General features: G+C 37.4%; 2 protein-coding genes across 3 annotated transcripts; one reads left to right on the top strand and one right to left on the bottom strand.

Moving 5' to 3' along the window:
- Positions 1-9,056: 9,056 nt before the first annotated feature.
- Positions 9,057-52,305, top strand: MS3_00008316 (uncharacterized protein; the record flags this gene model as incomplete). The annotated part of the gene is made up of 13 exons (XM_035732800.2): positions 9,057-9,132; positions 22,737-22,866; positions 25,437-25,579; positions 26,363-26,463; positions 29,673-29,763; positions 32,309-32,366; positions 33,428-33,636; positions 35,140-35,514; positions 39,656-39,817; positions 44,825-44,989; positions 46,971-47,262; positions 48,339-48,530; positions 51,256-52,305. 13 exons carry the CDS (start codon positions 9,057-9,059, stop codon positions 51,308-51,310), a joined length of 2,049 nt encoding a protein of 682 aa, XP_035585799.1. The 3' UTR covers positions 51,311-52,305.
- On the bottom strand, positions 44,052-57,896 carry SELRC1_1 (Cytochrome c oxidase assembly factor 7; the record flags this gene model as incomplete). 2 transcript variants are annotated; one of them, XM_035732799.2, is made up of 5 exons in its annotated part: positions 57,660-57,896; positions 57,217-57,330; positions 56,953-57,176; positions 54,628-55,048; positions 44,052-44,305 (listed from the first exon to the last, which is right to left on the bottom strand). In XM_035732799.2, the coding sequence occupies exons 2-5, from the start codon at positions 57,326-57,328 to the stop codon at positions 44,052-44,054; spliced, it is 1,011 nt and encodes a 336-aa protein (XP_035585798.2). In that variant the 5' UTR covers positions 57,329-57,330; positions 57,660-57,896. The 2 variants fall into 2 exon arrangements, with proteins under 2 accessions (XP_035585798.2, XP_051065274.1); XM_051216682.1 differs by lacking the exon at positions 44,052-44,305 and having other exon boundaries at positions 52,459-57,176; positions 57,217-57,896.
- Between the last annotated feature and the right edge of the window lie 8,229 nt (positions 57,897-66,125).

The raw sequence follows: 66,125 nt of genomic DNA on the forward strand, positions 1-66,125 counted from the left end.
GTTTTAGTGGACTCATCTAGCTGAAGGCGCTCGGTCAGGCATCCGCACCAGATCACGTGTGGTAACGCCGTGCTCAACATCAACCGCAATCACTAGCCAGATTAGATCAGAGAATTCCGATATATTGGTCATCGCCAAATATACTCTTCCGATCTCCTCGACTCTGTCTTTTGATTTCTCTGGGTGGGAACGAAATATATTAGATGTTACTGGTAGAAGCGTTGTCAAACACTGAATACCTGTGACATCATCATTGGTGAGACCGACGTGATCTGGTACACCTTATTGCAACTGTGAGTCTGTTCCTTTTTCGGATTTTTATATATCATTGCCTTATTTTTTATTTTTTTTTAAACATTGTGATTTTTTTTCGTTTTTTTCTTGGATATATATATCTTTTCCCCTCGTTCATTATCGTACTTCATACTTCATCATGACTGAACAGACACCTAAAGTACTCAAGCATAAGACTTTGTCCCCGCCTTCGTTTCAACTGATGCCTTTCTGGCCCGACAACATCGAAGCCTGGTTTTGCTACGCAGAAGCCGACTTCTCCGAGCACGGCGTGATCGACACACGTGCACAATTCCTCGCAGTAGTCAAGGCACTACCGCGCGAATTCAACAGGTACGTAACACCTAGTATGTTTACTAGTGATGTTTCCGACCCTTACGAAATCTTGAAACGCTCGATTCTTAAACGAGGAGACCTAACCGATCGACAAAGGTTAGATCAACTCTTCAATAACATCGACCTGCGACACGGTTCTGCGACGGACATGTTGCAACGGATGAGAGAGGTAATAGGCCCAAGAACTTTCGACGAAGGTCTATTCAAACAACTCTTCTTGTCAAAACTTCCCCAACAGGTGCAAGCAGTTCTGGTCTCGTTTCAGAACAACGCCTTAGACGAACTAGCTGCATCTGCCGACCGCATTTTAGAAATTACGAAACCTTCTACTACCGAGGTATTTTCAGTCAAAGAAAAGCCTCAAACGACTCAGAATGATATAACCGAGTTATGTCACACACTCACGCGTTATCTTAGTCTTCGTACCGACCGTAAGAGATCTCGCACCCCACGTAGAAGCATGTCACGTAAGCGATCTGTCTCTAGACCACGAGAGACAGACAACCCCGACTGGTATCATAACCAGTATGGAAAGTTTTCCAGAATTTGCAGAAAACCCTGCAATTTTCCAAACACGAAACCGACTGATTCGAAAAGCAATTCGGGAAACTTCCAAGCCGGCACGCGCTAACGGCAACCGTAGCCGGCGAACATAGCCGCCTGTTATACGTCACAGATGTGACAACGAGAGTTCGCTACCTCGTCGACACTGGCGCAGAAGTTAGCGTTCTCCCAGCAAATCCTAACGACCGGCTTCAGGAGTCGGCTTTTAACTTACAGGCGGCAAACGGAAAACCGATCGCTACGTATGGCAAAAGGTACGTTTACCTTAACGTGGGTTTACGCAAACCCATTCACTGGATCTTCGTTGTTGCAGATGTTTCTATGCCAATCATTGGTATGGATCTTCTACAACACCATAATCTGATCATCGACACGCGCAAACGGAGGCTAGTAGACGGAAACACTAATTTATCCGTTTGCGTAACTTCTTTTACTGGTTGCAAATTATCCCCAGTCACAATTAAACATATGATCGACCCACTCTATCAGCCACTACTCGATAAGTATCCTGGGATACGACAAACGCAATCGAGATTACCGTGTGTAACCAGCAACGTTACACATCACATCACGACTACAGGACCACCTGTATTCTCTAAAGCACGACGACTAGATCCTGAAAAGCTAAGGTTAGCGAAAAACGAATTCGATCACATGATAGATTTAGGAATCATACGACCGTCAAATAGCCCTTATGCATCTCCGTTGCACATGGTCCCTAAAAAGGACAGCAACGATTGGCGTCCAACTGGTGACTATCGGCGATTGAACGCGAAAACCATTCCCGATCGTTACCCGTTGCCTCACATTCACGATTTGACAGCTACCTTGAAAGGTACAACTGTCTTTTCGAAAATCGACTTGGTTAAAGCGTATAACCAAATACCTATGGCTACTGACGACATTCCGAAAACAGCTATCATAACTCCCTTCGGACTCTATGAATTTTTGCGAATGCCTTTCGGTCTACGAAATGCTGCTCAAACATTCCAAAGATTCATAGACGACGTTTTCCGAGGTCTCAACTTCGTACATGCGTATGTTGACGACTGTCTAATCGCAAGTCCGGACAGAGAAACACATCTCAAGCATCTGGATTTTGTTTTCGAACGACTACAAAAACATGGCATACCTGTAAACGTTCAGAAATGCCAATTCGGAACCGACTCGTTAGACTTCCTAGGACACACTATCGATGCTCAAGGCATTCGACCTCTTAGGACCAAAGTGGCGGCCATTCTGGATTATCCAGAACCGACCACCGTCAAGCAATTACGCACGTTTAACGGCCTGGTAAGTTTCTATAGACGTTTCATACCGAAATGCGCATTACTCATGAAACCTCTTACCGACCAACTTCGTGGAAATGCGAAATCCATTAATTTGGACGACACCGCACGAAAAGCATTCTCCACAATTAAGGAACTGATCGCTAAAGCAACAATGCTCGCACATCAGGACACCGAAGCACCCATTAGTATCGTAGTAGACGCATCCGACTCGGCAATCGGAGGAGTCTTATAACAATGGGTTAACAACTCCTGGCAACCCTTGGCATTTTTCTCTAGAAGGTTGCTAGACACCGAATCGAGGTACAGCACATTCGGTAGGGAACTTCTAGCTATGTATTGTGCTGTACGACATTTTCAACACTACATCGAAGGCCGTGAATTCACTCTTTTCACTGACCATAAACCGCTCACTTTCTCGTTAAGCTCTCCTTCTGACAAGTACTCTCCCCGTGAGTCTCGACAACTAAACTACATTTCGCAGTTTACTTCAGGCATTCAACACGTCTCTGGAGCAAACAATGTAGTTGCAGACGCCTTATCTCGCATAACTTCCTTGAACAGTTTCCAAGGAATCGACCTTCTTAAACTCGCCGAGCTTCAAAAAGAAGACACTGATCTTCAGCACGAGTTATCGTCCACAACCCTTAAACTACGCATCAAACAGATGGGAACAGGTAACGAAACCTTACTTTGTGACACATCTACAGGTAGGGATCGCCCAATCGTGCCGAAACATTATCGACGCAATGTCTTCAATACATTGCACAAACTTTCTCATCCAGGTGTTCGTGCAACCATCAAGCTTATAGCAGAACGGTTTTGCTGGCCTGGTATGAATAAAGACGTGAGGGAGTGGGCACGCTCCTGTGTAAGCTGCCAAAAATCTAAGGTTATCAGACACAATAAATGTCCTTTAGGCTCATTTAAAACTCCCGATGCTCGTTTCGACCATGTTCATCTGGATTTGGTAGGACCGTTACCAGATTCAAATGGATACTCTTACCTCTTAACCTGCGTAGACCGTTTCACTCGATGGCCAGAAGCAGTACCTATCAAGGACATCACTGCTGAAACAGTGGCCCGCACCTTCGTCGAACAATGGGTAGCAAACTTCGGTTGCCCTTCAACCATCACCACAGACCGCGGACGTCAGTTTGAATCTGAACTTTTCCGTCGTCTGACCACACTTTTAGGAATCACTCACTTCCGAACGACCGCCTACCACCCACAAGCAAACGGGTTGGTAGAACGTTTTCACCGACAACTAAAAGCTTCACTATCAGCTGCAAACGTTTCACAGTGGACCGACGCTCTTCCACTTGTTTTACTAGGTATCCGCAATGCAGTGAAAGCTGACATTGGATACACTGCGGCTCGACTCGTTTATGGAACGACACTTCGACTTCCAGGAGAATTCGTGGATCCTTCATCCTCTTCAATGAACATGGATCTAACCTCCTACACGAACAGGCTTACAAACGCAATGCGTTCAGTTAAGCCTGCTTCCACTCGACCACAATCAACCGATGTTTCCGTTCAACCTGACTTACGATATAGTACACACGTTTTCATTCGTCGAGACTCACATCGACGACCTTTCGAATCAGCATACGAAGAACCCTTCAAAGTTCTTCAACGTGAATCTAAGTACTATATAGTCGATAAGAACGGAACAAACGATAGCATCAGCATCGATCGCTTAAAAGCAGCGTATTTAGAAGGAAATCCTATTCACGTCGACTTTCCTTCGGTACAATCGCACAACACGACTCCTACACTCATAATTCATCAACCGACAACCAACACTAGCGACGATACTCCGAATGTATCTGAAAATAAACCCAAAACGACGCGTTCTGGAAGAAGAGTAAGATTTCCAGAACATTTAAACGACTACTGCACGTAAAGCACTACTCGATCTTTCTTTTTACGATATATAATTTTTTTAAATAGAATTTTAATATGCTTATATATTTATATTTTTACTTAAAAAAAACAAAAAAACTTTTTTTAACGCTATTATGTGTGCTTGAGTATATTTTCCATTTTTTCGCCGACATTGTGCTTTTACGCACATATGAGTGTATTTCGACATGCACTTACACTTTCTTTTTTCTTTTCCAGGACGGCTGGAAAAGAACGATGCAGTTTATGAGGAGTCGAAATTTTCGTTTTAACTTTTTCTTTTTTTACTATGTTGTACCGCGGTCCCATATAGTAAGGAAAGACGACCAGACGCTGCTACACTTAGTAAGCTATCAGAAGAGTGTTTACCAACGACAAACTCGTTGGGTTTAAACTTCTGGCTGGCCACGTCTTAGGGTCGTCACTGCCCCACCAGGGGTGGAGTGATCTGTAGCGGTAAATAAATCCCCAAAATAAATAGCACTAAGTTTTCGACATTGGATGCTGACCATATGTTTTAGTGGACTCATCTAGCTGAAGGCGCTCGGTCAGGCATCCGCACCAGATCACGTGTGGTAACGCCGTGCTCAACATCAACCGCACTCACTAGCCAGATTAGATCAGAGAATTCCGATATATTGGTCATCGCCAAATATACTCTTCCGATCTCCTCGACTCTGTCTTTTGATTTCTCTGGGTGGGAACGAAATATATTAGGTGTTACTGGTAGAAGCGTTGTCAAACACTGAATACCTGTGACATCATCAGAGTGCTCCAGGATATTCCTCTTGTATGTAAATGTCCTTCTTCGTTTATCATCATCATCGGTCTTGCTTTTCGCTGACGATGTCAAGATATGGAGAACGATACGATGTAAGGGTGATAGCTTAGAACTCCAAAATGACCTGAAGAAATTACCTGAATGTTCCGAAACCTGGCAGTTATCGATAAATACTTCCAGGTTTATTGTGATGCATATTGGTCATCAAGGCACAGATACATACACGATGAGTAACACTGAGCTACCTGTTGTCCAAACACACAATGTCTAAGGAGTCATCGTTAGCCAAGACTTAAAGACTACTGCACACTGTCGTGTAATAGCCACCAAAGGTTTTAAAACTTTATGGTCAATACGTCGAGCCTTTGGTCATGTGGATGCTAAGAATTTTTCGACTTTGTATACAGTGTTCATGCGTCTTAAACTTGAGTACTGCATACAAGCGGCTAGCCCCTGCTTAAAAAAGACAGTGAGCTTCTGGAAAAGGTCCAGAGAACAGCAACTAAGCTGATTCTCAGGATAGCAAAGCTTCCGTATGATGCTCGACTGGCCAAGCTATACCTATTCCCGTCGTCATATCGTAGAACTAGGGGCGACTTGATTAAAGTTTTCAAACTGCTTTGTGATAAATTTACATTTTATATGCCCTCATTTTTCTTGTCTACCAAGCCAGAGAACTTACGATGACACTCCAAAAATGTCCACAAGCCCAGGAGAAATTACTTGATAGCTGACTACCGACTTTCCCAATGAATCATCAACGAATGGAATTCATCACCTCAGCACGTGGTTGAGGCTCCATCCGTCATCTCTTTCAAGAGAAAGTTCGATCAACTGAGAGACCATCATTGCCAAGACTAACACACACTATCAAGCCTCCTGTGGTTTTTAAACTGAAATTCAAACTCTTACTTATCTCGATTTCCTCCAAAATACAAGGACTCCAATTGTAGAATATAACAATAGTCATATTACTTTTCTGATTTGTCACCATTTAAACGCTTGTGTACACCTTATCTACGCACTAAAATTATGTTGGTGTGGAAGGACAACTGTGGTATTTCATACAGGTCTGATAAATACATATAAATGTATATCTATACTAAGATACGATACTTGATTGGGCATATGACTACCAAGTGTGACGATTCAATTTTATTGATTAACTTGTGCTCAGCTGTGTTATTGATTCGGACACCTCATACGCGAATCCTCGTAAAATTCCTCTGATGGTTGTAAAGATGCCACAAGTATACAGAGTTTGACAGCGCTCTAGCCAGTAACATCTTTGCAATTGAAACAAGCGAACCCTGCCAAATCGAAAGTCGGAAGTGAGAAAGTTCGAAGGTATGTTTGAAAGGCTGTCGATATATCAAGAAGTGATCAGTCTAAGCTGGCTAGCGGTTGTAGGAGATGTAATGTACGGCTTGCTCACAGGTGATCTGGTGCTGATGCGTGACCAGGGGCATTCGACTAGACGATCCATTAAAATTAGTGCAGTCAGCATCAAATGTCGATGACTACAGAATTATTGATTTGGAGGGGTTTATTTGCCGCTAGAGTTGCCTGTCTATTTGACCATCTGCTATCGTATTCCATCATTGCGCTAATGCATAAATACTAGGGACAAAGTGATAGGCTGATACGCCGAACAGTTTGGATTCATTCTACTACAACGTGCGTCCTTTCATACCGACATGGCCTCGTTGATATCTCATCAGTAATCGAGAATATTCACTTTTACACAACTATGTTGCAGCATTTTGACACTTCCGAGAATGCGATTTCGGTCTTCACCTTGCTGACAGACTGCCACGATAACGAATTTGACAATAATTGGACCAACGTCGAACCACTGTGAGGTAGATCTAGTGGTCTTTTTCAATTTCGTTTTACCTAGTTGCTACAAACTCAGGAATTGCGAATACGTTACTGGATCCACTTGGAGCTGCTTGCACAGAAGGTCAAAGGTAACGTTGCGATTTTAAATGTCTTTCAGGTTTTATCTTCGCGGGGCGTATATCCACTTGTCTCTGCTTTTTCTTTTTTCGTAACTTTCGTCTTGTTTATTTTCTCCTTAAATTGTCTCACATTATAATTTTCGTCTATTGAGTAACGTGCAGAAAAATAGCGTTGCCAACAGTAATATATTTCTGCAAGGACAGGTACACGCCGCTTTTACGGGCATGATCTACAATCCACAACATTTGTTGTTTCGCAGTATGCATGTTGAATAAATATAGTCTATAAAATTGAATATCAGTTCATTCCTTCAGGTAGACTGAGTCATCTTCAAAATATTCCCCAAAGTGGCTTCGCGTCCACGTTACATACCAGATCCAGTCTTGTCATTTTCGCTATAAATACAAGGACAACTAACAGAAGTATATACTAAGTCAAAAATCCTTGTTTTTAGCTCCTGCATTATGAGAAAGATCAGGACGACACCAAGTGAAGAACCCCATGTGTGCAACATGAGCCACTCGACTCATACTAAAACTGAGTTTCCAACTAAGTAACCAGGATCATATTTCTTCTAACATCCTGCTCTTATTAAAACAAGTAGTCAAAGGAGAAATATAGGGAAAGACGTTCAAACTTGTCCACAACACACCCTACTGAGGCTAAACGATATAAAGATGATTATTGTGTCCCGTGCTCGTCGCTCATTAAAACCAGCGACTCATCAGCGGAAAGGAATTTCGTTAGTGGGTGGGTTCACTGTTGCTACAGAGTTGGAAATATTTGACCGGTTAAAAGCTGTCACAGTTGATAATAATAATCCCACCATGTGTTTGTATGCATTTGTTTCACTCAAATCTTGAACTTGTTTGTTTATAACGTTGAACTCAAACATTTTGTTTTGGTATTTTAGAAGCTTTGCTCCGGAAACCCTAAAGTTGAAGGTTTGTTTCGTAATTGTCATAATAATTATTAGAACAATATATTATTATATATTATATATATTATATTATTATTATATTATTACTATAATTTGTGGACAAACTTTGGTACCTGGATTGGGACTTAGCTGTGCTGTTATTTGGGGTCATAAATAGCGAGCGGATCAATCTACAGTGCATCAATAACAGAAGAGAGCAAACCTTGGACATAACTGTCGTTGTGACACCGCAGTACCTAAATAGTATCACAGGTTTCTGTTAAGTCGCTCTTGTCTGTGGTCTTGCTATGTCCACCTACAATATAGAGGAAATACATGGATTGAACCGATAAATGAGAGGCATAGAATCCCATTGGAAGCAGTTCTATCCATCACCACCAATACATTCAAATTCAAACACTGGCTCTGCCGAATACGTGACCATAGAAGTCAACCCGTGCTCATACACAAACAAAGTTGCCGGCTGCTGATAGCACTGAACTATTTCGTTACAACAAGGTGCAGTGAATGAGTGTTGGAAACGACGATAGCAAAATCATAGTTTTCAAAACGCTTAAAAATAGATTACGAAGACAGACAAAATTTTCTGGGTTTATCTAGTATCACGGTTTTGGAGAGTAGCTCATTAGAAAGAATGGGAAGCTCTCGATAGAGAACAGCGGTACAAATACTGTACAGTGCTGGTGAAGGGTATCGCTCCAGCCAATCTATGCTGCCTGTACAAGGGCCAAAACGTGGCGAAAGATAAATCCACTTCAATAATGGCGATTTTATCTTCACACATGTTGCAGAAGAAATTTTACTGGCATCCCAGAGAACATCGGTTGAATGGTCTCAAACACTATTAAGACCAAACGAACTGTACACCATAACAAATACCGTTGGAAGGTCAGCATACACAGAACTGAATGTAGAGGCCGAAAAGGAAATCTTCATCCCTACAAATAATGATGCAGATATATGAGATAATCAAGAATGTCCTATGGAATCATCAATGGAAGATAATGTTTTCTCCAAAGATATGGATAATGTAACTTCACCTAGCACACCTTCTTTCGGTAAATTGTTCATTTTAACCATTCTTACAAACACTTAGAAACCCTAAAAACTCATTTGCTATTATTAATATCATCAGCTTTATTCAATATTATATTTTTAGTACAATATAGAATTCTCAGAGCAAAGTATTTCAAAAAGTTTCCGTTTCTTTCTTCTTGGTCGGTCCTGGCAATAAATATTGAGTGATCGCCAGTTAGCTGTTAGCAGTTCACTGAATGAACATCTGAATAATGTGCATTCTTTTCGTTGTATATTGCTAGCAACCACATTGTCTCTTATTGAGTTTTTTGTAACTTTGACAACGAAAGGTTGTACACTTTTCAGAAACGCAGCAGAATGGGTTATGCGAATAATAGACACAACGAAATATTAAAACAAACGAAAATAAATAACTTGTTGAAATATCTAGATGGCAGGAACAGGTAGCCCAGATGCTCAAGCAGTCAGCCCTTTTCTGTTAGGTTCTGTCAAGGTTCTAAAGGCTCGAAACATATCGGAAGAGGGCCTCTTCAATCATATTAGGTGTTGTAGAAACCGACCTGCATCGGTAAGGTAACAGTGAATACTTCCAATAAAACACACCCTAATGTCGGGTGGCCTTGATCAACAACCCACAGTACGGAATACAGAGGTCAAAGTCTCGCTAGTGGGATACACTCTACAGTCATTCAGTCAGCTAGAACGTAGGACCAGGCACATATATGCATCGGTTCTAGTCGCCATACCTCATTAGCACAGCAAGATGGACACCAGATTCATAATAGTTAATTCAGTGGTGGCAATACACAAAAGAAAGATTGCATATAAAGATATGGTACCGGAAGAAAGAATTAGTTCGTAGAAAGAGAGACATAAAGCAGTTTTGGTCTCACAGTTAAAGGGAAGACAGTGAGTGTATACACCCACGTCACTATACAGAACTATACGGAACTGGTCAACACACATTGGACAACAAATTCGCTCAACATCTATGAGACAGATTCTGCTTTAGAGGAACACCAGGTAACGAGGGAAAACATCGAGTGCCTGAATGGCAGCACAAGAAGATTAAGGGGTAAACTGGGAGAAATCAGAAACATGTGCTTCCAGTTCTACCTGGAGATCATATTCCTAACTGAAACATAGGTATCGCCAGAAATCACGGATGAAGAAATGAGGTTGCAAGACAGGACACTTTTCAGATACGATAAGATTCACAAAACAGCACGTGGAGCGCTGATACACATTAACAGTCAATTAAAAGTCGTAACACCATACAGTGCCGAATTGACCGAGGTGACAGAATTACGCTAATGGCATGCAACACCAAGCCATCTCAACACCAGCATATTATCAGAATATCATTATGCTCCTCGAGACAACCCTCAAAATATTGCATATCAAAGAGCAAACGCCCAGGTACCATCCTGCTTTTTCTCATTAATAGTTAATCGTTTATGAAATGCACTCCAAACCGAAGCGAACACAGCCCTCTCAATAGATGGCTCCAAGAGGAGACGTGACGAACAAGTACTCATCCATGCATTACCATCTCCATCTCGAAACAGATGTGTCTGGCGCATGTCTCATAATTTACGGACGTTGCCATCGCCGAATGTCAGTAACTAATTCCTACCTCTCTCACGTTAATTTCAGTTTTCTCTTCTTTCGTTTCCGTCTTCTTACACATTACCAATTAATTAACTTATTATTTTCTAAACAATCGTTTACGATTAGCACTAAAATTGTCACTTTATTATTTTCGCATTTCAACGAGCAAACCCCTTGCCTGGTAATATGGTGACCTCTGGTATCCAGGATTTCTGCTTTCATGGGACAGGTGAATTTACTCAAACTACAAGATACAGAAATCCACAAATATTTACCAAGCCGACTAGACTTAGTTCATTTGAATGATTAGGCTATCACACACTGGACATCACCAAATACCTAGAACTATATGGAAACAAGAAGTGGGCCTAATGAAATCAGTCGATTTATACAAGCTCTTGAGAAGGATATTGAACGATGCAGGTTAGACCTTATCAAATGCAGTTTGGGATTCGTTTCACTACAATACACTTGTTGGATACTGTATAGCTAGTGCTTTTTCTCTTTTGCTATATTTGGTGATAACTCATAGTGCCAGTTCCGGCACAGAGATCTAATTCTGGTAGTAATGAAACGTTACTTTTATTTCGATCCAGAAGTGTTCATTCTTAAAATTTCAGCATCATGGAGAAAACTTGTGCGTCCCTCGGACATTGTTTGAGATAGTTTAGTTCAGTCGCCGTAAATACTTAAGAGTATGCATTCGTTCGTTTAAATTTCAACTATACGGGCTGAACTGCATGCCAAATTTCTATTATTTAAGAGCCCTTAAATCTTTTCCAAGCCTAACTTGAGCATTTGAAACCATTAAGGTGTAAAGAACCTTCTTTCCAGATTTCACGAAGTGAGGAAGAAAGGGTTTAAACTGCCATAAACTAACTTTTGGTAACTATGAAGACATCTGAAAAATCAGTTATTTAATGAGGGGGTATTTCCTAACAACCTTTATGTTGGCTTTAGGCAATTGGAAGAATGTTGGTGTGCGAATAACTAACTATTAGATAATTTATGTTGTGTTTAAAATGATCATAAAAATACAGTATAATTCCGTGCTGTTTGCTTTGAATTCGAACTCTTGCTTGTGTCTTTGTGAAGTTCTAGACTAATTGGGATTAGTACTGTTTCTCTACATTGTTTCAAATTCAAAACTGGCGTCGCAATACAAATGTATTCAAGTAACTTGGGGAAATCGCCCATCAACGCGTCCCCTTGGGAGGTATGAAATTATTTGGAATGCTCTGATACCTGGTGTTTGACAAAAAACTTTAGGGAAGATAATATTTCAACTTATTTTATTATTGTCATTGGTAGATAAGACTTTGGTTTATTTAAGAATAAAGCCACCAATAATAATATCCTGACAAACGTGTTCCACTTCCGTTCAACAAACTAAAGAGATTACTAATAGACTATTTTCATGTAACACAAGTTTTGAACACTTGAACACTTGAAATAGTAGGGTTCAACATTTAGTTCATGTTCCGAATCAGACTATTACCGATTTCATGCTACATCTTCAGACCAAGCTCCTCTAATAATAGTAACAATAATGATAATTTATTCTCATATAACAGTCTGTTATATGAGGCATGCCAGTTTGCAGGCAAGGTCAAATTTTTACAGAAGATACAGTCTTTACTGTGGTGGATCACTCAGTTTGATATTTTTTAAGGTTTATCGATCATAAAAGTATGGAGGATAATACTTCTCACATATAAATGCAAATAAAATTAGTATGATCAGTATCGTCAATATGACAGTTGACGCGCTTTATGGAGGTAGTCGAGAGTAAATCCACGTAAATTTGAGAGCTTCTCGAAGCCATGACCATATACCCCACTGGAACATCTAAGGCACTAATGATGGTGCAGGACAAAGTCACCCGTTTCATATGCGTTATTGGTGGAATATCTTGAGAGGGCTGAAAAAGAGGATAAGGAAAAGAAAGGACAAGAAGCGAAGTATATAATGTTCATGCATATTGAAACTGAATCATTTGTGGTGAAATAGTGAAGGTACGATTACTTAGTCTGATTTGCAACTATTAAGGTACTTTTTAAGCAATAGCATTCTAGTAAATTAAAAAAAGAAAGGAAATGTAAATGTAGTATGAATGGACAAAGAACTGTATAAATGGAGTTGGTTCAAAAAAAGGTTGAAAGTATGGGATTATGTGAAGTTTTAAAATATAGTACTGAAAAACTGTATTCTGATACACAAATGGCTATCTCCTTTTTGCCGAAGCTATTTCAGATCACTTTTATTTTTATTGATTTTATAGAGTAATGAGCTGGTTTTGCTCATAGACAGTTGTCTAGTTTCCCTTGTAATAGGATTACTAGGTGGAAAATGAAACAAATTCAACGTCACAAGTACGATTTAAGGAGGTATTTTGTATAATAAATTAGTATCAATACCACTGGTTCGTGACATTCCACCAGACCATAAGAAGTCGTAATTTAATAAGGTGTTCTGCCCTGCACACATGGGTGGATTAAAGTTATCTCCCCACCATCATATTTACTGATTAGTAACGTAACCCTCCCTCCTTTTGTGATGTTAGGCTCTCTTACGTTTGTGATTTTTGTGAATATTGTTTTAATCTAAGCTCCTTGTTGGAATACACTGTTTCTACTAGTTCCGTGTTATAAGCAAATCAGACGGTTAAAGCTTCTGTATGGTGGGTTAGATATCCATTAAGTATATCACACTGCTATGAAGATAACTAATGATAGAATTGGTAAGACACTGGTCAGATTACATGTTGTTTTTTCAGATGGTAAGGATAGATGAAAAATCGAAGAACATGCAAATGAAAATGTAATAAAACAAGATATTAAGCGACTCTCAAGAATTTAAGATATCATGAGCTTCTTATTATCGTGCATAGTTGAGCAGCATCCATACAGTTGGTGATTTATCTGTCTACTTGTAATAGAAAAAAAGAACATGATGCCTAAGAAGAATAATGAAATTTTAATCAATAGAGAGAGTTGGAATCTGAAAGTGGTGGATAAGGGCATAAGAGCATGACTAGTAATCGATGAATAATGGGAGGGGGTAAACCATGAGTTCTATTATTTGGCTAAGTTCATATATTTATGATCAGTCTAGATATTAGGCGGCCCATAATAAAGTGCCTCATTGGTGGACGGAAGTTCAGGGAATAGTTGGTGAAGCTCTTTAGAGTCAAACAGCGCGGTTATTAGTCCTTTGGTGGTGAACTTGGTGATAGTGTCACAGTTACGGATAGGTATTGGCTACTTGCTCCATGATAAATCATGCCGCATTGAAAAAAATTACAACACATTGGTTTTTATTAATTGACCTTTATTAATTTTCATATAAAAATGCCTTGACAAGTATATGTGTGACCAGATTGTTCGAAATGTATAGCGCAAATACATCACATTTTTCAGATCAACTCCGTCTTCTTATTGTTCTATCGAAACATTGGTTTTCGGTGTTTTGTTGTAAGCAGTGTAAATGCGTTGTTTCGGAGTATGTAGACTGGTTCATGAATGATGAGTGGGTAGGAGATTAGTCCCTATATTGCGTTGTAGAGAAATAGGTTGTTTCTTTCCAAAAGTGGATAATGCCACCTATTGAATATCAATGTATTCAATATTGATTTATACAAACAAGGTCCGTCATCCATCTAATTGCCTGAAAATTAAAATGAAACCTTTGAAACTTTTTACGTCTATTTTATTTTATTTCTATTTATCTTAATATTTGAAGTCTGCTTATGTTCGTATTTACCATTATTACCGTTATTAATATCATTAATGGTCCCCCGATACATTGGATATTCTTTTTATCTCTTCTTATCCTTCTAAACATATTTAACTCCAGATTGTCCTTTGAAATCAATTGCGACTTTCATAGCATCATTATTAATTATTATTTCACAAATATTTATACCAATATCCAGTTTCACTCAGTATACTATTACACAAATAATAATAATAATAATAATTTATTCTCAAATAACAGTTTGTTACATGAGGCATACCAGGCAAGATCAAATTGATACAAATGATACAATATCCACTGTAGTAAATTACACAGCTGGGTTGATAATTTATAAGATATGAATGTAGATGGTTTTAATCAGTATCACAGTTGGCGCGCTTCACGAAAGTTGCGTTGCGAATGTGAAACTGATGGTCAAGGTTAGGTCCATTGAAGGTGGGAGCTTCTAAATGTCGCAACCTTATGTCCCTTTGGAATGTTTAAGGCTTTGAGGATGGTGCAGGATAAAATCTTTCGTTCCATATCACAAGGGGGCTGAAAGAGGGAGCAAGTAAAAGAAAACACGAGGGGCAGAGTAGCCAATATTCATGAATGAATGTTTAAGGTATGATTACTCAGTCAAATTTTCTTTTATTAAGGTATTTGTTAAGAAAGAACATTTAACAGGTTAAAGAAAATAAGTGTTAACAAGGTGTGAGTGAACATACAACTGACAAATGGAGGCGATTCGGAAAGGAGCTGAGAGTATGGGATTATGTGTGGTTATAAAATAAAATATGGTGCTAGAAACACTATTGTGATATACAATTGGCTATCTTTTTTATCGAAGCAATTGGAGCTCTTTTCATTTTTTTGTATTATTACTTTTTTTTCAGGTATCATAGGGTCTTGAGTAGGCTTCGTATATTAGCGAATTGTCTAGTTTGCTTGTAATAGGATTACTGGGTAGGAAGTGAAACCAATTCAACGTTCGTAACACGATTTAAAGAGGTATTTTGCGTGATAAATCAGCTTCAATACCATAAGTTCGTGACATCACACTAAACCATAAGGAGCCGTAATTAAACAAAATGTTCTGCCCTACAGACATGGGTGGATTGAATTTATCTCCCCACCTTCATGTTTGCTGGTCAGTAACGCCACCCTCCCTCCTTTTGTGATGTTAGGCTCTCTTACGTTTATGGTAAGTATGAATACTGCTTTAATCAAAGCCCATAGTTGGAACACACTGTTTCTACTAGGTCCATGTTACAAGCAAATCAGATAGTTGGAAAGTCTTTTTTTGGGTTAGATGTCCATATAGTATATCACACTGCTATGAAAATAACTAATGGTTTAAAGAAGTAAGGACTAATAGCAAATCAAAAGATATGAGAGGGTATAAAATTGTAGAAAGAATGAAAGAAAGAAAGAAAAAAAGATTTCAGGGTAAGACAAATAAAACATTGAGAAACTCACAGGACTTTGTGGCCAAATTTTGAGCTTTGTATGATCGGCCTTAGTAGATCAGCATCCATAAGATTGAGCTATCTGTCTACTTGCAGTAGAAAAAAAAGCATGACTTTTAGGAAGAATAATGTACATTTAACCTGTAGAGATTTGGGAACTGAAAGCTAGGGTTAGGAACATAAGGTTATGATTAATAAACAATGAATAATAGGAAAGGATAAGCCATATATTCTGTGGTTTGGTTATATTCGTATTAGTAACAGTCGAACTTGTTATAATCTTGTTCTTTCTAGATACTGGGCGGTCCGTAATAAAGTGCCTCATTGGTGGGCGGGAGTTCAAGGAAATGTTGAAGCTCTTTGGAGTCTAGAAATAGGGTTATTAGCTTTTTGAATCTGGTAAAAGTATCACAGTTGCGGATAGGCATTGACAGCCTGTTCCACAATAAGCTATACCGTACTGTAAAAATCTTACAACGCATTTATTTTTGGTGTTTTACGGTAAGTAGTGTATATGCGTTGTTTCTAAGTCTATAGGCTGGGTCGTGGGTGATAGTCGGCAGGAGGTTAGAAAGGAGAGCCCATATATCGCTTTGTAGAGAAATATTAAATTGTTCTTTAGCCTACGGTGCCATAACGGTTCTAAAGATAGATGCTTACATCTTTCTGTGTAATCGAGATTCGAGTTACATCCTAGTAGTTGACGTGTGAAACGTCTTTGAACATCTTCTACTCTTATCTTGTCTGCGATATTCATATTAGAGAAGACAAAAGAGCAGTATTCAAGGGAGGGCCGTACACATATTTTGTAGAGAGTAAGTTTACCCTCTGTTGTGAAAAAGTTTTTCATTATAAAACCAATTAGCCGTCTAGATTTAGAAATAATAGAGGAGGCATGTTCTTTAAAGTTCAGGCTTCCTGTGTAATTAATTCCTAAATCATGTACTGATTCGAGTGTTTGGACTCTACTTTCATTTACTCTAAATGTATTCATCAGAGTGCATTAAAGGATTTTTACTTTATTTTTCACAATTGCTGGCTTACTTCTGAGGTCGATATTCATTACACAATTATTATTCTTATCATGAATGAACCTTTTCACTAGGTGTTCATTTCTTTTCTCTCTCTTCTTTCCCTCTAAATAAATATTATTCTGAAGATTACGAAGTTTGTAATTAAGACAATAACTTGTGTTACACTTAAATTAACTTCTCAAACCCGTTTTATCTTCACTATGCATATATGACTCATACATATTAATATTTCGTTATCTTTTTCAATTAATTGAGACTTTCATAGCATCACTCCAATCTATGACTGCACAAACACTTATTCTAGTGTCATATCCTACTGCAGTTATAAGTTATTTTTTCTTAATTATTTTTTGTTACTAATTTGACGTTACATACATGGTTGTTTATTCATGTTCTGTGCTCATAAACACGCCTATTAAACTATTTGCGTATTTCATGCCTCCTTTATTTCTGTTCCCTTATTTTTTTCCTTTCCTTCTTTAAACTCAATTCAATATTCTTCTCAATTACACAGACCCGATTTATTATTATTATTATTCTATTAATAATACTTTTTTTAAATATGGCAAATATAATGCTAACGTTATTGAAAATAGTGTATTATTGCATTTTTTGAAGAAACCCTAGATGGTTTCTCCACAACACTTATGTACCCATAAGATGTTTGTGAATAATAATAATAATAATAATAATAGTAATAATAATAATAATAACGGTACCATAAAGGTTATAAGGAGAGGTGTAGTCGAGAGTGGAGTCACATACTAGCAGTTGGCGTGTGAAGCGTCTTTGAACATCTTCCACTCTTATCTTGTCTGTGGTATTCGTGTTTGAGAAGATAAAAGAGCAATATTCAGGGGAGGGTCGTATACATATTTTGTAAATGGTAAGTTTAGCCTCTGTTGTGAAGAAACCTCTCATTATGAAACCAATTAGCCGTCTTTGTTTAGAAATAATAAAGAAGACATGTTCTTCAAAATTTGAGTTTCCCGTGTAGGTAATACCTAGATTGTGCACTAATCAGAATGTTTGAACCCTAATTTTACTTAAAGTTCCAAACCATAGGGATATTTCCCAAAATGCATGATCGCACACTGGTTGAGGTTAAATGGTAATTACCATTTTTTGCTCCAGGTAGTTCGGTTATTGAGGTCACTTTGAATCTAGGATACACTTTTGCTTGGAGCTTCAGGCTTAAAGCCGTATACTATTTTTAGATCATCAGCGTATAAGTGTGTTCTTTTAGATATTATGATGCTACATACATCGTATATATACATAAGAAACGAAAGTGAACCTAATACACTTCCCTGGATGACTCTGTAGTGGCACTGGACCATAACCACACAATCCTCAAAGCTGAACACGAGACTACTCAGAAAATAGATATTCACTATTTAATGCGGAGGAATACCTAACGATGGGGAAGACGGGAACAAGGAGTTGAATGAGAGTCGATCGAATGGCATGGCTCGGTCATGCCGGCGTGGTCCTTGTTGAATGTTATCTTATATCTTTTGTTCATATTAAATATATTGTTCTATCTCTTGCCTAAGCTTGCTCTACATCATGTATTGGTACAATACGATGAGTTGGTGTAGACGATGATGCAACTTCCACGTGAGATCTTATAGATCAGGCAGTTAAATCATGACAAATCTACGATTTTAGGATTAGGTCTATTATTAGAGCAGTACTAATATCATAGCAGACCATAATTCTACAAGTTCAGGCATATTACATAATAGAGAGTATACTCGAGAGTGAGTGTAAATAAGGCATCCTGCACCTCGTTCTGTCAATCTACCACTTCTATATAGGAAATAGTTATCAAGAGATATACTTAGGTCGGAAATATTACTGTTAGTCCATGTTTTAGATATCATTATAAGCTATGGTTGATATATGGATACAAACAGGGCTAAATCCGTCTTTTTATTGCAGATCGACCTAATGTTGATAAGACACATGTTAAACGAATGGCCTACTAAGTTAAAGTGAGTGAGAGTATCTCGAATAAAGTTGTCATAACCCTCGCGGGTGTGATATGGGTTTAAAGTGAGGAATTGGATGTTCTTCATTAGCTCGGTATTTCGATAGCTAGACTTAGTGGGAGATGTATCAAATGAGCTAGTGAAGTTTATTGGGGAGTTTATCCAGGAGGAAAGGGTGAGAGTATTCTCTGGTGGAAACTGTATGGGGGAAGCAAGCTTATGTTCTGCATGTGGTTAGAAATGACTTAAGCTATATGCTTCAACAGAGGTGTCACTAGGGGTCGTATTCCAAAAAAAGAGTGTAATGTAGGATAGTTGTTTACCAAAGTAGGCAGAAATGTATAGGAATGTATGATTTATAGGGGCTGTATTCCAAAAAAATCTGGTGCATGCCGGCTGTGAAATGTACTGTCATTTACAAAATAGTCTTGTTGGTTAGGCTGGTAGCATCTGTTATAGTTATTTATGTTAGTGTGAATGTGAGAAATATCTGCTTCACATAACCGGAATTAGCTACGACTGTTATCATACACGGGAGCCGTTTTTATGTTGTGGGTTGGTACTAAAGAGTATGAAAAGTTCTCTTTCTGAGAGTAGTTACAATTGTGACCCTGAGGAATGTAGATAGTGTGTGGGATGATTGACCTGTTATTACCATGCTTATTAATGGTTTTCGACTTAATGTGGTGAGTAGAATGATCGGTAATCTGATAGTCTTTACTAGTCTGCATGTAAAAGGTGTTGTTACACTCAGACCTACCACCAGTTTTGACACTTAGAGGTATTGATGGCAAGTTATATGACATCAGTGGGAGAACCTGTTCAGTGTTCTCGGGATGCACATAGAACAGTTGGATCCAATCTGACGTGTTTACCTATTCGGTATGGTGGATTTTGCTTGCCCACCTTTTTCGTCAGAGCCGGAGAGTTTCTTTGTCTTCTTGTGGTGTAGCTTTAGGAGGTCTAGTTTTCAAGTGAATATGTTTACTTAGATTTGCGTCGTTACATGGTTCACTTTCGAGTACTTTACTGCGCGAACAACTGGGATTAAGAATATCGTTATGCTTTTTGGTGACAGTTGGGATTTTTATCTTATGCAGAGGTTTCTGATCTGCAGACTCATCTAGGACTACAGAGTGATCTGCCGTTTGTGGAGTGGTGTCGTGCTTATTGCGCATATGCTTTGATCTGTTTACCGTGTTGCAACCTGTCTCTAGTTGGTTATTTGCTGTAATATTATAATGTAGTCCTTCCCCTTCATGTCTTCTTACACGACATTGGCAGGGCGTTAGGTCTGGAGTAACTTTTATGCTCCTGTATGGAATTAATATGCTAATACGTTTGCTCGAGCATCGTTACAACAGTTAAACTTAAACAGGAGAGGGTATGTCGACATATCCGACTTTTTTATAAGGCGGATGATTTCGTAGTCGACGTTCAGCATACTGCATGAGCTAAGGCAAATATCCCTTAACTTATTTGGATGTGTGTGGTCAGTAAGATTGTATGCAGCTGCATTGTAGGATGACATAGATATTTTCGTCACTTCTTCCTTCACAAACTAAAATACACTCTGCTTTAGTAAGTTGTCCAAGATTGTTATCAGTATTAGGATTCCATATATGTGTGAGGGTTGCTAATTGGTTAAATCTACCGTTAGTGTTGGCTAGAGAGTTTTGTAGCTGACGGATATCAGTACTATATCGATCAGTATTTTCGTATGTGTAAGATAAACTATTAGATGCTTTGGTTTTTAAATGTTTAGATTTAGGACTTAGTAAAGATGCTGTTTGGTAGACTGTGTCGACCTTTCGAAGCACGTGGGTATCATGCCCTATATTTCAACCAACCTTACCGCTGGCATGCTTCACAAAGAGATGGAGTGGTTGTTACATGGAGAATCAGGTAGTGATAGTGATATTTGTGGATAAGACGCGTACGGTTCAGAAGACAAAGGGGTTACAAATTTTGACCTTTTAGTTGGCTTATAAGTTGGTGAACTTTCTCTTTTACTAGTTTTACTTGCCATATTTTGAAGCTGTGTGAGTAGAAAAGTCGTTTAATTAAATAGAATATATGAGTATATAATTATTATTATGTATTACCTTATCTCTCCTTGGTGCTCATGCATTCACTGTGCCTGAATAAAAAGGCAATTTTGTAGCTGTCAACCAATTACTGTGTCATTTTTCTTAATTTCTTCCAGACAGTCTCTGTAAACACTTCTGTTGCTTGAGCTGGTCAGTAAATTATTATTACCGACTAAAATCAATGGAAATTTGTTGAGTTTCAAGCACTTGTTTGATGACACATATTTTTCTTACCCATTGTATCGGCCAACTGATGTGTTATGAAAAATTTCTTTTGTACAGAAATTTCCAGGAAAGAGTATTCGGTGTTAGTGAATATCAGAATTGTGTTTTTAGTGCCTCTTCCCGTTGACAACTAACAAAAAGCATTTTAAAACTCCAGTTAGAAAAGTGAAGTCGCTCCCGTCAGAAAAGATAATAAATAATAAGCTCATTCGATGAAACTCGTGAACTTAACTGCAATACCAAGCCGTAAATAAATGGACAGTGACTATGATTATGCAGAGTTTTAAAAAGTACTATAACTGGGGAGAAATCTACCTGGGCAGCGCGTTTAAATGGTTGCAAAGCAATTATCATTACAATGCAACGACATAGAAACTTATCTTTTTTATCACACAAGAGGTGAGTAAATTAAATTCTGTAGAATGTTCAGCGATTATTTATGGTCTTACTTGTACTAAGATTTTCATCGCTCGAAACGAGGAAATCGCAACATGCCAAAGACTTTACAGGTCAAGACACGATTATTTTCTAGTCGGTCACCAAGTGACCTATTGAATTATCAACAAACCATAATCCTAACATATGGCCGCAACTTTGGTCATCTCTTTCAAAAGAAATTTGGACTAGTCACTTGGTATGAATTCTCAGTAATGAAACAAGAAATTCAGACTATCATGGCTTCTAGACTGAAAGTAAGTTCAAGGATTGTACGCTGTTTTATATTGGTTCATTGGAAACATATTGGTTTTATATTTTGGGTTTACCTGTCAAGGCCAAACCTCAAGGACGTAACCGAAGCAATAATTCAAATCCTCTCGTCATATAGGCGTTACTTATATTCAACATCGACTAGTAATAATTCTTTGAACTAAGATTGTATATATTTTGTGTATATATTGTATATATTTTGCAATAATGGATGGCAAGTATTTTAATGACTGGATTCGTGTTCTTAAGCTGTTTGTGAATATCTGCAAATACGTAAAGACTTCTCACCAGATTCTGTTTGTTAAATTGACTAGCACTTTCACCTAACAGTTATTGATTATTCAGAAACGTTTAATAACAGAAAATTCTCGAAATCTTCATTTAAAAACTAAATTATGTTTCGGTTATCACAGAATTCTGTAGTAATAATAACCTTAATATTCCTATTTGGAGAGAAAATCTTGTCCGTTTTGAGGAAGTTTTTGGAAAGCCGTAGTAGTAAACTTTGAGGAAATTAGAGAAAAAATTCAAAGCTTCCCCAGGTCTGAGGGGAATTCTCAAGATATTTGGGGAAATTTAGTTTTTCTTCAATATTTTCCGGAATCTTATAACATGGGTTTTTCCTCCAAAATTTACACAAATTTAGGGGAAGACTACCAAATATCTTACGCCTTTGGGGAAAACCCTAAAATAAGGAGACTGGAACAATTGACATAAATTCACTTTCTAAAACTCTCTATATACTTTGTTTTCGTTAGCTAAATCTTCGATTGTAACAGTTCTTATTAATGTTCAAAAGACTATCAACATGGAGAACAGACCACAATGCAGTATATCACTTAATTTAGTTGATAACAAAGAACTACGGTCGCGTATCAGGAATTCAATGTAAGTTTAGTTTATTTAAATATATTCGGTTGGACTTAATTTTATGGACGACATTTGCGCAATACTAAAATGACCTTAAAAATGTTCACCTATTAACTGGATGACAATAAGAGTTATGAACCTGTGGGAAAAATAACGATTATAATTTACAGTTGATGGTTAAGGCTAGGCATTAGAATAGTGTTTTCATGCTGAACGAACTTAAGCTAAAATGCGAAAATGCTATTTAGCCAAATGGATGAATAAATTTTGCTTCAAAATCCAGGACCTATTATCCAAAATTTGATTGTCTCATCCATAAACTTTGGTCTCGCCGAAATACTCCTTCCTTAACACCTATATTGTCCTCACTCATCAAATACATGGGGTGTAGTCAAGTTGATAGTAAAACTGACTATTCAGTTTTCTCAAACCGATCAGGGTCGTAAGTCAAACTAGTCGTGAACAACGTATTCCATTTGAGTTTTATTTGTCATTATTGTTTAAGAATACCACGTCAAATACCATGACAAACTCGAATAGTTCTGGAAATTGTTTCGAGTTTACTACAAATGTGCCCCCAAATGCCCTGGTACGGCCGAGAGTGGGGAGAGTCTGCTCTCCTCGAAATGCTCTCACATGGCCACGCGTATATAGCCTCTGCCAGGGAAGTCCTACTCACTACCTTCTCGCACCACGGGTGTTGTTTACGAAAATGAGAGGACGAAAAGCGAATGTCCGGCGCTTTATCCGGGTTAGTGGACATGGAGAGTCCACCTAGGGGAGTTGTAAAACCCTAATTCCAAACCAATGGTGCACATGGGCTGGCTCCAGTATTCTGAAGGAACAAGTGGCGTATGAATCAATCGTTGGTCACCGGCTTCCATCGGACTGCATCTCCTTACGATGCTCCACTGTTTTGTGGATCAGACCTTTAGGTCGAAGGGTCTGGGTGTAGCCTCCTACGAAAACCACCTGCTCCGGTTTGGGCACCTGGGCAGTATCACAGCCCTCATACATATCAAATGAGATTTGTGTGGCGCATATGTATTTGTTGCCTCCTTGTACCAATATCTATGTGTTAAAATAATACATAAAATAATAATAAATTACTATAAATGTATTCAAGGAGGGACTCATATTTTCCAATTTGTACCACCTTTTCGTATTCCCCTAGTTTTTTGATTTAACTAACCGGGTTCCTTTTTTATCACATTACGTGTCTACGAATGGTAATGACTTAGTTCATCCATGTCGTCAACCTCAGGGATTCCAATACCAATTAAATAACTTGTAGGAAAGTGTTCTTTTCATACTCTTGTATTTTCTCCGTGGATTGGTCCTAAAATACACCTGGAAAGTACATGAAATTCCTCTAAAATAGTTATAACACTTTTCTGTACCATAACATCTAACCGCTAACTTCATTCCTACTCAATGACTGCATACCAGGAGATAATATTTAGCGAGCTTTACCATACCTTGTATGTCCTCAACGCTTTCCGAATTTGTCATCCAGTTTTTACATAACAGGCTGGTAAATAGGAAAGTTTTCATTTGTTTCTATGTAATGAAAATAAAGGTTATTTTGTTTTTGTTTTCATACTTCTCAATTACCTTGTTGGCTAAAACATTTTGTTAAATTGGCCGTAATGAACATCATTGAATGTTTTCAAGACAAGCACGTATAAATATATTCAGTCCATTTTTATTTCCTTATCGGTCATATTTTATAACCGTCAGATGATAGCGAGCTCTTCAACTACTTATCAAGTGCCCAACAAGCTTTTCACGGTATGGAAAATTTTAAGCTTAGTTAGATCGTTCTGGTAGAGATTAGTTTTATGAGCTTTGACCTATCATTGTATGTTTATTCTGGTTCCCCCCTTTTGACCTGACTGTTTTGACATCGGTGCCGAAATCTCCATGGCAACTGGTTAAGTAGTGTCATATATGTTGATAGGGCCTGTTTTTTGACAGATTTTTGGTGTTGGTTTGTCCATCTCATTTGCGTTCTCGTTTCTTTAGTAGGACGTTAAAAGTGTACGTTTTAAAGGTAGATAAATTTTTACAATAAATGTAACTGTCCCATTTCGTTAAAACAATGTGAGGTTTTATCGTAGCTCAACTTAATACTTCTGGAATTTGAGCTATTTCAGATCATTTTTTAGCATTTCGTCTATTTTGAATTATCTGGTTTTATTTGCCATATATTTAAAATTTCACTCAGTTGAGCTTTCTAAATCAGCTCACAAATTTGTGTCTGTACAACTTTGCAAGAAAAGTGTTACTTTATCACAAGGTTAGTCGTCTAACTTCAGTAATTTTTAGCATGTGAATTTGGTGATTTATTTGTGTATAGATTATTTTGCTTCTAACTCCATATCCGATACTTGTTACTGTAAAACTGTGGTCTATTGTTTTGACCATCATGTCACAGTTTTTATTTTTACCTGAACTAAATCAGTTCAATAGTTGTATTCCTAAGTCTTTCATAATAAATTTAACTGTGTCAATTTATACCAAGTTTCCATGTTTTTGTTTACCTAAAAATGTGTATTCTGTAAATTGTCAATTCTGTTTATATTTAGGGGTATCGGTTATTGGAATGCCTATACTAAAAGTGAAAAGTATTTATCTGAAAAACCAACAAATATGGAAATTGATTCTGCCGAATTAGCAAAGCATAATAAGTCTGATGATATGTGGATAGCTTTAGATCATCAAGGAAAAAGTAAGCCTAGTTCTTGTTATTTTTGAAAGTCTTTGAAGACTTCATAGTAATTCATATCTTCTAATTTTTTTTATGAAAGTCCTTTTATGCACAACTGATCATTTTCATGGCTTGAAATGATCATGTATAGTACATATAGTAGGAATTTTCTTTTAAAAAATGCCGCAGATTATCTGGATAACATCTAGATATAAACACACCATTCCTAGTCTATTCATCATCATACATTTTTATGTTTGATTTTTCTACCATATGTGGCACCATAGTTGTTTCTATTCCTTTACTTGCCATCATGTCGGGTTCTTTCTGTATTGATGCGAGGTAAGAATATAGGCAGATAAACATGTGTGCTAGGTTCTAAGCTTCTTTAATGACCGACGAAACCCGATTGTAGCAAATAAATTGTTTTTCAATATACGCCATAAATCATGTTATAAAAGAGAATCCTTTTAAGGACTTTTAGAAGTGGGGTAACTTATACTTATGATACAGTTCTCCACGTAAAGTCTACCAACAGTTATTTGATTAACACTATCAACCATAAGGTCGTACCTTTCAATGCCACAACATCTACTGTTTGGGCAAATGGATAATATCACTAATACACACAGTTTTGATTAAAGCCTTTGGTTAGTAACCGAGACAAGCTAACACCTACCTACATTCTCTTGAAATTTTTTAAAAGTTATCTTCATTTTAGTTCAAAAACTTTGCTGGATTTAGCTAGTTTGTTACTGTAACCAAATTGTATATCGTCTTTTATCTATTTTTTCCTTTTATTAGCTGTAGTATATGATATCACAAAATTTGCGGCGTATCATCCTGGAGGTGTTGATATACTGTTGGAATATGCTGGAACTGATGCTTCAGAAGCATTTCGAATGGTAGGTCTATTACTTTGTTCGATATTAACATAAATTAGGCAATCGAGTTAGATTGACAGTACTATAACACCGGAACGTTATGTACCTTGCGACTAATTTCTATCAACGACCAAGTTATTCCATGGAGCTAGTATTTTATATAAAGGTTTAGTGAATATTAGTTTGCAGATCAGATTCATCCCAGACGAGTGTAGTTTTGGATACTATTAGAAACCAGAGATCATGGAACACCTGTCTTATCTCAGTATGGAATACTAACAACTAACAACTCGTTCAGGGATCAAGATCAAAACCTTTAGAGATCAGGACAAGCTTGTTAACTTCCACTCAAAACACGACTGATGGTTAAATGATAGGTATTTTAGCCCTGTCTCTTTTATTTACAAAAAGACGAACAATGTATGTAATCATGAGCAGTAATAAACTAAAGGGAAACGAAACAATGGGACTATAACAAAGCATAATCAATCTGTTTATCATAATCGTTGTTTACAAACATTTTAATCTATTTCAAATGAGACTTTCTGATGTTATACTACGATTGAGGTTTAGTAATAGGGTCGTTAATTCTGCTGCTCACAATAATAATACTAACAATACGAATAGTAAATCTTTTGCTTTATTCTAATATATATGTTAAGGTAAACGCACTAAATATCGGTTCACTAATGGATATTATTATCGATCAAGCTACTTTTATTTGAACACATAAATATTAGTACAAGGGGGCACCAAATATATATGCCCCATTAAGATTGTATGAAAGTACTTCGATGTGATTTTCTACATCCTCAAAATATCAGATATCATGATATCATGTATCCATAATATTCTAGTTTGTTTTTTAATTATCATTCTGTGGGAAGGGTTGGAAAATGTACCTAATAATGTGGTATCGCTGGGCATAAAACACCCAGTTATTAAACATCATCTTTAACTTGGTATTGAAAGGTTTCTTAATTGATCCAATGGCAAAATTTGACAGATGTGCGGGGGGAGGACACTTCGAATAGTATATCATCATGATTGTTGAAATGTTTTCTTTTCATGCGTTTGATTGGATAGTGGCTTGGTGGTTAGAGAAGGCACTTTTTCAATTGGTAAATCGCGGATTCGAATCCAATCCTCCATCTACTTCGTTTTTTGATGCATTCAGATAGTACTACAACATCTTACACAAAATGTGTAACTCAAACCCGGCTACATAAAGCTATACTTGATAAATGAGTTTTAATCCTTACTAATGAACACTACTTGTTTCCACTTTTCTATTATTGGTTATATTTAGGTTTAGTTATTTTCCAAATAGACTGTTCCAATGTTTCTGCGTAGACGAACCATTGTTTTGACTTGCATCTGTGCATGAACATTAAAATCGTAGCATTGAAATTAGTTGTTGCTCAGAAGTATGTCATTAATCAGATGACTGAAAGCATTTCAATTTGATCATCATATCTTACACTTGAATAGATATCAATGAGTTGAAATATAAAGAATGTATATGATGTTGAAATGATGAAACACAAGACAAATTTGTAATGATCAATATTTCCAGTTGTGTATCAAACCTTAGCATACTTATGAATGTGGTGTAACTTACCATCAATCGTACTTTCTGATAGCTTGCTACATTGCTTCATTCTAGTCACCAGTGAAATTTCATTCTTTTTTATTTGGACTGAATTAAATCTGTTTTGCAAAGTAGGTAGTTAGGTACTTAATATACTACAACCGTTCTATTTGTTGTTTAAGGTCATCTATTTTGTTTAGTAATCTTTTTATTTTGTTTACAACCATATTTATTATATTTTGAACATTTGTCTTACTATTCAATCGTTCCAAAAATATTCTCCACAACAATCCTTAGGTTTATTTGAAAGGTTTTTGTGGTGATTAGTTTAATGTGTAGGTAGTACTTGTGACAGATTGATCTCATTTCGGGCACTACTGAAAGCCAAGGAGGAATGGATATCTGTTTCGTCCTAGTATGGGCTAACTCATTAATATGTACCCACAACCCAACCAGAGATTGAAACCAGGATCTTGAAGTGTGGCGGCGATCACTTGACCATTAGAACTATAGGGTTGGCATCTACTGGTACAATTTTGACTTCAATCGACTTCTAATACAGTTTAATATACTTCAAGTTCTTAAAGTTTTACTGAAAAGTTGTAACTGATGGAGTCCAGGCGTGTCGGAAGTGAAACAGTTATTACCAATGGCATTAAGTGTCGCCCTACGCCGACGTTATAATTGAACACCGACCTTGTGATCTTAGTAGTTTAGATCTTTCCTCCGAACCCGGTCCTAGGTTTGATCCCAAATGGGGTTATTGGTGAGCACTATTAAGAAGTCCCATACTAGGACAAGGCAGATGGATAGTATCACCTTTTGTCCTTAATGAGATCAATCTTTGGTAAATAGTACCTGCAAATTTTCTAGGTTTGTTTATTTTACTCACTGTTACCTGTGAACTATATCATCGAACCAGTTGTCAGCATAAAATTGTATAATAAACAAACGAAGTGATGATGCAGTGATCGTAGGATTCAGCTTACATTCCCTAAATTTCATGTTTGAACCTCACTCTACTTAAGTTATGAAACATAAAAAAATGTGATACAAAATGGATTATGTAGAATAAGTATTTATTTATTTGAACACATAAATATTGGTACAAGAGGGCACCAAATATGTATGCGCCACACAAAACAATGAGAATTCGAAGAAAAAAACAACGAACAGGTTAGTATGAGGTAGTGTAATAATAATAATAGCAATAATGGGGGAAACGGAAAGGTACAACCAGAAGAAACCTTTCAATCAAGAAAGAAACAACCATTTTTTATGAAGAAAGTAAAAGAAGGCTACAGCAGGATCGCCACTGGCTTCTATTCTGAGACATATCTGATAACGTCTCAAGCCACTGTGTAGCATCATCTCTCGGACCCCAACCAGGGAGTCGTGAAGGACCAACACAAGCCAGCCCTTTGCAGCTTCCTTTCATACCCCGACACCATTTCATACACTGACAGAATAAGTACTTTGAATTAAACGGACTACACACAGTGATTCTGTTCAACACAAAAGGAAAATTTCATCGATATAGATAATAAATACTTTAAAAGTTGACAAACAGATTTTATTAGAATGTTGATGATGATAATAACTCATTTTCTGAAGTTCATTGTTTTCTTTTATTTTCAAGGCACATTCATATGTTAGCACAAATATGATATCTAGATTACAGAAAGGTTATTTAAAACAAAGTGCACCTGGTCGAGGTGGTATGCCTAATCGTAAGTTCTCATTTATCACTTAATCGTTGATATCTTTATTTGCATTCTTTATTGAGTCTTATAGTTTACACCACGGACTGACTTCTGTTAGTGAATACCAGGAAACATTAAACGGTTGTTTCGTCCTAGTATGGAACTCATCAAGAGTACACATCCACGACCACACCAGAACCGAACCCAAGAATTTCAGGTCTTACAACGAGGGCTTGACCTTTACACCTCTGAGCTGGCATCCAGTGGTCTACGTATGTAAATTAAGCCACTTCTCAATATTTTGTAACCATTTTCCAATGTCATTGGTTGGTAATGGCATCATGCTCAACATGGTTGGACTCTACATGTTGTGGCTTCTCATTAGATTTCCAGAACCTCCCTCTTGAAATGATTGGTCTGTGAGCATATGATTACTATTAGCATATTCATTTATTTAAACACATAAACATTGGTACAAGGAGGCAACAAATATATATGCGCCACATAAATCGTTCGATCTGTGTGAGGGCTGGGATACTGCCCGGATGCCCAAACCGATATAGCTGGTTTTCTTAGGAGGTCACTCCCGGAACCGTTGACCTAAAGGTCTGATCCACAAGGTAGTGGAGCAACGTCAGGAGATTCATTTCCATGGAAGCCGATGACCAACAATAGATTTACACGCCACTTGTTTCCTCAGGATCCTAGTGCTCATGTTCACCACTGGCTTGGAATCAGGATTTTCCAACTCCCCAAGGTGAGTCCTATGTATCCATCAACACGGTTAAAGCGCCGGACATTCGATTTTCGTCCTCGAATTCGTACACAACATCCCCGTCGCAAGTAGGCAGTGGGTAGGACTTTCCTGGCAGTATTATTAGCATGGAAGGTTAAATATTGATTTCGTATGAAATTTAAAAGTAGACTGATGTTATAAAGTGCTTGGTCTGATAAAATATCCATATGAAGTACAAATTAACAATTGATTCATAATGTAAGTAGATAATAAGGACTTGTGAAAAATTTTGATCTGAAATCTTCTGAATATCTTTGATGTTGCAGTATTGTCATTCTGTTAACCAAGTACTCGACATTTTTTGAGTTACCCTGCTTCGTACTAACTTTACTAGAAGATGAAATAGGGGCTCAAAAATGATACCCAATGATTGTGAATCACTTTTGGTATATTGTACATTTTATGTGTTACAACGATAGGATTTAAATGGCATAACACTCTAGGTATGTTTTATATTTTGCCAACTCAATCCAACCACAAACATTCATTTCTTAATACTTGACTAAACCAACTACACGAGAGTAAAAGACTGATAATCCGTAGGTAGCTTAGCTTCTGAAGCCTAACTCAAGTCTATATAACACATAGGTATATATGTATATGGTTGTCATCATGAATTGATGATAATACTCATTCATGATTCCACTAGGGATGTTCACTTATGGTTTATTAAGGAATCTCATGCTAAAATAGGACAGGTGCCCAATGATCCTTAGTTACCTAGTTGGTGTCAAGCATATCAATCTAAATATTATTTTATTTGACTAAGAATAATAATGTGTGTATAAAATCAATAATGACCTGTATCATTCATTTACTAATGTGACAAATGTTCTATAATCTTCTACCTTAACACCCGACTTTTCTAATGTGTTTGTTTACGTTTATTATACAGCAAAATTTCTTTTGTTTCAATGCTTTGATGTTATGTATAAGATGACTGTTACACAATACGAAAGAATCATTCAACAGTACTACATATCATTGTATCACTTCAATCCATTAACAATCTAGGAAACTAAGGATTATTCAGAACGAACAGTCAATAAGTTGTTTTTTTTGCTGTTTCCAATTGTACATACTAGTTTTGTGCTAATCAGCATTAAAATAACTGTCGACAGTTTACAAATGATTGACGATTAATTAGTGACCAATGTTATGTATGTTAAGTTCTTCTTAGTGCAGGTTAAATCCTATCGATCAATTTGCAAATGGTTACTTAGTCTAAGTGAGTTGACATGGGATGAACTATATTGAGATGTAAAATGATAAAGGTAGTCGATAGGAAACTCTGTACCTAAGTTTTGTGCTATTTAGCACTTGTCAACAGGATGTATTAGTAATCTTGAAGTAACTGATGCTTCCTGGCGGATTCGTTCTCATGTGACGTTACCACTGAGATATTCGAGCCGCGACTGACCTCCTGTAAGACTGAACTGTATTCACAATTAATAGATCTCTAAGTTGTGATCAATGTTATGTTTGTCAAGTCTTCAGTCCTCATTCAATTCGATCGATCAAGGGGAAAGGATAAGACTAAATTCATACCTTGCTAACCAGTGTCAAGTAGCGCGAAACCTAGGTCCATAGTTTCTTTTTGACTACATCCAACCATCACCTTATATGTCAAAAGTATCATTTTATCAATAGGTTGTTATGTAAACGATTTTCAATGGTTTAAAGCACCAGTTTTAAACTATTCAAATAGTATAATTTAAGGTGGTATTACCTACAATTCTTTCGTACTTCTTTTTCTTGTGTTTCATGTCTATTTAGAATTATCTCCATTCTTTATCCCATCGAAGCTTCGTCTAGGCAGTACAAAGAAACCTATGTGAGTAAACAACCTTCTAGTATTTGAGCGGAGAAATTTCTTCGTTCAATTCGTTTCTTCATTATTTACCAAATGTCGAAATGAGAATTTTCTAGTATTTTTTTAGTAGGGGTCTATGTATATATTCTAAAGTCTAAGTTAACAAATTAACTGGATTTTAGAATTTTGTTGTTCTAATTAATATGTCTTACTAAATGTCTTCAGCACTCTCCGCAACACAGTAAAATTGTTTTCTCAAAAGCTTGGGAAAGAATAATAGTGGTCTTGAGTGCTGTTAGAGGTATGAGGGCGGTTGTCACTTCCCGGTTGCCCACACTGTGGAAGTGTTCTCCTGGAGGTACCTGAAAAGGAAATTGGATTAGAGGCGGTCTTAGAGACCTGAGAGCGTGACCGCAATGCCCAAGGGACAACTGCTTGAGGTCGGTCACACAATTTTTCTGTGAGTAATTTTTGTGTTAGCTCTGTACTTGTTGAGACCTTACTGCCGGAGACGGATATCCGCGAGATAAGGCGAGGTATGCATTTTTAGGGTCGACCTTTTCCAACCCCACCCCTCCTTGTGAGAAGGCATCATCGCTGCCATGCTTGTTGTCTGAAGGAAACACCTTACTACTGTCACACCTCTGTACATTCACAGTACGACTTCGCCTTCGGACCTTAGGTTTGTTGCTTTTAGTTTCACCGCTCTTCAACCGACCTGTCTGACATAATAGGACCTTAAGGAACGATTGTTGTAGCTAGTATAGCTCTATTGGTTCATCATGATAGCCAAGCCCTACCATCATATCAAGGTATCAGCAACGGTCGGGGAAAGAATATAAGGAAACAGTAAATTCTAATAAGTAATATACAAGAATTTACATATCGTTATAGTGAATATCAATCAATGTCAAAAGCATATAACTTCTGTATTATAATACGTCAAACAGAAAACTTTCTTTAATATCAACAAAGCCCAATCAGACTAAGAGTGAGATAAGGGAAAAAATAAACTTCCGTTTTTATTACAGAATCTATTCTCTCTGTATTTCTCTCTATTTTCTATTTATTTATCATTTCAGTTGGGATTGGAAAGAATACGATAGTTATATTGAATTGATTATTAATTATGGGAATAATAAAGTCTTTGATAAATTTTGTTATGAATTAGATAGATTACGAGTACTTTGTACATGGACTAAATGTGATCAAGATGATAAACAAATGAATTCCAATGGTGTACTTATGTTACGTACAGTTTTAAATAATGAATATCATTGTTTGAAATTGAGTAAGTTATGCCTTTTTTATTTTCGTTTTAATGTATTACAGTATTTATTTTCATTTTGAAAAGATCAATTTAATTCTTTGAAAAATCGATCTATTGTTTACAAATCACAGTTAGTCAGTCACAATGTAGGACCAGGCACATATATGCATCAGTCCAGGTTGCCATACCTTATTATTAGCGCAACAAGATCTACATCGGATTCATAGGAGTAGTAATATATAAAAGAAAGATTGTATATAAGGATATAGTACAGTTAAAAAGAATGATATTAGGCGATTTTAATCTCTTAGTTTAAGGGAAGACAAAGAGTGTATACACCTACGCCATTCTGATCGATTCTGAGCCATGTCACCAAGAGTCTCAAACCATTGGTTACGATAGTCACGCGGACCCCAACCAAGTAGTGTGCATCTACCAACATGGCTTAGACTAGAATTTAGTCACTTTGTGGACTGATACCACGTTTTGGTTTAACCACTCTTAACTTTCTTCCAACCGTCTCCAACACTAGTCAGCGTTGCACGTCGTGGTAATCGGTGTTCAGGCGTACACAATCATCGTGGTTTTAACTGAAGATTGTCCGAATATAGTGTATAAGCCATGATTTGTGTTCAACTAGAATCCTAGGAGACACTGGAGGATTATTTCGTTCTAAATTGAGATTCTTCATCAGTAACAGTATCCACAATCTCGACAGAAATCAAGCATGTGACTTTCAGATGAGTTTACTATTCAGACGTCTGCTTTGTAATTCCTCTTATGATTGTTAAATATGGTCTGTAAAAGTAGAAGAGATAGGTAGACTGTGAGTTCTTGGTCATAGGTATCTTCGTATCATCTCTCGCGTATCATAGTGTAATCAAATGAACAATTCCGAGATAAGGATGTCAAATTGATTGATGAAGTAGTTAATCTGTTTGTTAACTAAGGTGGTTGGATCATGTTTTACGTATGTCGAAGCACCTTCGGCCTCAACGCTCATTGTTTGCTGAAATAAAAATAGGTTTGAAGAAAGCTAAGTGCAGTCAAATCAAAACACATGATCTGTGCATTAATTTGTCTACTATTGATCGGAAGGGGAAATATATTCCACAAGCAGTCAGAAGCATGAGCACTAACGACAGGCACAAATCAAACGTATATATATACGGCATAAAATTGTCCTTGGGAAGCGTTACAAAATAGCATACTAAAAGATACGACGAACCAATAGCGTTTAAACTCCTTCCAAGTGGGAAATACAACATGAAGGTGAAAATGAGTGCTTTTAGCGCGAAAACAAGAAATTCAAATTTTCAACATAGAATTACAAAAATTAAGCATTTACCATGTGAGTTCTGAAGGATCTAACATCTCCAACAATCTTAAAGAATCATCTCATGTAATCATCAGGAATAGTTGACTATCATTTAATCCGAGTTTTTTTTTGTTCGAAAATTATAGATCTTGCGATTTGTTTTCTTTCCAATTATTATTATTATTATTTATTGAATATACATCTAGGACTATGTGCTCAACTTCGTCCAGATTTGTGTACACTTTGTTTGAATCAATTGGGAATTGGTAATTCGAAGTCATTGTCTTCGCTTTCACTACCACCATCATCATCATCATTATCACTATTAAAACGAATAGGAGAGGGAGGTGGCAGAGAAGGAACAATCCAGTTGAGTATCAATTTAATTAAACTCCTATCTGTTACATCATCATCATCATTATCTTCAATATCTTCTTCCTCATTTCCATCATTATCAGTACAACCAAATATTGGTAGCATAGAATTAGTTGAAAAACCGACAAATAATTCATTTAGTACAATTGGTGTTGTACTTCGTGATATTTGTATTGGACTAGATGTTGAAAATAGTTCCATTTCTAGTAAGTTTATGATATATATATATATATATAATTTTCATAAAAACATCAAACTACACTTGGTATTGTTTACTCGACTCTTCCCTTTGATGCTTAGGACTGCAATTGATCAGTCCCTTATTGGCATGTGTGTGCACACTGTGCGTATTGTCTCAATATTGCCTTAAGTAACAAGCACTATAAGCAAAGATGGATAATGGTTAGCAGTGGAATCCATTTTGACGCGCGCTTTTCGTCCTATTTGATATTCGTCAACATAAGTAAGTGGCTATCAGGACTCAATAGCTGAGTGGATAGCACGATGGCATTTGAAGCAAACGGTATTGGGTTCGAGTCCCAGAGTAGTGACACATAAACTCTGAGATCCAGGTACATCTAGTTGATGCGTCCTAATTAGGACGAACTGTGCACATCCTGGTTTCCACTGCTAGCCACTATCTGTCTTTGCTTATTACTTGAATAACATAAATTTACTATAAATAAGTATTTATTGTAAATACTTCAAATCTAGTTAGTAGTTAATGATAGACAGGAAATTATTAGATAATATGTAACACCAAATCACTTTTTCTATCAAACCTCCTTTCCCCTCCTTTTTTTTGTTACTAAGAGAAATAAATACAAAATAATCGTTTTGTCTCATTTATAATCCATGAATGATAATATCTTGTCATTATTGAAAATTCTGTCCGTTTTTCACTTGGTAGACAATGTATATCTTTGCTTCTTTTTTCCTTCTTAAAAAGAAAGCCAGTTTTAATGATCTTATCAATTTTATTTTTGCCATGGAGATTATCACTATGTCATGTCCTAATTTATTCACTCATTCGTTTTTTGTTTGGACGCATATAAATTCACTAGAAACTACCACCTTTTTTTGGGGGGGGGGCGGAGTTTTACAATCTATTTCCAATCTCTATATATATAGTTATATCGTAATGAATGGAAAAATTGTATTTCTGACGTTTTGTGGCTTAATATAGGCGACTTCTTCAGAGTTAATAAATAAATGTAATTAAATATTGACACCAGATTAAATAGTACAAAGGAAATAGTGCAAAATATTTTTTAGTACAATCTTAATAGGCCTGAATTTCTTATTCTTTGTCAAAGTAGATTTGTACAACATGTCACTGTCAGTTGCTTGATTTGTCTGATATCCATGCTGATAGTAGAAAATAATGAAAATATAATACTTCATTCAATTTGATTCCGTGTGTGAATTTGGTTAGTGTATGAACTATAATAATTGAGACAGAATACATGCATAAACTTAGTTATTTCATGATTTCTTAACTGGTTACAGTTATATTCATAATAAAATATAAAGTCAGTCAGCTACAACGTAGGACCAGGTATGTATGTGCATCGGTTCGAGCTGCCACACCTCATTAGCCTAAGATCAACAGCAAATTCATAGTAGTTACTTCAATTGTAGTAATAAATAAAAGAAAGATTATGTATAAGGATTTAATACAAGAAGAACTACGTAGCAATATATACATCCATCAAACAAAGGGCGAGGTTATTGTACAACAGTTTGCTTTGTTCTACTTTATGGCTGTAAAATATGATCAGTAAGAATACAGGATATACGTGGGTTACTGTTGTTAGATCATACGTACGTTTAAACCATTGCACATGTTTTTTGTTGTTGGGACAACTGAAAGATGCTGAGGTTGGCCATACGGTACTAGGTAAGTTAGTTAATGTATGGTTCTCAGATTTGACCAAGACCTTTTCTAATTTTGTATTCAAATATATTTGGTCGTACTCACTGGTGTTCTCGTTCACTACAGCTTCATTCTCTTTGAAATGAATGTTTAGGAAATAGGCTTTACAACTATTTCATAGATGACGTGTTCGTTTGTTTCAGCGTACTTGTCGGTGAATTGTTGTGAGTGTAGACATTTTTAATAAATGCAAGTTTTACTATGATGTATGTGTTATGACCTTGGATGTCTGACTTTTCGATCACACGACTTATCTACCAATCCGAATACGACTTATACGAATCTTCGCACTAGGCCAACCAATGACGTTCAACCGGTGTGGGCAGTTTAGTGTCCTTATTGGTCCTATGTCCTACGAGCCCTTCCACTTGAGTCCAGAACAAGATACCAGCTTCCGAATCAGAGCAGATCAGACCAGAATCAGAGCAGATCGTTTATTTCAAGCATACTTAGTTTATATATCAATCACACAGACCGCAACGTACCATAAAATAGGAAATAATATTTGTACACAAATAAGCCCAAAAAGTGGCTGTGAATGTGGGAGGCAGTAGTTAATAAACTGAACATAACTTAAGAACCGTAAATCGTACAATAATAAGTTATAGGTCAAAATAAAGCTTATAATAAGAGGAATATAAATATATGTAATGTAATTGTTGAATAATTATACAATAAGAATATTTATAGAATATTAGTCCATTAATAGTCCTCGGGAGTTACCTGTAATTTAATCTCCACTCGGACATAACAGTATGCTACTTATGTCTGTCGACATAAGTAGTATGTAGCACCAGTCGGAAGTTAAAAACCTGGCATCAGAAGGCTATAAACGTCGACTTGAAGAAAATAGAAATGAAGTATGAATTGAAAGAATCATACAGAATATGAAAGACAAATGATGGAAATTTGCAAATGAAGTATTTAATATATGGTTTTCATATTTTACCAAGATACTCTGTAATTTTGTATTAAAATATACATTGGTTATCCTCACCTGTCAGTCAGTCAGTCAGTCAGCTACAACGTAGGATCAGGCACATATGTGCATCAGTCCAAGTTGCCATACTTCATTAACACAACAAGATGAACACCGGATTCATGGAAGTAGTTAATTCAGAGGTGGTAATCAATAAAAGAAAGATTGCAATAAGGATATAGTACAGGAAGAAAAAAACAGTTCGTAGAAAGAAAGATATGAAGCGATTTTAATCTCTTAGTTTAAGGGAAGACAGAGAGTGTATACACCGACGCCATTGTGATCCTCACCTGTATTCTCATTCAGTACACTAATACTATTCAAAACCAAGAAGCATTAAATTACTATTCTATTCCAGTCTAAAAATTCTTAACAATATAGATGACCAAAACTTGTTCGTAGGATCGAATTAGTCATTCTTTATTTCAAATAATTAAATCCTCCTTGAAAGAAAAACAAATAAACAATGAAGCAAATATTATTACATGTAAATAAACAAAATTTGAATTAAATTTCTTTGATATTGTTTTACTTGGATCTTCCCATTGATGTTTAGGAGTGCAATTGTTCAGTCTCTTATTAGCATATTGTACATAGTGTGCGTATTGTCTCGACATTGTCTTAATTCACAAGCATTATAAGCAAAGATGGATAGTGGTTAGTAGTGGAATCTAGTTTAAGGCACATTTTTTTCTATTTTGAACTCGTTAGCTGAACGTACGTACACCCCAGAGTTGATGTTCACTCTTGAACTTGATCATAGTATCGTTCGCAATAAACACCATCACGTTATTCACTTAATTACTGAGTCCTGATAGCTACTTGCTTGTGCAATCGGAAGATTCAAGTAAACAATATTAAGTGAATTTAAATTTCACCCCATTGTACAAGCAAGTAACTATCAGGACTCAGTATCTAAGTCAGGCAAATGTTACTGGGTTCGAGTCTCGAATTGAACATCAACTCTGAGATGTAGTCACATCCATCCGACAAGTCCTAAATAAGAAGAAGTGGCGCCTATCAAACTGTATTCCATTACTAACTATTATTCATCTGTAAACTCTAACTTCAATGATATCTAATCATTGTAAACATATTCACATCTCAATAGTTGAGATCATGAGTCAATTAAAGCTAGACCACCATGGAAAACCTGGAAGCACTGATAGGTCCTGGGTCCGAATTCCGCGAGGCGAGGTCATGAATCCACACTGCCAATAGGGAGTCCCACAATAGGACGAAACGGCCTTCCAGGTTTTCCATAGTGATCTAGTTTCAATTGACTCATCATCTCAACTACTGAAATTACTACAATCTCCACACAAAATCCCTTTTAATACATATTCACATCGTTTATTTCTCTTTTTCATTTTTCCATTGATAAATCCTTTCTCTATTTCTTTTTTTCTTCTTCTTCTCCTCATATTCATAGATGAGTTGTTTTTTATTTGTTCTATCATTGAATCTTATTGGTTACATAATCATCATCATCATCATAATTATCGATTCATACGTATAAATTGGCCAGAATCACAAGTAAATATGAATATACCAATTGGATATCATGTAAATGTTCGTTTAAAAGATTCCGAAGGTGAGTATCCCCATTAATGATGAATGAATGAATGAATTAGACATTAATATTTGTAATTAGAATAATAATATCATCATGATTATAGACTTAAATTCAGTTCAAGTTTCAATATTCTATTGGTAGTTTATTCATAATGAAAATAAGGTATGGAAATGAACCAATCAAATTTGAGAAAGCTATTTTTTTGAGTTTTTGCGCAAAATTTAAAGTTGATTAACTTATCTTTGATCAATGTAAATACAGTTTTGTTTTATGTTTAAAATATTCAAATTTGTTTAAATAAATAAAGTTATTTATTTGTTTGTTTTTATGTTATAGAATAAAAATGTCAGTATTAAGCGTTATCAAATAGTTCACACTTTTTATTACTACACCCGAACTAATGATAGAGAGTGAAGTAGTTAAACGTGTCGACCGCTTCGCTTATCTTGGGAGTCTCACCAGCCCTTGTGGTCTGTTGTGTGACAAAATCTTAGCACGGATACAGAAGGCTCGACTAGCTTTTGCCAACTTACGTCACTTATGGCGTAGGCGAGATGTCCGTCTATCAACCAAAGGACTAGTTTACTGCGCAGCAGTTCGTTTCGTCCTACTTTATGGCAGTGAAACATAGCCGGTAAGAGTAGAGGATATTCATAGTTTACTAGTATTTGATCATAGGTGTCTTCGAAGCATTACTCGTATATCCTGGTACCACCGGCTAAGTAATGCAGTTGTTAGGAAACGGGTACTAAGTAAGGATGACAAATCAATTGATGAAATAGTGAAACGTAATCAGTTGAGATGGCTGGGACACGTGTTACGTATGGTTGGGGACCGCAAGATGATAGCAACCGATGGTTAGAGACCTTGAATGACATGGCTGAAATTCGTTTGCAATGGCACAGGTGCATACACTCTTTGTGTTCTCCTAAATTTTAATCTCAGGAGGACTATAGAGGACGTGAGAACCAAGAGAGCAGCTGATATAGCATCAGATCATCACTTACTGGTCGCTAAGATGAAATTGAAACTCAAGAAGCACTGGACAACGGGGCGGACAGTATCACAAAAGTTCAATACGGCCTTTCTCCAGGATACTAGCAAACTCAACAAATTCAAGATAGACCTCAGCAACAAGTTCCAGGCCTTTCATGATCTACTCAATGGAGAAGGAACTACTGTGGAGAGCAACTGGAAGGGGATCAAAGAGGCAATCACTTCAACATGTCATGAGGTCCTGGGTCACAAGAAGCACCACCACAAGGAATGGATCACTGTTGATACACTGGATAAGATTCAAGAAAGGAGGAACAAGAAGGCAGCAATCAATACCAGCCGAACAAGAGCAGAAAAAGCCAAGGCACAAGCTGAATACACGGAAATAAACAAACAAGTGAAGAGGAGCATCAGAACCGACAGACGTAAATATGTGGAAGATTTAGCAACGACGGCGGAAAAGGCTGCAAGAGAAGGAAACATGAGACAATTGTATGACACGACAAAGAAACTCTCTGGAAATCGCCGCAAACCAGAACGACCAGTGAAAAGCAAGGAAGGCGAGGTAATCACCAACATTGAAGAGCAACAAAACAGGTGGGTAGAACACTTCAAAGAACTGTTGAATCGACCAGCTCCACTGAACCCACCCAACATCGAAGCAGCACGCACGGACCTCCCAATCAATGTTGGCCCACCAACAATTGAAGAAATCAGCATGGCCATCAGACAAATCAAGAGTGGCAAAGCAGTAGGACCAGACAACATCCCAGCAGAGGCACTAAAAGCAGACGTAGCGGCAACTGCAAGGATACTCCACATTCTCTTCAGCAAAATTTGGGATGAGGACCAAGTACCAACAGACTGGAAAGAAGGACTTCTGGTCAAAATACCGAAGAAAGGCGATCTCAGCAAGTGTGATAACTACAGGGGCATCACTCTTCTCTCAATACCGGGAAAAGTCTTCAACAGGGTATTGTTAAACAGGATGAAGGACTGCGTAGACGCCCAACTTCGTGACCAACAGGCAGGATTCCGTAAGGATAGATCGTGTACAGACCAAATCGCAACTCTACGGATCATTGTGGAACAATCAATTGAATGGAATTCATCACTCTACATCAACTTCATTGACTACGAAAAGGCATTTGATAGCGTGGACAGAACAACACTATGGAAACTTCTTCGACACTACGGCGTGCCTCAGAAGATAGTCAATATCATACAGAACTCATATGATGGATTACACTGCAAAATCGTGCATGGAGGACAGTTGACAAAGTCGTTCGAAGTGAAGACCGGTGTTAGGCAAGGTTGCTTACTCTCACCCTTTCTCTTTCTCCTGGTGATCGACTGGATCATGAAGACGTCAACGTCTGAAGGGAAGCGCGGGATACAGTGGACACCTAGGATGCAGTTGGACGATCTGGACTTCGCAGATGATCTGGCTCTTCTATCCCAAACGCAACAACAGATGCAGGAGAAGACAAACAGTGTAGCAGCAGCTTCAGCAGCAGTAGGTCTCAATATACACAAAGGGAAAAGCAGGATTCTCCGATACAACACAGAATGCACCAATCCAATCACAATTGACGGAGAAGATTTGGAAGATGTAAAAACCTTTACGTATTTGGGCAGCATCATTGATGAACAGGGTGGATCTGATGCAGATGTGAAGGCGCGGATCGGCAAAGCAAGAGCAGCATATTTACAACTGAGGAACATCTGGAACTCAAAGCAACTGTCAACCAACACCAAGGTCAGGATTTTCAATACAAAAGCCATCATCCAGAAAATACAAGTGTTTATCAACAATTGTCTTCGCAAAATACTTCGGATCCGTTGGCCGGACACTATTAGCAACAACGTACTGTGGGAGAGAACAAACCAGATCCCAGCGGAGGAAGAAATCAGGAAGAAGCGCTGGAAGTGGATAGGACACACATTGAGGAAAGCACCCAACTGCGTCACAAGACAAGCCCTCACATGGAATCCTGAAGGTCAAAGGAAAAGAGGAAGACCAAAGAACACATTACGCCGAGAAATGGAGATAGACATGAGAAAAATGAACAAGAATTGGATGGAACTAGAAAAGAAGGCCCAGGACAGAGTGGGTTGGAGAATGCTGGTCAGCGGCCTATGCTCGATTGGGAGTAACAGGCGTAAGTAAGTAAGTAAGTAAGTAAGTAAGTAAGTAAGTAAGTAAGTAAGTAAGTAAGTAAGAGAGTAGCAAGGCAAGTGAAGGAAGCAAGCAAGAAGCAAGCAAGCAAGTGCAAGCAAGAAGCAAGTAAGCAAGGCAAGAGCAAGAAGGAAGCAAGCAAGCAAGGAAGGCAAGCAAGCAAGGCAAGTAAGCAAGTGAGGAAGCAAGCAAGGCAAGCAGAGGCAAGCAAGAAGCAAGCGGGAAGGGAAGCAAGGCAAGGAGAGTGAGCAAGGCAAGAAGCAAGTAGCAAGGAGTAAGAAGCAAGTAAGCAAGTAAGAGTAAGTAAGTAAGTAAGTAAGTAAGTAAGTAAATTTATTTCACTGGATTATACTCTCCAAACCCTAATCTTCCCGATTACTGCTTATACTCTTACTACCAGTACCACTACGGGATTTGAAACAACATTTGTATCTCTGTGTTTACATACAAAGTTCTACGTTGTTGACTGCTTGATAACGGTTACCATGAGGCTGCATTTCCTCACGTTGCTCAAAAGCGTTGTGGATCAAACCTTTAAGTCGAAGGTTGTGGGTGTGGCCTCCTAAGAAAACCACCTACTTTGGTCTGTGTATCCGGGCAGTATCATAGCCCATACACAAACCAGGTAACTTGTATGGTGCATGAATATAAATACAAAAATAGGTTATCACATAGGTTATACACATAAATTCGTCATTATCGATATCGAGATAAGGATAATCTTTCAATGATTTCATCTTTAAATCACTTCAACAAACTTACTATTTATAATTCTGTAGGCAGTGATGTACTTTTTTTAAATCACTAAATCTATCTATAATTGTGAAAAAGTATCAAGAATTAATCATTAGATTATACAGTGATATAGTTCTACAAAAGTAGAACCCCATGCCCAATCCTTCTCCTTTATTCGGGCTTGGGACCGGCAGTAACTCTAGAAGAGATACAGGCAGAGTTATATGGGACTCTTATATATGTAATTACATTTTGTATACTGACTGATAGAATGTGATTAGTGTAAATGAGTTAAAAGTACTTATAATTGATTGATCACTGTAGTTACCAATGTCATGTTTTTCAGGTTCTTCTTAGTGCAGAGGAAATTCGCCCCCAAATGCCCTGGTACGGCCGAGAGTGTGGAGGGTCCGCTCTCCCTCTCGAAATGCTCACACATGACCATGCGTATATAGCCTCTGCCAGGGAAGTCCTACTCACTGCCTTCTCGTGGCGGGGGTGTTGTTTGCGAAATTGAGAGGACGAAAAGCGAATGTCCGGTGCCTTAACCGGATTCCAAACCAAACCAATGGTGCACATGGGCTGGCTCCAGTATCCTGCGGGAACAAATGGCGTATGAACCAATTGTTGGTCACCGGCTTCCATGGGACTGCATTTCCTTACGATGCTCCACTACCTTGTGGATGAGATCTTCTGGTCGAAGGCTCCCGGTGTAGCTCCTCAAGAAAACGACCCGCTTCGGTTTGGGTACCCAGGCAGTATCACAGCCCTCACACATATCAAATGAGATTTGTGTGGCGCATATGTATTTGGTGCCTTATTGTACCAATGTTTATGTGTTTAAATAATAATAATAAAAGTTTCGTACTATTTGGCATTCGTCCGTAAGATGTATCTGTAATCTTTGAGGTAACTAATGCTCCCTGACGGAATCGATCTCGTGTTATAATCTGAGTTATTACCACTGAGATATCCAAGCTATGACTAGACCTCATGTAAGACTGAAATAGATTTACAACTGGTTATTGGCTAGTGACAATGTAGGGTATCACATTTTATTCTGTTTTGTCATTATTTATTCATTTCATATTGTTTTTGCTTGTTACACTATTCAGGTAATTACGTCATCAGACCTTATACACCAGTATGCAATGATTTAACTCTTTCATCAATAATCAATACTGATTTTCAACAGGAAAAATGTGTAAATCAATGTTGTTTATTAATTAAAATTTATTCAGATGGGGAATTTTCTCAACTTGTGAATAATATTTCTACAAGTAAGTAGTGACTTGTCTTATGTTATAGAATATCTTGATGAAATTATAATTGACCGATGTCTCAATGAACCTAATTATGTTTTCCTCATTGTGATATGTACTACTTATGTTGATAGGTATATAAGTAGTATGTGACACCAGTCGAAAATAGAATGCCTAGCCGGAGAAAGTTGAGATCGAATAGACGAGGACGGGAACAGAAAGTAATTGGTATGGGAATGAAATAACAATAAAGTTCAAGACAATTGATTGACATTTTTCAAATGAAGTATTCAACGTATGGTATTTATATCTTATCAAGAGAATCTTTAATTTTGTGCCGAAATACATCTGGTTTTCCCCATTTGTGTTCTCGTGCAGTACACCATTATTGTTTTTACCTACTTGAGCTTGAGAAACTTTAACTAATTAGTTGAGTATTGCTTTTTTGTATGAATTAACTGTACTAATTTGAGCTGTCAATGATATCTCTCGAGTACTGTTAAATGTACAAGGGCTACTCTATCACTAACAGGTTGTCCACACTATGAAAGCATCCTGCTTCTTGAGGTACATGAAAAGAAAGTTGAGTTAAAGATGATCTTGACGCTTGTGTTTAAGACCTATCACACCTAGATTTCTTATGTATAGTTTGTTATATGTTAACTCCATTCATTATAAACTTGACCCCAAAAGACGAAAATCGATAAGGCAAGTTGAAGTGCAATGCTTTCATGTTAGACGTTTTCTAATCCCTTCCTTCTGTCGTAGTGAAGGCAGCATCACTGCAGATGTTAGTTGCCTCAAGGAAACGAGATTCCCACTTTGTCCGGTGTAGGTGCTTATCGTAGATGGAATGGTTTAATTTTGTAAATGTTTGGCTTTTCGTTTTTTATTTATTAATTCATCCTTGGAGAAAAAGTTGTGCTCAATGACTTGACTATGATAGAAATTAATGAACTTATCAAACAAGACATTAATACGAGGATATTCATTCACCTGATGAAAAGAGTTTGAAATTAACAATGAAAACCTACGTACATTATTCCGTCAGATCGCATTTTTACACATAGTTTACCAAGCCATATCAGTTCAGTAGACGTGCTCGTACTGTACCGTGATCTGTTTATTTATTTATTTATTTGAACACACAGATATTGGTACAAGGGGGCACCAAATACATATGCGCCACACAAATCTCATTTGATTTGTGTGAGGGCTGTGATACTGTCAGTGTGCCCAAACCGAAGCAGGGAGTTTACTTAGAGGGTCACACCCAGAGCCTTCGACCTAAAGGTCTGATCCACAAGAAAGTAGGGCAATGTAAGGAAAGGCAGTCCCATGATAACCGTTGACCAACAAAAGGTTCATACGTCTTTTGTTTCCTTAGGATTCTAAAACCCCTGTGCACTATTGGTTTGGACCCGCCGTATCCGCCAGCTTATTTATTTATTATGAATAAATTAGATGTAATCCTATAATAGTGAAATTTTCAATAGTTTTCCTACTATTTAAACTGCCGCCAAATGCCCTCATACGGCTGAGGGTCCGGAGATTTAGCTCTCTTTCTCTCTCTCTCTTGGAATGCTCTCACATGGCCACGTGCATACAACCATTACCAGAGACGTTCTACTCACTGCGGTGGGGTATTGGTGGATACAGAGGACCCACCTAGGGGAATTGGAAAACTCTGATTCCAAACCGATGGTGTACATGAGCTCCATATCCTTAAGGAACAAATAACGTATGAACCTACTGTTGGTCACCGGCTACCATGGGACTACATCTCCTGACGTTGCTTAATAGCCTTGTGGATCAGATCTTTAAATCGAAAGCTCTGATTGTGGTCCCCTAAGAAAACCACCAGTTTCGATCTGGGCACTCGGGCATTGTCACATCCCTCATATAAATCAAGTGACTTGTATGGGGCATATAAATAAATTTAAAGTATTCATCTATTTTGTTGTTTAACTAAATTGTCCTATTGTTCAATCTTTAACAGATGATACTATTGAAATCAGTCTACCAATAGGTAATTTCAGTAGTAATCTAATCAAACAAATCATTCATAATAATAAGAATGAATCAAAATTGACCCATCTTATTATGTTAGCCGGAGGTAGTGGAATAACACCTTTGCTACGGATAATCAATTATTTATTGACTGATCATCATCATCATCATCATCAAAATTTACAAACATTTAAAATACATCTAATTCATTTTAATCGTTGTCAAATGGATCAAATATTAATTTCATATTTTCAATCATTACATAATCATTTCCCAAATAAGTAGGTTGAAATATTTTTTTATTTTTGCTTAGCAACTATTTCCTTCTTTTTTTTTCTTTTCAATACTCAGATTTATACAATCAGAACTTTGCTATTGATTAGTTCGATCAAACCTAGTGTCAATGATCAGTTATTGTTGTTAAAGGTTATCGTGTTAATTATCGATTACCAAATGCTGATATTGTGGAATAACAATTTTGAAAAGGAAATTGATAAGTCTTGCTAATTGAACGCTATATTCGGTTCCTAAGTTGCTATTCTCGTAACCCTCAAGCTAGAACTACACAGCGAATTAAACACGGAAGAAAAGGCACAAAATATGTTCGTTTTAGTACAGAAAAATATAGGGTTGTCATAGTATTTTAGATGTCCTTGGGTTTCCCGAAAATTTTAGAATGCTAGTAAACAGTAGCAAACAATTAGAAACTCTACATGTGGCCTTTCACTTTCTTGATGTTTCTGGCTGAACTTCAAGTGAACGCTGATTGGATCAAATGCTTCTTAGTGTTTTCCTGATCCTTTCTTGTCTTTTGCGAGAAGTTTTCTGGATCACCCCAATAGAAACTGGGTTAATAGTTGTAGTTTTGAACATCTAAGAACATGACCTAAGACTTAATAAGCCCCCACGTACCCTGGTGCGGCCGGGGGGTGGGGGAAGTTAGCTCCCCCTCTCGAAGTGCTCTCACATGGCCACGTGTCTACAATCACTGCCAGGGAAGTCCTACTCACTTCTTTGATTCCAAACCAATGGTGTACATGGGCTCCAGTATCCTGAAGGAACAAATGGCGTATGAACCTATTGTTGGCCACCGGCTACTATGGGACTGCATCTGCTGATGTTACCCTATACTGCCTTGTGAATTAGACCTTTAGGTCAAAGGTTCTGGGTGCGACCTCCCGACAAAACCACCTGTTTCGGTTTGGGGACCCGAACAGAATCCCAGTCTTCACACAAATCGAATGATTTGTGTGGCGGATGTCTATTTGGTGCCTCCTATCGAAGTTTATGTGTTTAAATAAATAAATAATTACAACAACTTAAAAAAGTAGATCACTTTGTTTCTTTTTATTTATAGATTTTCCATTACTCACGTTCTATCTGAACCATTATGCATTACTGATAGTGATAATAATAACCCTTGGTTATATGGACATATAACCGATGAATTATGTCGTCAATGTTTTGATCAAGAAATTATTGACAATTTTGAATCACAAACAATTTGTTTAATATGTGGTCCATCTGGTTTTAATGATGCAGCTTTAAAGTGAGTACTATTTCAATGAATATAACATTCGATAGATAACATGAACATTTCAATTTTTTTATATTATTCTAAATTGTTTTCATTAATGCTAGAGAATTATTATATATTACTTATTTATTTATATAAACACATAAATATTGGTACAAGGAGGCACCAAATAGATATGCTTATCATAAATCATTCGATTTGTGTGAGGGGTGGGATACTGTCCGGGTGCCCAAACCGAAGCAGCGGACCTTCTTAGGGGGTCACACCCAGAGCCTTTGACTTAAAGGTCTAATCCACAAGACAGTGGAGCAACGGTAGGAGATGAAGTCCCATGGTAGTCGGCGGTCAACAATAGGTTAATATGCCGCTTGTTCCTTCAGGATACTGGAGCCCATGTACACCGTTGGTTTGAAATCAGGGTTTTCCAACTCCCCTAGGTGGACTCTCCATGTCCACCAACTCGGCTAAAGCGCCGGACATTTGCTTTTTGTCCTCTCGATTTCTTAAACAACACCCCCGCCAGGAGAAGGCAGTGAGTAGGACTTCCCTGGCAGAGGCTATATACGCGTGGCCATGTGTGAGCATTTGGAGAGGGAGAGCGGACTCTCCCCACTCTCGGCCATACCAGGGTATTCGGGGGCAAAATCTTTAAACCGAGAGATAAACAGCTTACTATTTATTCCAAGATGTTTTTATATTTGAATAGATTTTGTCAAGCATCTAGATGTTCTTTTTAGTTTTGTAAGATGACAGAAAATATAACATAACTGCAAACAATGAAGATGTCAGTCCAATTTTGCAGTGCTTCCGATGTTGATTCTTTGTTAGGCAACACTAAATACATGTTAAAGAATTTTATTTTTCTCGAAGTCATTTTAGTACTGTGATGTATTATCGATTTATTAGAATTTTATCAGCCAGTTAGCTACAACGTAGGATCATGCACATATGTGCATCGGTTCAAGTTGCCATACCTCATTGGCACAACAAATAGAATACTGGATTCATAGTTCGTAGAAAGAAAGATATGAATCGATTTTCATTTTTCATGGTTTAAACGAAGACAAAAAGTGTATACACTTACACCATTGTGTTAACTTTGTTTTTTGACCTTCGTATTTATTTATCATATCGATGTTTTCGATTGTGAATGGTTCAGGTTTTGTATGGCGAAATTCTACACTTACTTGCGTAGAAAAAAAAAAAAGAATAAACAGTTTCAATTTACTGTCAACCACATAATTAGTGGACGAAAAATGTTTCTATTTAAGCGATGCTACTGATATTCAGCAATAATGATCTGTACCATGTAAAAGCTACAAGGAACAATGTGCTGTTATTTTCCTGTTATTGCAGACATTGAATTCAACATAACCCTAACATTTTTAAAAACGGAACTCTGTCAAAATGTTTGATTTTAACGAGAGAATTTATATTTCTCGTCGTTAGTCGACCTATGGTTTACACAGTCATATCTAAAATAGAATTTGATATATATTTGCATCGGTTCAAGTTACCACACAACATTAACAGTGATATACAAACATCAGGATACATCTCAGATTTTTAGAAGTATCAGTAGTAGTAGGAAAGGTTAGGTAGTAAAGGAAAAAATCAAATCGAGATTCGAAGATTCAACATCTAAAGGAATGAATGCATCTGTGCCATTGGAAACTATTTTGAGGTGTATCACTCAGTCTCTAACAATTAGTTATGATGATCACATGGACTATAACCAGACAGTCTAGACCTGTTATTATGGCTCAGTCCAATTGTCAATGACTTCGTCGGCTGGTAGCGCGTCTTAGTTTGGCCGCCCCTTTCTTCTACTTTACTCCTACGCGAGATAACGTTCATCAAGGTAGGCGGTGGTTGAACATACACAATACATGTCCTAACCACTTCAGATGGTGGAAAATCACTATCTCATCAGCCAGTTCCCCAGTTATACTTAGTGCTCTGTCCCTAACCTCAACATTGCTCACTTAGTGATCCCAAAACGTCCGGGTGATGCTTTGTAGGTATTCACGATTGACCTACAAATATACGCTATTCCTAGTGGTCATACTTCAAATCCATAAAGTAGAATAAAACTTATGCATAGTAAATCCATCGTTTGATTGGTGGACAGCCATCTCATCTACGTCACTATACATATATAATCGAATTCGGACACCACCGAATAACAAAATACTCGTAGAATATACTTTTGTTTTCTCATTATATAAAAAAATTCAAATTTTGCTGTCTTCCTCTTTCAATAGTTGAAATCATGAGTCAATTGAAGCCAGACCACCACGGAACGCCTGGAAGCACTGGACGGCCGTTTCGTCCTAGTATGGGGGACTCCTCAGCAGTGGGCATCCACGATCCTGCCCCCATGAGACTCGAACCCAAGACTTATAAGTCTCGCGCGCGAGCGCTTAACCACTGGACCACTGAGCCGGCATCCAATGGTGTTAATGTCTAACTTCAACTAATCCACGAAATTGCGCCACCGTACACCATTGTCTTCAGTGAGCTGATATCTCACAATAGATCTGGTTCTGGGTTCGAATCTCGCGGGGGCGAGGATGCACACTAGAGTCTCATATTAGGACGAAACGGCCATCCAGTGCTTCCAGGTTTTCCATGGTTATCTAACTTCAATTAACTCATGATTTCAATTATTGAAATTACTAAAATCTCCACAAAACCCCTTCTGATAATTATTCCTCTTTGTTTAAATTAATTTTAGACTAACAAATCAATGGTCTATTCCTAAAGAACGTGTACATGTCTTCAAAGGATGAAAACAAAAGATGTATCATCATAGTAATGGTTCACATAAACATACAAAATATGTAGTTTATAACAAATCCAATAACTTTCTGATGAATTCCTTTACTCTAGTCTCTTATTTTTTTTATTTTTCAAACCATTTTATGGTATATTCCTATTTCATTTACTCTCAATGACAATATGTATATTATTTTGAATTGTGAAATTGTATCTCACATAGTAACTAATCTATGTCACCATGATGATGTACTCATATTTTGGGCGAATGTGTCACATGTATATATAAATATAAATATGTAGACATATTTAGTCAAGTGATTTCCATTTGTTTATCTTCTTTTTTGCTCATTCTTTCATAACATATTTCTCATTAACAGGTGTATTACTACTGGGATATTAATCATTTTGTAAACACAATCTTGAACTATTCATTACCTAAATAACTATAGTTGTATCATGAACGAGAACATAGACGAGAATCATATAATAAATGCTTCATTTGTAAAATATCCATCAATTGTTTCATATTTGTTGTTTTCTTCTCTTCAATCTTTTCAATATTCCACTCTCGATTAGTGACATATACTACTTATATCTATCGACATCAGTAGCACATATCACAGTTGTCGCTTGTTATTATTGTGGATTTAGATAAATTTTTTTTCAGCTCAAGCAAGACGGAAAGAAAAACGTCGTGAATCTCACTCTTCTACATTATTCTCAATGATTCTATTTGTTTTCAAATGATTGATGGATAGAATCTCCTTTTTGTGTTGATCTCTTAATGATTTCTTTCGGTTTGTATTGTACACACAAAAAAATAAACAAAGAAAAGTATTTCCCACTAGGTGTATTAATTTCTTCCTATTGAAGCTTTTGGTCGCACTAATAATTAATGCGTAGAACTCTGGTGATCAAAAAGCACAAGACTATCTGTAAATATAATGCTGTTATCACTAAGATCTATGAAATGCATTACAAATATCAATTCGTAACTCATCCATAGGAACTATCGTGTTCGCACAATTAAAGAGGGATACTTCCAAAAATGGACATATATATATATATAGCTTTTTTACAACGACATATAATAAGCAATTGGCAGTTCATAACCGTGTCAAAACTAAAATTGTTATCATTTCTTTTATTACGATTCAGCTATTCCTATTGCTTAGTATTCTTGGACAATATTTCACTCGACAAGTACCCAAATCAGAACACGGTTGTTGAACACGAACGAAATTATATTCTAAATAACAAGGTTAGATGGAAGTAGGAAGCATAATGAGAAAAATGTTAGTATATTTATAGTTTTTACATGAGAAGATTCTAGAGTCTTCTCTAAGTACTCACTAGCGCTGATTGGATAAGTAATGTTAGGTCCCGATAAACATAATGAATGGTAACTTTCGGGATCCATTTATGGAACGGTACTATGTGCATATTTTTATTGTATAACTGTTAAGTGACTAAACTGTTCATATTCATGTCTCTTTTATCATGAGCTTTAGTCTGACCCATAAACTATTATTATACGATTTACCATTCTTGAATTATGCCCTGTCTATTAATTACTACCTCCCACATTCACAGCCACATTTGGCTAAATCTTGTACAAATTTTGTTTCTTATTTTATGGTACGATGTGGTTGGTTGGTATATAAACTCAGTATGTTTAAAATATAATGATTCATATCGCAGAGGCTCGGATTGGTGTTCTGGACTTAATTGGCTGGGCGGTTTTGGGCTATAACAATTAGCCAATCAGAGTGCACCAACATAATCTTGCACGGAACATGCTTTAGCCCAATCTATATTCTGCTAACAATAGTAGACATTATTGAAATAAGAACTGTTAAAATACAATTGATGCTTAACGGATACAGTAGAGTTAAAAATAACTGTTCCAAATAGTAAAAAAATGCAGTTGCTCTAATAAGTAGATTGAATGCAATCAGTTTATCTAATTATTTGCACAATTACGGACAGATATTATAACTTAAACACTCAAGCCATTAGAATTGAGATTGACTACTGGATATATATAGGAGCAAAGGGGTCAGGATTGATTGTCATGTATTAGAATTGCATGAACGAAGAAATGCTAGCTTGGTTGTTTTCAAATTGCAGTCATTATTAACGGTGCACAAATACCTGATACCGCCAACGGTGGAAAGAACCATCTTTCCCTCTCGAAGTACTGTCATACAACTATGCGTTTATAGCCCTTGATAAAGGAGTCCTACTAATGCGGCGGATATGATGTTTGAGATTTCAAGAGGATGAAGAGCGAACGTCAGGGATTCACACTGGGCTGACAAATACGAAGGATCCATGGTGTACACGAGCTCCAGAATGCTGGGGGAATTTTGCTTAAATGCCCTAAGGATTAAACCTCCAGATCAAAGGCTCGGAGAGTGGCTCTCTAAGGAAGTAGATTATTTCGGTTTGAACGCCTAGGAAGTATCCCAGCCCACAAGAGTTTTATGTTACGCATACTGTTTTCAGTGTCCAGCCGTGCCAGATTTTACGCGTTTTAAGTAGAAATACATAATCAACAAGTAAAAAGTTATATCGTCTAGTTCACAGATTAAAATTATGTTCAGATATTAATGTCTTTTCTTCCTCTCTCTTTATTTATCACATCACTAACCTTGTAGTGAACAGAACACAGGTGGGGACAAACGAAAGTGCCTGACAGAGAATTACATGACTTGTTAATAGAATCAAATAGTAAATGCTTAATTTACAAAATGTTCACCAATTGTCTTAAAATGACTCAGACTTCATTGTTCTTGCATCTTCATACAAATTGCATTCTGTTTCCATTCTTTACTATTCGATCCTCTTGTCTCTCTGCTGCCAGACATTCTGTTCACGACTACGACCATCTACTACTTATGTCAATATAAGTGGCACACACCACAACCTGTATTTAAATATGCTCGCTAATCAGTCTTATCTATAACTTAAAAACTTTGTCCAACATTTATTAAAACCGATAATCGTAGTCACCACAAATCAATATCTGAGGACCAATGCAAGTTTCGACAGATAAGCTAAGTATTAGATTATACCTCAATGATCTATATAATTGAGCACTCCTGTAACGAGATATCTAGAATAACTAAGAGAAAAGCTATTCCCTATCCCACTGAAAGTGTGGTAATTCAATTGACTTTTAAAATAAAAAATCTCGTCATCTAACCAAGTATAAAATGGAAAAAAGCAGTCAATTAATCTAAAATTTATTCTAATTGTTTTAGTGAGGGTGAGGGAGATAAGTACAAAAATGATTATGATTATTATTATACAAATGATCATGTACCGGTTTTATTCACAGCAGTATTAGTAGTAGAAGTATGTGTCACGTTGTTATGTGTCGCCAATTGGTCAGCTTTTAATAGGAAATCTTTTGCTTTCAATTCATCCATCTCAACACCATCACCATTGGAGTACATTTTTGCAATATTACGACAACAGAATTCATGGCCCAATTTACAACCTTCCATCCATGCTTTGAATGCTTCAACACGTAGACGACTACTATCGTTACTACCAGTAGGATTAGGAGATTTTTCTGAATTAGTTGATTTGTCATTTTCTTTAGCTAATACCATTGCTGCACCACCAAGATGAAAACAACTCTCTGGCACTCTATTTTGGCAACCTAATTCGAATAGTGACATTGCAACAGATAAATTTGGTGCATGGCTAGCTATACCATCAGCAACTAGACGTCCAGCAGCCTGTGTCATAAAAAGTGCATAGAAGGCAGAAATTTGTGTTACAGGAAGTGAATTTATCAAAACTACGGGAACCATTAAAGACTGATGGAGTAAAAATAATAAAATGTTTGTTTAGAAAAATGCTGGAAAAGATTTGCAGCTCAGATAGATGCTTTTACCAATATTGTAGTAGCTAATACTACGCCAAGCCTACATTGGTTATTTTAACTTATGGACAGATCAATTTATTCATTCTTTTCAAGCTAGATTTCAACTTTATCACCTATTCCCTCATTAACCCTAATTATTTTCATATGAACGTATGTGTGTTAATTTTTTATCCTATTCATTACGTGTCTGTAACTTATTTTTGGCCTGACTATAAATATTGAGTCACGCTTGATTAAATCAAGTTAGCTCACTCACCTTCTCGATTGCACATCATTTCGCCTTGTTTAGTTTGCCTGAGGAGAGTTCACTCTCCCTCTCGAAATGCTCTCACATAGCCACATGCATACAGCCACTGCCAGGGAAGTCTTAATGCCTTCTTGAGACGGGGACGTGGTTTACGAAACTAAGGACGAAAAGCGAATGTCCAGCGCTTTAACCGGGTTGGTGGATACAGAGGACCCACCTAGGAGTCGGAACATCCTGATTCCAAACCAGTGGTGAACATGGGCTCCAGGATCCTGAGGAAACAAGTGGCGTATAAACCTTTTGTTGATCATCGGCTGCCATGGAACTGCATCTCCTGACGTTGCTTCACTGCCTTATTGATTAGACCTCAAGGTCAAGGGGGTGGTTCCCCAAGGAAACCACCTGCATCGGTCTGAGTAACTAGGCAGTTTCTCAACCCTCACAGAAATCGAATGATTTGTGTGTTGTATATATATTCGATGCTTCCTTGCACCAATATTGGTGTTTAAATAAACTAAAATATCTATCCACAATTCATCTGCAATAATAAGAGAGGCAGTTATCATGTCAAGTGACTAAGCCTGGAGCCATTAACAAACTGTCAAATTTAAAACTATCAAAGATCACATACGCCAGTCAGACGTTTATTGTGATGAACTTTTTCCTGCTACTGAACTACAAAAATCATTAAAGGAGTAAAGAATATATAACTCCCGTTTATTTTATCGAGGAAAAGGAATTCGGGACTGATGAATAACAAATAGTCTAAATATGACTAATGCCGTGCTCGTTGGATAAGTCGAAATCCGTATGTATATTTATATAAAGGGGGGGTATTAAGTGCAAGGTTGTCATTAACGGCTATAGTGATACTAAAAAATATGCAATGGTTCTGTACACAACAACCAAAACCACGTTTGCGTACTAAGCTAATAGCTCCCGACTATGAATTCAATAACAATGAACGAGAGGGAAGATTGCCTAGGGTATAAGACTCGTGCATAAATATATTTAGTAAGTAGTAGTCAGAGTCGCAATGTAGAAACTGGCACATATGTATATCAGTTCGAGCTACTACAACCCATTGATACAGAGAAGAAATTATAAGGCCAAATCCCATAGTACAAGTAGTAATAGTATCAGTGGAAATGGGAGAGATTAAACATCAAAGACACGATTCAAAAAACATATTAGTGTAATATAAAAATCATAAGGAATTTGGAAGCCTCGAATCCTGGGAAAGACAAAACCAGTTACCACATCAAAAATTTAATCATAACTCAAGCGACAAGATCACGACTATCTATAAACTGAAACATAAACATCTTGACAATCCATAACAACTAAGAAATAAGAACTCAAGATTGCCGCCCCATTGTTGTCGGATAATGTAGCGAGATAACTTTGTCTTTGAGGACAGTGTTCTGTCATCTGAATGATAATGCATATTAAACAGAGAAATATTAAATATTTGGCTTTAAAACTCATAGACAAAACTTTTGACATACTTGGCAACATTTCCCTTGTTTCCCTGCCTTACAACCATGTTCGAATGCACGGAAAGCCTCAAATGAATCTCTCAATACGCCTTTATCGCCAACGACTTTTAATGACCCATATTGATAGCAACTGTCTCCATAATTACGCTTGAAGCAGTTTGCTTTGAGAATGTCTGCACCGTTGGTAACTAGCCTTTTATAATTACTGAACCATAGTGCCCATGAATGACAACCTTTATGAAAACTTTAAAAAGTTGGACACGACCTACTCACTGACGGGATTGTTTTCACGTATACAACTATATTCAAAACCCAATCCGATATTTTTCATGTATTCATGCATTTCCTCAGGCGTCTTGAAGCTTAGAATTCCGGAATCAGTCATTTCTAAGCAATAGAAAAATATACAATAATTAGCAATTATTGGCGACGACTGTTCTTCAAGGATTACTATAAATTAAAACCAGAGTTATGAATTGGGATCACAACATAAGCGTACATTAAAACTGCAATACCATTCAACACAATCAGTGACCTACTAAACCCTTTAATATGGTCAATGAGCATAAATACTGAGCTAAATATTGCGTAAAATATCAGGCAAGCGCTGCAAGTAAAGAAGGTCTGGGCGAAACTCCGCCCCATCTTCTACCGAACCTCCCACAAGTGTATAGAATTTTATCTGATGAAATCTTGGGGACAGAAAAATACCATACCATTAAAATAAACTGGCGAACGCAAAACAAACCTCACGGCAAGGTTTAAACGTTAGGTCCTTTTGAAATGTACCCGGCCTTTCGTTTCAACGACCTTGAAGGGCTTGACTAGAGGCGGTCATTCCGTATTTCACTTGCCGTGGGTTGGTTGGATTGCATGAGTATCAAGTTTTTTCATATATAAGTCATCTTATGCTACATAAAAAAGCACGAAATAAATACCAAAACCATTAATTTAGCGTTCTCTGTTTTGTAGTGTACACTTTGGCTCTGTTGTTGCTTTGTAATTTGATCTTTGATCCCAACAACTGTAGTAAAGCTCAACGAAATGTCAAGTCACAGGTAAATCCTAAGTATTTGTAGTATTTCCTTGGGTTATTATTGTTGCAAGGAATAACTTTTTAATAATTAGTCATGTCTGTTTTTAGTGCTTCATGCTCAAGTGACATTTCAGTCGACCTAACCGATGCCTTTCGAAGTATGATACTGAACAAGCGTTTCGTGTTGTGGGATGATTTTGAAAGCGCCTTAAAAGAGTTTCAAAAAGTATGGAATTATAATTTTATCGCTTCTCAGACTACTTATACTCGTTACATCCACACAGAAAGCAGATTGCTGAAGGATGTCAGGTTCAAATACCTGTTTGTATCGTTTAATTGTACGTTTGGTCATAAACGGAAATCGGAAGGTTTGAAAGTGAGACAAAAATCGTAAGATCTTTAACTAATATCTTATGTTTAAGGTCTAAGTTCCGTAATTGTCAATCTAAATTCCGTGTAAGACTAGAGGAGCAAGGATATGTCATCAAATCCTACAACATGCTCCACAATCATCCATGTAGTAGTTCATGGATGGTATGTGATCCATGGACAAGGAGATTATCGTCAGAAGAAAAAGGAACTTGAAGCCCGTAATACTTCACTGTGAGTCAGCAGATGAAGTTATCGAAAGCATTAAGGAGAGAACTGGTAAGCAAGTAACTGCTGCCGATGTCAAAGGTATGAAAGCTACACTCTCCACTGGTAAGTGTATATAAATATATTTCAGGTTGTTTTACTCGGAACCAGGTAATGAATATGCTTAGACAGAAAGGCGAAGTGAAGGAACATTTAGAAAATGGATATGCCACTAGAATATGTTTCAGTAGTTATAACCAAATACAACTGTACAGAAAATATCCAGAAGTTGTGTGCATTGATTCTACGTATAATACTAATAATAAAAAGTGAATATGTTTATCGTTGTATTTTACTATGTAAATATTCCTTATTCCAGTTAGTGGTGACGGATAATTGCGGTCGAAGTCGAACTGTAATGCTTGCGTGGACTCGAAGGGAAGAGCGTGCTGATGTGATATGGATTTTAGATCAATTCAAAGAGATAATGGGTGACACAATGTTGACTGAAACATTTGTGATGGATTGCGCACGATGTGAAAGCGCGGCTGTCTGTATAACACACGGACATGCAAACATAATTTTGTGCGCCTTTCATGTAATTCGCGCTTTCCGAAAAAAGGTACACCAATGGTTACTTATATAAAATTTCCCTTAGACAAACGACAAAATAATGAAAACCTACTTAACTCGATTGGTAACTGCGGAGACGGTTGGAAGGTAATTTTTGTAATGTGTTTATTCACTAGATTTAATCAATATTACAGAATAATAAATCGGCGGGACAGATTGATAGGTCAGTACCTGTCACGTTTTTGGATGGCACGTAAGACAATGTGGGCGCGTGCCTTTTACGGTCATGTTTTAACATTGGGTAACAGCACGAATAATCGTGTTGAATCGCTAAATAGGCAAATTAAACGATACGTACGAAAAAGTGATAGTCTGTACAAATGTATGTACAAGGCTTTAAGATGGAGTGAAATGACGTCAACTAGAAGAAGTATCGAAGATCAAGTGATAGCCGGAAGATCTTATAAATATAATGCTCCACAGCGTCCTATACCCCTGCTAAACATTTTGACCCCATTCGCAAGATCTAAATTGTTATACGAACTTAAACAAATGCGTTTCGTCTACGTGGAATATGAAAGCGGCGACTGGTTGTTTATGGTTGACCGCGGACAACAATATGAAGTGGATATAAGCATTTGTCAATGCAATTGTAGCACGTTTATGATGTGTCGATATCCCTGCCGTCACATGCTACTTGCCTACGTTAAAAGACGAAATCTTACAAGTAAGCTATATCAATTATGAAATACTAACTGCATAGCTCATCAACTTCTTAGGTATTGTAGCAGATGGAAGTTACATAATACCCAGAACTTCCAAAATTATACATTAACTGCATTACCACGACCGAGTGAAGTGTATATAAGTATTCAACGAAGCCAAAGAATCCACAAGCATCGCATCATTGAGAAGTATGGTGAACGTTTCGCGACGGAAGTTGAGAAGAAAGTGGACAATTGTTACTTAAGAATTCTTAATACCAACTTGTAAACTTGATTTTCTGCTTTAGCAGCAATGATTATTCAATAAACTTTCATAGTTTTAATTTTCATCTTATTCCTACTTTCATGGGAATGAATAGCAATGATGTTCATGTGTAACTGTTTGTAATAATTAAGAATGATTAAGAAACCCTACATCCACGTACAGTCTTGCAGATTAGGCACCCACATATCATATTCACCTTCGTCGGATTACGTTTATCATTAAAATCGTATCAGTAGCTTACTTCTTTCTGATTACATTTTATTAACGACTACGAACATCTATGTTTGCCGTCACCATAATCAAGGAGGTGAACCATATATAATGCTTTTCACGGCTTATTTTCATGAAAAGTCAATCTGTAATCTATTTTTGACTAGAAAAATGGTGATTTGACTTGTTTGACTTTGTATTGCTAAAAAATAACCATATTACGCCAACTACATATTTACTTAGGTGGTGAGCACGAAATACGTCAAACTGCTTATAAATTGAAATAAATACTATCTTCCAATCATAAAGATTACGAGAAGTCACGTATGATGGAAAAAAGGCTGTTAATAGCTGATAAATAACGACACATAAAATCCACGACAATATGTTACATGTGCGCGAAAACCCGTAAGCTAACACGCATAGTGTGCCAACCTCACCAGTACTCGATTAGTTGTAAATTGCGCGTTGGTACGATGTTCAAACCTCAAACGTTGCTTCCGTGCGATAGGGCTAAATGGTTCTAATGGTTAAGGATGGAATATAATTCCATATATAGTAGCACTAGATCACCAATACCATCAAACAGGAACCTAGGTATAGTATCGATAATAGAGGAAAAAGAAGTTCGTAAATCATTAAATTATACTATACTTAGTCCTTAAAAGTATGTCAAGTTTCCCAGCCACTAGGTCCTAATGGCCCAAACAATAACGACGGTGACGCCGCTAACCTTCTGGCTGCACAGTATTCTTGGACATTTCAGTCGACCCGCATTGACTATATTGAAGAAAGCTTCATCTACAACAGCATAGATGTGTGTTCTACCCGTTTCCAGCAATTCTTTCTGATTTCTGTCTCCGAAGGGATCTGGGTCGTTTTCACACACAGTAGGTTCTTGCTGATAGTTTCCGGCCAACGGATCTTAAGTATTCTGCATAGATGACTGTTAATAAACACCTGTATCTTCTGGATTTTGGCTTTCGTAGTTCTCCAGGTTTCCACTCCATACAGTAGAATTGTTTTGACATTTGTATTGAAAATTCTGACTATGGTGTTAATTAACATTTGTTTTGAGTTCCAGATGTTCTTCAGTTGTAGATATGCTACTCTTGCTTTTCCAACCCGCGCCTTCACATCTACATCAGGTCCACCATGTTCATCAATGATGCTGCCCAAATATCTGAAGGCTTTTACATCTTCCAAATCTTCTCCGTCAATTGTGATTCGGTTGGTGCATGCTGTGTTGGACCAGAGAATCTTGCCTTTCACTTTGTGTATGTTGAGACCTACTGCTGCTTAGCATGCTGCTTCACTGGTCTTCTTCTACTACATTTGTTTTTGCGTGTGCGACAGAAGAGCCAGATCATCTGCGAAGGTCGTCCAACTGCATCCTAGCTGTCCACTGTATCCAGTACTTCTCCCCCGCCCCCAGATGTTGGCGTCTTCATAATCCAGTCGATCACCAGCAGGTAGAGAATGGGTGAGAGTAAACAACCTTTTTTAACACCTATCTTTACTTCGAATGAGTCTGTGACCTGTCCCCTCATGCACGACTTTGCAGTTTAATCCATCATAGGAATTCCGTATGATATTGACTATCTTTTCGGGTACGCCGTAGTATCGAAGATGTTTCCATAGTGCTTTCCTGTCCATGCTGTCAAATACTTTGTCGTAGTCAATGAAGTTGATGTAGAGTAATGAATTCCATTCAATTGATTGTTCCACAATGATCTGTAGTGTTGAGATTTGGTCTGTACACTATCGATCCTTACGGAATCCATCCTGTTGGTCTCAAATTTGGGCGTCTACGGAGTCCTTCATTTTGTTTAACAATACCCTGTTGAAGACTTTTCCTGGTATTGAGAGAAGAGTGATGCCTTTATAGTTGTTACACTTGCTAAGATCGTCTTTCTTTGATGTCTTGATGAAGTGTCTTTCTTTCCAGTCTGTTGGTACTTGTTCTTCATTCCCAACCTTGTTGAAGAGAATGTTGAGTATCTTTGTCATTACTTCTACATCTACTTTCAGTACTTCTACTGGAATGTTGTCTGGTCTCGCTCCTGATTTGTCTGATGGCCATGCTAATCTTTTTGATTGTTAGTGGTCAGATATTGATTGGGACGTTTGTGGGTGTTTCCTCATTGTTGGGTGGTTTTAGTGGAGCTGGTCGATTCAAGAGTTCCCAACAATACTCTACCCACCTGTTTCTCTGTTCCTCAATGTTGGTGATTACGTTGCCTTCTTTGTTTTTCACTGGTCATTCTGGTTTACGTTAGTTTTTAGCAAGCTTCTTTGTTGTGTTATACAATTATCTCATGTTTCCTTATTTTGCAGCCTTTTCTGCCGTCATTGCTAGATCTTTCAAACATTTACGTTTGTCGGCTCTCATGCTCCTCTCTCCCTGTGTGTCGTCTCCTATGTATTCAGCTTGTGTCTTGGCTTTCTCTGTTCTTGTTCGGCTGATGTTGATTGCCGCCTTCTTGTTTCCCCCTTCTTGAATCTTATCCAGTGTATCAACAGTGATCCATTCCTTGTAATGGACGGAAAAGACGTATTAAAGTAGAATTTATCTCAGGAAGAGAAGTTACATGAGTAATAATTGACTTTGATAGTCTTCACTCTTTCTGAATAAATAAGGCAACTGTGTGTGACATAACTGTAAGTATAACATTAGTTAGTCACGTATTCTTCCTAAGTGAAACGATGAATGCAAAGATTCCACAAGTATTCGGAGTATGACAACACCTTAACCAGTGACACCTGTGATCGAAACGTGCCAACCCAGTGAAATCATAGGCGAAGAGGTTCGAAGATATATTTGACAGACTATTGAGAAGTGACTAATCTTAGTTGGCTAGCAGTTGTAGGAAATGTGAAGCACGGCGTACTCGCTGATGATCTGGTGTGAATACATTACCGAATGCCTTCAGCTAGATGAGCCTATTTGAACTCGTGCGGTCAGCATCAAATGTCAAGAACTTACAAAGCTATCGATTTTGGCGATTTGCTTACCGCTACGCACGTTTCTTCTGAACAGTGTAACTAAACTGTGTTGTTAGATCATACTAATTTATGATGTATGCTTCACAGAGATTGTGAATCAATTTATGTGAGCAGAATCTGGAGCCACAGATCAAATTATAAGCAGAGATCTAGTGCATATTGAGGATTTATATCTAATTTGTGTCTTCTATTGATTTAATATTGTATATGAACAATGATAGGTGCAGATCATTTGTTTGGGGTCTGCGTGACTATCGTAATCAATGGTTAGAGACACATGGTTACACGGCTCTGAACCGATCACAATGGCGTAGATATATAGACGCTATTTCGTCCTTTAAAGTGTGAGATTAAGACTGCTTTATATCTTTCTTTCTGCTAAATAATTTCTTATTCCTGTACTATATCCTGACACACAACCTTTCTTTATAGACTATTCACATTAAAGTGACTACTTCTATGAATTTGGTGTTCATCTTTTTGTGCTAATGAGGTGTGTTAACTTGGACCAATGTATTAATGTGCCTGCTTTTACCTTGTAGATTACTAACTGACCTTTATCGCAGATTATGAGACGATTTGATATTGATGTATAGAATACTAGGAAATGATCTTGGACCCAATGTATTAGCCCTTTTTCTTCCCACTAGATCGAGACATCTCAGAGGACATGACAGGCGAGTAGAAAAGCCAAGGACGAAAATACCCGTGGCATAGAGATTTTCGCGTCGTCATCATTTCTTGGGACCTGTTATTCGAAGGAGTGTTGTCCGCACCTTCAATTATTAATCCAGAAGACGACTAGACACTCACAGAAGCATACGAGGAAAGAAATAACTTAGGATGTAGGCCTTCTGTCCTTACGACACAAATCTGAAACAATAAAATGTAGTTCACTTGTTTGCACCATCAACAAGAGCTTTTGTCAGTTGATTATCTAAGTAAAACCGTCAAGGATTTATGATAACCACTTACACACCTCGTTATTTTAGGGGGTGCCGTTACAACTGCTTATCTAGAGAACGTAGAAAAATATGTCGGTTTCCATTTTCACCAGAATTTACTTTTGAATGCGAACGCATGTGGACTCCTAAAGTTATCGTAAGTAACACCAAACGTTCGGAAAAGTCCGCAACTATACATTTATGTAAATACTAATTTATAAGAATGAGAAACAAGTGTATAACAAAGATTCGGGAAGCTCAAAGAAAATATGAAATGCAGTTGGCACAATCTGCACTCAAGCAGCCCAAGAGAATATTCTCGTACATAAACTACAGAACAGGGATGCATCATTGGATTGCCAACCTAATCAAAGAAGGGAGTGAATCTGAAATGATAGAGGAAGATCAGGAAAAAGCAGAGGATATGGCTGACTATTTTGGGGAAGTCTTCACCCAGGAACCTCCTCTAGACAAAGAAACAGACCAAAATAAAGAGTAAAAAACCACCTGCTCACCGTGGACTTCCATCAAGACGATGTGCTTAAGGCTCTTAGAACCTTAAACATGGGAAAGTCAACAGGACCAGGTGAACTACATCCCGAAATCTTGAGACATGTTGTACGACATATCGCGACCCCATTGACTGTGATATTCAATATATCACTTGACCATGGTGTGTAACCTATGAACTCGAAGGACGTAATCGTCACTCCCATACACGTAACAGGACCAAGACAACTTCCATCGAACTACAGACCCATAAGCCTCATCGGTGTTGTAATTGAAATACTGGAAAGAATAATCAAACGGACCATAACGGCATTAATGGAAACCAATAACTTGCTGAACATGGCACAACATGCACAACGAACCTCCGTATAGCTAGGGAGTTCTGGATTAATGCGCTAGACAACGTAAACTCAGTGGATGTTGTCTACATAGATTTCAGTAAGGCTTTTGACAAGGTGCCAACTAATAGACTGCTATTGAAGTTGGAAAACCTTGGTATTGCCGGACCTCTTTTAAAATGGATTAAAGATTTCCTAGTAGGTCGTAGACAAAAAGAATAAATTCCAAGTGCTCCATCTGGAGACCAGTACTTGGTGGAGTACAGCAGGGTTCCGTCCTAGGTCCTTTACTTTTTATAATGTACGTTAATGATCTTCTAAGTATAGTACAGTCTCCAATGTTATTATACGCTGACGATGTAAAAATTTGGCGAGTAGTAACTGGAGACAAAGACGCATTTACTCTTCAGGCAGACCTAAATAATATAATAAACTGGTCTAAAGAGTGGCTGATGCCTATCAACTCGGAAAAGTGTGTCTACATGCACTTGGGGGATTCAAAAGTTAATAAGTACAACATAGAGGAAGTGCCATTACCCGTGGTCCGGTCTCATAAGGATCTAGGAGTGATAGTGAGTAATGATCTTAAGACGACGGCCCATTGCCGGGAAGTCACAAATAAGGGGTTTCGGACCCTCTGGGCTTTAAAAAGGACATTCACTAAATTAGATACTACCATGTTCACCACAGTATACACATCCTTAGTGAGAACTAAGCTAGAGAACTGCGTTCAGGCTACAAGCACCTGCTTAAAGGTGACCTGGACATACTAGAAAATATACAGAGGGCAGCTACCCATGCAATTCCGGAACTCCGGGGTTTATCATATAAAGAGCGGCTTGAAAAGCTGGATTTCTTTACTCCGTGCTACCGCAGATTAAGGGGAGATCTAATTTTGATGTACAGAATACTGAAAAATGATTCTGGACCTAAATTATTCTCTCTTTCTTCCCACTAGACCGGGACACCACAGAGGACATAGTAGGCGAGTAGAAAAAC

Source organism: Schistosoma haematobium, chromosome 6, assembly GCF_000699445.3.
Source record: "Schistosoma haematobium chromosome 6, whole genome shotgun sequence".
NCBI classification, from domain to species: Eukaryota; Metazoa; Platyhelminthes; class Trematoda; order Strigeidida; family Schistosomatidae; genus Schistosoma; species Schistosoma haematobium.